The sequence below is a fragment of the Lycium barbarum genome, chromosome 7 (genome assembly GCF_019175385.1).
Source record: "Lycium barbarum isolate Lr01 chromosome 7, ASM1917538v2, whole genome shotgun sequence".
Classification (NCBI taxonomy): Eukaryota; Viridiplantae; Streptophyta; class Magnoliopsida; order Solanales; family Solanaceae; genus Lycium; species Lycium barbarum.
In genome coordinates this window covers 45,632,488-45,704,576 of record NC_083343.1, presented here as the reverse complement: position 1 = coordinate 45,704,576, position 72,089 = coordinate 45,632,488, and the positions used below count along the sequence as shown (strand labels likewise).

The window sequence follows — 72,089 nt, the reverse complement described above, 5'->3', positions numbered from 1 at the left end:
CACCTATGGCCTCGAAATTCCCAACGGAGATCTCGATGTTCGAGTCAACCGCCGATGCCTTAATTCCCATTTCCCATCCAATGTCCCGAAATGCATCCGAATGTATTGGGAACCGAATCAAACGCACACATAAGTTCTAAACGACTATCCGGACCTTTCGGAATTGACAGAATTCCGAAAAAATCTTCGTTTGCCTAAAAGTCAACTTCGGGTCAACCACTTTCACTTTTAAGCCTGTATTTTCACCAAAGTTACCCGAATCTAGTCTAGACACCTCGAAAAGTTTTTCAACGGTCCCATCGGGTCAAAAGGGAGCTAATCAATGCTCGGGAGAGGGCAAAAGTGCCAAAAGAACTGTAACGACCGAACGGGTCGTTACATTAGATACCAATTGAACCGTTGCTCATCCTCGAGCAAAGAAAAGAAGGAAAGTAGGAAAATACCTGAATCAGTGAAGAACTGGGGATATCGGCTATGCATATCGGACTCAGTCACCCAAGTAGCCTCTTCCACAGGGCGGTGCTTCCATTGCACCTTCGCAGAAACAATCTCCTTGGACCTCAACTTTTGAACCTGCCTATCCAAGATCACGATAGGCTCCTCCTCATAGGTCAAATTCTCATCAAGCAATATAGAATCCCAACGGACAATGTAGGTACCGTCGACATGCTACTTCTTCAGCATCGAAACATGAAAGATCGGGTGAACTCCCGCCAAGCCTGTGGCAATACTAAGTCATAAGCTACATCACCTATACAATCCACGATTTCAAATAGGCCAATGTATCTAGGGCTCAATTTCCCCTCTTACCAAACCTCATAACACCTTTCATGGGTGAAACCTTCAACAGAACCTGATCACCAATAGCAAACTTCAAATCCCGATCCTTCCAGTCCACATACATCATCTGCCGGCTCTGAGCCGCCACGAGTCTGGCCTGAATAACTCTCACTCTATCAAGGGACTCTCTCAATAGATCTGTTCTCCCACGTCGAGCCTCGAACCCATCGAACCAACCAATCGGAGATCTACACCTCCTACCATATAAGGCCTCAAAAGGCGCCATACCAATATTCGATTTATAACTATTGTTGTACGCGAACTCTACCAAGGGCAAGTGCTGATCCCAATGACTGCCAAAGTCAATAATACACGCTCTGAACATGTCCTCGAGCACCTGAATGGTCCGCTCGGACTGACCAACGGTCTGGGGATGGAAAGCTGTACTAAAGTCCAATCGGGTACCCAACTCGACATGAAATGCTCTCCAAAATTGGGAAGTGAAGATAGTACTCGATCAGATATAATAGAAATAGGGATCCCATGTAATCTCATAATATCCCGAATATACATCTTGGCTAACTTTTCCGCGGTATAAGAAACTTGAACCAGAACAAAGTGAGCGGACTTAGTCAATCGATCCACTATCACCCAAATAGAATCAAACTTGCCAAGGGTCTTCGGAAGACCCGTGACAAAATCCATAGTAATCCTCTCCCACTTCCACTTGGGAATAGGTATCCTCTGAAACACCCCACTGGGTCGCGGGTGCTCATACTTTATATGTTGATAATTTCCACACTTAGCCACAAAATCAACTATATCCCTCTTCAAACGGCGCCACCAATAGTGCTGTCTCACGTCACGATACATCTTAGTCACTCCCGGATGAATGGAATAGCGAGAGCTGTGGGCCTCGAATAAGATCAACTGAATCAGGTCACCAATACGAGGAATGCATACGCGTCCTCTAATCCTCAAAATGCCCTCGGAATCAATCACGACCTCCTTGGCCTCACCTCTCGACACCCTATCTCGGATCTTGCTCAACTGAGAATCCTAAAACTGATAAGCCTTGATCCAATCCAATAATGATGATCACCTCTATACAAGCTAAAATCTTTCCCGGGGTCGAGATGTCGTGTCACGACCCGACTAGGGGCCATGACGGGTACCCGGGGCTATCCACCGAGAATCGCTCATTCTGCTACTTATCATACTCGTTAAGCGTTCATTTATCAAATTCATACTCAAATCGTAGAAAAATTCATTTTTCATTTGGAAACATAATTACCTTTATATACATAAGCCCTTCGGCTATCAAAATAATACACATATACATATATGCATATATATACGCTTATTGAAAGTGTGAGACCATACTATCCACACATACGTATCTACGAGCCTCTACTAGAACACTAGACATATGGACGGGACAGGACCCCATCGTGCCCAAAACATACATGTACATAAAATGATAAATCAATGGCACCTCTGGAATAATGGAGTGCTTTCAAAACTCTGCTTATCGGCTTCTATAAATATGGGTCGCCTCCATGTCTACCTGTGGGCATGAACACAACGTCCAAAGAAAATGGACGTCAGTACGAATATTGTACTGAGTATGTAAGGCATGAAAGAGATGAACATAATAGAGAATCATAAGACATGAGGTGAAGACAAAACCTGCGTAACTTTTAAAGGATGATACCTTTCGTGCCTATGTCGTATATTATCATGGTACATGTATCATCATAGAGCATACATCATCATATCATACATGTATCATAACACCGTATCTGCTCATACGCATTAATGTTATCCGCATTCGGCCACCTAGTGGCCCGACAATATCACATACATATATTCCGGGCTTTTCCTACATATATCATATACCTATCTATATCATATACATATCCATATCGTGTACATATTCATATATCATATACATATTTATATCATATACATACCTGGCCAACCAAGGCTTCAGGGTTACACATACCTGGCCCTACCAAGGCTTCAGGGTTATACATACTGGCCCTACCAAGGCTTCAGGGTTATACATACATGGCCCTACCAAGGCTTCAGGGTTATATCTACCTGGCCCTACCAAGGCTTTAGGGTTATCCGTACCCAACTGCAGAGGTGCGCACACGTTACATAAATATATACATATTCATATACATTCTACCCGGCCATATAAGCTCGAGGTTTCATAATAGCCATACATAGGCACATATATACATAAAAGCCCATAAATATCTTTAGCGTCATCACTATTATCATCGTCATCATTATCATCATCACTATCAACATCGTCATTATTATCATCACATATATCTCATAAACTTATCATAACTTTTCATAGAGCATATATTTGAATTTAAAGACAATCTATGAGAATCGCATCGTAGTTGTAGCATGAACTTCGTAATAATATCGCATAATAGAATTTATAATCTCTAACTTAGGCTCATCATTACTATCATCGTATCTATGGCATATCTCCTACCTTAATATCATATGGAACCCCTTATGAACATAGGCTCGTAACTTTTTGGAACATTGGTCATAGGACATGTATTAGAGCTTATAGTCAATCTATAACAATGTCGGGGTGACACAAGGTCGAGAGCCCCCGATTCCATTATGGAGCATTCATAAGCATTATGCCTCACCTTGAAGGAATTAGCATATAAGGTGAGTGTAGTCAATGAACAACATCAATAGATCGTTATATGGATCATTAGCCTTGTAGAACCATAATATTATAGGCCTTAGAATCTTTAGACTTAGGCTCATCATCATCATTATCGCATTCGTAACATACCTCTTATCTTATCCCATATGACTATGCATGAACATAGGCTCTTAGTTTTCCGGGAAGTAAGAAAGTCATGGAGAGGTGAGGAAAATATTATCATAGGAATCATATAAGGATCATTAGCTTCGTAGGAATATCATATCATGAGCTTTATGACTTCTATACTTAGATTCATCATCGGTATTGTCATGTTCATAACATATCTCTTTTCTTTATCTCATATGAAGTTCTTTATACTCGTAGATTCATAGTTCCCAATATGTAGGAAAATCATGGAGAGATAGGAGGATTCATACCATAAGATTCATGCCTTAGAAAGAAAGGACTAGTCTTACATACCTCTTTCGTTTAACAATTTCCATCGCTTGGTTGTTCTCCCTCAATGCTCACGTTTCTACCTTCAAGGGAATTCACATTCACATTAGCTAATCGATTACATGAACGTGCTTACTAAAGCTAGAGAAAATTGGGCAGAATTTCCTTTGTTTATGCAACCTTTCCCATATTGTATATCAACTCCCCAACATTCATAATAACGTTCACAATATCATAACCAACAATCTACATTCATCTACATTACCCTCGTTTCACAATTCCACTTCAATTCATCCATAATCATGGTCATAGTATACTAGTACATTTTCTTGCATATAATACCTATACCGTGTCCTCAATATCATTTATAACATACTTATAATCACAACATATCAAAATTCGTAACTCATTCCAAACTACTACTCAAAATCTCATTATTCTCATGTTTATGACCCATTTCCTATATCCTTCTACAATCCAAGTGATTCAACTTTAAAACACCTTTAAACAACATGTAAATACCATAAAACTTACCTTAGATGGTGTAGGAATGAACCTTGAGCAAAACTCTAGTTTCACCTTCACTTGGATTCCTTGCCTTGGATGAACTTTAATGGATTTCTTACACTTGATTTCCTTGGTTTGATGTAATTGATCAAAAATACCCCTTGAATTCTTATTGGAGAAGTGTAGAGAGATGTTGTAGAGAGAAGGGGTGTGAAGGGAAAATGAAATGAAACTTGAACCCTTATTAAATACACAAATCTGTCCCGACACATTTATACGGACACACATACGGTCCGTACAATTTATACGGTATGTATGTGTGACCGTATAATGGTTCCAGTGGAGTCTCTTCTCTGGACAGGTTATACGGCCATACCTACGGTCCGTATCTTTTGTACGGTCCGTATAATGGACCGTACAATCCACAGTTTTCCAAAAATCATTTTCGTCGACTCGTTTGATCTGCAATCCTTGTGGAACCTTCTTGACACTTGTTTATCACTTCATTAACAATCTAGGGGACGTTATAACTCTTCTCCAAAGCATCATTAAGTCATCGTTAATTCGTTATTCGTAAATCCTTTCCGATACATCTCATATGTCTTGCCTCCTCTTGGCAACTTTCTTCTCTTACTTCGAATGTCTTTGAAATCTCATTTAGAATCATCAAATGTTATTTCCTACTCATCAAAACATCGAATACGTCGCGCCCTTCATCAGTCTATTCAATATGCATGAACGAAAAATTTTCCGAGGTGTAATATGTCGAGACGGACGAAACTGTTGGCCAGAGTTTGAACCTCCATGGCCAACGAACACTAAAAAATAACCAATCGAGCTAAACTACCCATACTCACTACCTTCCGATTCAAGGCATCGGCCACCACATTGGCTTTACCAGGGTGATATAGAATAAAGATGTCATAATCCTTCAGGAGCTCCATCTATCGGCGCTGCCTGGAATTAAGATCTCTCTGGGTAAACACATGCTGAAAGCTACGGTGATCGGTAAAAACCTCACAATGGACACCGTACAAGTAATGCCTCCAAAGCTTCAAAGCAAATACTATGGCCAATAACTCTAAATCATGGGTAGGGTAATTCTTCTCGTGAACTTTTAACTGACGGGAAACATAAACTATCACCCTACCCTCCTGTATCAACACCGTACCCAAACCCATACGGGAAGCATCACAATAGATCGCGAAGTCCTTGCCCTCTACAGGTAAGGCTAGGATCAGGGCGGCGGTCAAAAGAAACTTTTGCTTTTCAAAGCTCTCCTCACAATCATTCGTCCACTGGAAGGGAACATCCTTTGGAGTCAATCTGGTCAAGGACGAAGCAATGGCAATAAAACCCTTCACGAAACGACGGTAATAACTGGCCAAACCCACAAAACTACAAATCTCGGTAATAGTAGTGGGCCTCGCCCAACCCCTCACAGCCTCAATCTTCTGTGGGTCAACCATAATTCCCTCTTTGGACACCACAAGACCCAAGAATGCCACAGACTCTAACCAGAACTCACACTTAGAAAATTTCGCAAATAGGCTATGTTTCTTCAATAACCCTATGACGATACAAAGATGGCTCTCATGCTCCACTCTACTCTTAGAGTACACTAGGATGTCAAATAAACACAATTACAAAAGAATCAAGGAACGACCTAAAGATACCATTTATCAAGTCATAAATGTAGCTGGGGCATTGGTAAGCCCGAAAGACATCACTAGAAACTCGTAGTGGCCACATCTCGTCCGAAATGTTGTCTTCGGAATATCCTCTGCCCTAATCTTCAACTGATAATAGCTGGAACGTAAATCAATCTTAGAAAACACCGAAGCACCCTGAAGCTGGTCAAATAGATCATCAATACGAGGCATAGGGAAATTGTTCCGGATAGTGGCCTTGTTCAACTGGCGGTAATCAATGCACATCCTCATGGTCCCATCTTTCTTCTTTAAAAATAACACTGGAGTACCCCAAGGGGAGACGCTCGGTGTAATGAACCCCTTACTCAATAAATCCTACAATTGTTCCTTTAGTTCTCTCAACTAGGCAGATGCCATCCGATATGGTGGGATGGAAATAGGACGAGTACCCGAGTCCACCTAGATACAGAAATCAATGTCACGATCGGGTGGCATACCCGGCAAATCTGACGGAAATACCCCCGCGAACTCGCTCACAATAGAAATAGACTCAAGGGGTGGAGATGCAATAGTCGTATCATGAATATGCGACAAATAATTTTTGATAGTCCTCTGTCCATTTAGCTGGAGCATCTTTCTTAAGGAGTTTGAGGATCGGCTCTATGATCAATGTGGACTGGGCGATGAAACGTCCAATGTAATTCAACCTTCCTAAGAAATTCATGACCTCTTTCTTCATTCTTGGCGGAGGTAGTTCTTGGCTTGCTGTAATCTTGGCGGGATCCAATTCGATATCACAACGACTGACTATGAATCCTAGTAATTTTCCACCAGGCACTCCAAATGTGCATTTTGCAGGATTCAACTTCAAATCGTACTTGCGGAGTCTGTCAAAGAATTTTCTTAAAAGTTCGAGGTGGTCCTGACCTACCCGGGATTTGATGACGGCATCGTCCACATACAACTCAATCTCTTGGTGCATCATATTATGAAAGACGGCGGTCATCGCCCTCATGTAAGTAGCGCCGGTATTCTTGAGTCCAAAAGGCATTACCCGATAATGATACACTCCCCATGGTGTGATGAATGTCGTCTTTTGAGCCTCTTCTTCATCCATCAATACCTGGTGATAGCCTGCGTACCAATCCATAAAAGGTTGCACCTCATGTTTGGCATTGTTATCAATAAGTATGTGAATATTTGGGAGTGGGAAATTATCCTTTGGGCTAGCGCTATTGAGATCATGGTAGTCCACACAAATCCTTATTTTCCATCTTTCGTTGGTACCGGGACCATGTTTGCCAACCATGTCAGGTACAATGTCACTTCGACAACCCCCGACTGAATCTGTTTTTCTACTTCTTCTTTAATTCGGATGCTGACATTAGGCTTAGGCTGCCTGATTTTCTGTTTTACCGGGGAAAATCCTTCGAGGATCGGCAGCCTATGGGCAGCAACGTTCGTACACAACCCCGGCATATCGGCGTATGACCAAGCTAAGATATCTTCATACTTCTTCAGCAGACTCTGATACCCTTCTTAGCAACTTCTGTCAAGTGCACGCTTATCCTAGTTTCCCGAACGAATTCCTCATTTTCTAGATTAACTGCCTCTGTTTTCTCTAGGTTTGGCGTTGGTCTGTTCTCATACTCTTCCTCGACATCTATCAATCCTTCTGATTCAGTTATCTCTTCTTCTTGATCGTCATTTTGTTCATCGTCGTTTTTACTTGTTTCGTAACATGTCATGACATTATTTGTGGCTTCTGTATTATTGCTGTAAAACAAAATAGCACAGTTATTAATCATGCAAAAGCAATTTTAAACTGCGTATTTATATATGATCATATATATGTATGTATATTTATATAGGTATAGTAAAACGATTTTGTTTTTATTATGAACTTTGAGGCATTTTCATTGAAATTCGAAAGAGTGACACAAACTGTCGTCCTGACTCGGAAGGGAACATCGAGTCATTTTCGTTATTAAACAACACTTAAATAAAACATGAAAAGGTGATAAGCCAGCCCTCAAAGCCAACTTTCACCGTGTTTTCTAAAAATGAGCATTCTTTCTACCGCAGAGTGAACAACGGGTTAGAAGTCCATCCGCTTGTTATCTCTCCTAGTTCAGCATGGTGAATCTCTAATGCTTCAAAGCATTCTTCAATGATGGCTGCACATTCTTCCTCCCAAAACTACGTCCTTAAACCATTTTTTGGATCCTCGTTGTTGTGACCCAATGGGCATGCTATGAAGGACTGGTATAGGTAAGGGAACGACTTTCTCATTTCAACGGGACCTCTCGGCCCATATTCTGCTTCTTCTTCTTCTTCTGCCTCACATGGCTTGTATCCAACCCCAAATCGATACTTCCGATGTTTCTCTGATTCCTTGTAAGTTATTTCCTAGACCTTTCCCAAGCTCAAAACCACTCCTTATCATAGTTGTAGCAACCATTTTGTAGACCAGTGGCATAGGGGGATCTTCATTATCTCCCGTACGATCTACTATGGCTAGCTCAACAGTGTGAAAATCAGCGCCCACTGGTGATTTCTCTATGACTGGTATAGAGTTATCTGGATAGTTGTGGACACTTCTTTTGCCGTGAATCATGACTTCTTGATCATCCCATGTGAACTTGAGAGACTGGTGCAACGAGGATGCCACAACTCCGGCGGCATGCAACCATGGTCGGCCCAACAACAGGTTATAGCTTGTTTTGATGTCCATGATGACAAACCCCACCACGAACTCAGCGGGGCCTATTTATATATGTAGATCTATTTGTTCCATCGGGTCACTGGTTGCACCATCATATCTCTTACATTGGTTCGACTCTGACGAATCTTGCCAATATCATACCCAAGTTATTTCAGAGTCGTCACAGTGTATATATTCAACCCAGCTCCTCCATCAATCAGTACTTGGGGAATAATTTTATCACGTCATTTGACTATTATATGTAGGGCTTTATTATAGGACTTCCATTTCTTTTGTAATTCATCATCAGAAAATGACAGCTTGTGTGCTCGCACAACATACCCCACAATTTTGGCCAGTGTCTCACTTATAGTGCCGGCAGGCACTTGGAATTCATCCAAAGCTTTCATTAAGGCCAATCGATGTTGGGACGAACTGAGTAGCAAAGACATTACCGATATCCTGGCAGGAGTCTTATACAGGTGCTCGACAATCGAATAATCCTTGACCGGCATTTGCCTCAAGAAGTTTTCAACTTCATCTTCGGTGATTGGTCTTTTCTGAGGGTTTTCGCGACGTGGTGCTTCGAGCGCAGGTTTTTCTAGGGCATAACACCTTTCCGACCTGGTCATACCCTGAACCACATCAGCGATTTCTTTTTCTTTATTGACCATCATTTGGTGCGGCGGTTTGATCACAAAGGGTGGATTCTCAATTGGTCCTAAAGCTTTAAGTATGAATGGCTCGTTACGAATTCGAGGAACTGTTGAGGGATATTTAAGCGCGAAAGGATCTCTTTTGGCTATAACAGATATCTCAGACTTCTTTGTCAAAGGGTCTAGCACTTCTACTCGTTCCTGTAAAGACAACGAGGCGACAGTGCTCTCTAACCCTTCAATATCTAGACGAATTATCATGGGCTCTATTCCCATTCATCACTTCTTTCTATTATGTGAATTTGGTTTCCTCCATGATTTGGGAGTGGATTTGTGTCTACATTCGGAGGCGTTAGTTCTTGGATAAGCTCGTGATTGTCAATCATATCTTGTAGTTTGTGCCTTAGGTTTACGCAGTATTTGATGACATGGCCAACTTGCTTAGAATAGTAGGTGCAAGTGAAATCCGGCATGTACCATTGATCCGTGGGATTAACAGGTTTTGGTAGAACAGTGCTTATTCACCCAACGTCTTTTAGCTTGGCAAATAAACTTGTCTTTGATTCTGGAAGAGGAGTGGACGTTCTCATGGGTTTCCTTTAAGGTGCCTCATAGTTTGATGGCAGAGGCTGGCTCTGGAAAGTCTGGTTTTGTGGGCCTTGGTTATTGGGTGTTGGCATTCGATAATTTGGTCGTGGAGATCGGTTGCTTGGTGCTGGTATTTGATAATTTGGTTGTGGAGCTTGGTATCCGGGTTGTACGTAGCACACAGACATTGGGCTATATTGGGGTGAAGTGGTTATGTAGTTGGTTTGTGGATGTAATTGGTAGTTATCTAGATTTTTGTGGGTCATCTCCTTTCCTCAACTTTTCGGCCTAGTAGTTCTAGAAACACAGGCTATATCTCCCTTTTTCTTTTTGCCACCTGTGGCACCAGACACACCGGCTTTGTTTAGTACACTAACAATCTTGCCAGTCTTGAGGCCATCTTCAATATCTTCCCCAACAGCGACTAAGTCTGCAAAGGAACTCCCTTTCATAGTTATCATTTTGTCAAAGCAATCAGCCTCTTGGTAACGTATGAATGCGGTTACCAGCTCAGCTTCAGTCATGGGTGGTTGCACACGCACTGCTTCGTCTCTCCAACGACTAGCATATTCTCGGTGGGTTTCAGTCGATTTCTGATAAATTTTCTCTAATGAGAAGTGATCAGGCACATTTTCCACATTGAAGCGGAATCTTTCCATGAAGAACTTGCCATTTCTTCCCATAGTTTCCATCGGCTAATGTCTAGAGATAAACCATTCCATAGCTGTTCCTGACAGACTTCTACTAAACAACCTCATGAGCAAAGTTTCATTTCCACCTTTTCCAACCAACTGGTCACAGTAGGCCTTCAAGTGGGCGTTGGGATTTCCCGACCCATTAAAGTGATCAAACTTGGGAATTTTGAAGCCTTCTGGTAGACCCAGGTCTGGATGTTTGCATAAATTAGAATATCTTAGCCCCTCTTTCTTTTTAGAGCCATATTCCAGTTCAGCGATTTCCTTCCCCATCTCCTTCTCTATTTTGTCTATTCTTGCTTCAAAGAACATTTTCATGTTCTCCAATTTTGGCGAAGAGTCAACATGGGTGACATGGTCTTGAAAAGTGACATTTGGTTGTACGGGATGGGTCAAAGGAACTCCTGTTGCCCGAGGAGCTTGATAAGCATTTGTGTTTGTAGTGTAAGCTGGTGTTTGAAAGGCTGGGATTAGGTGGAAGGAACTCCCCACATGGGTGTTATTTTGGCATAGTGGAGTTTGAAAGGTAGCCCCAGCTTGGGTTTAAGGGAAATGATCAGGAATTGGTAAATCCAAATTTGGGAAAGTCGGTGGAGGTCTCTTAAGCCTCAGCATTAGTAGCATTTTCTTTCTCGGCCCTCAGGCGGTCCGCTTCTTTTCTGGCTTTAGCTAATTGTCTCATAAGCATACGGACAACCTCTTCTAAAGGCATTCCAGCTATGTCAGCTATTGGGGTACCTTCTACTAAAGCATTTCTTTTTGGTGGTAGAGTTTGAGGCATGTTTTCTTCTTGAGGGTTTAAGGATGCTGTGACAGATTTTGATCGAGTAACTGGTGCCAGCAAATTGACCCCTGTCTATAAGAGAAAACAACTCAAAAGATCCCAAGTTAGCGTTAGGTTTAAGCATGAAACACAAAATATCACATTGTTTGCAGTTTATAGCACATAGAATCATATATTTTGTTTCAACTTCTTGATTGATTCACATTCCAAGGGTATTTTGGTCATTTTGTATATTTGGGAATACTGATTTTTCGATAAGTAGTTTGTATGGTTGAGTTGCTTCTACTCATCCTATACTAAAGGGTATTTTAGGTTTTTATTATAAAAGGACCGAGTCTTAAATAAACTGCCTATGTATCCCACCAAAGGGAAATCAGGTCCATCCGTAGTTCAGGCATAAATAGAAAAGGTTTTTCCTATGCTACCTGAAACTTAATTTTTCTACCCTGACCGGGCCTTAAATAGGCTTCCCACATATGTCTAACGGGACATTAGGTCGGCGTGGTTCCGTTTACACAAAAAGGGAAAGGGACACTTTATCTTATTGAAAGCAGTAAATGGATACTTATGTTTTTCTACCCAACCACACTAAGTAGTTCTTCATTGTCTTCTTCATCTTCTATCGTCGTCCTCCCACGACAATCTGAACATAACCTTCATTCACAAGGCGTTCAAACCCTTTCTTTCGAGGATCCTGGGTGACCCCGGTAGGTTGTACTGCCCTTATCTTTTTCATGCTACATAGTAGGGAGTGAATCCTGGCATATGATTCCTCAAATTTAGAAAATTCATTTCTCCAGAATCTAACATTTGATATCCTTTCTGGATGATTTCTTCCTTGGTCATGAGTCAGGAGAGAGTGGGGTCTCCACAGTTGGCTAATTCTCCCTTGGTCTATCCATTGGATAAGCTTTCTCTCCAATGCTCCGCACTCGTTGGCGGTATGACTTGATTGATCTCGGTGGTAGAGACACTTTCTGTAACCCACAGAAGGAGTGCATGGTGGCAACAGATTTGGGCTTTGTACATACACTCCAATGCTTCCTAAGGTCTCCCAGAGTTCTTGTTTTGACAGCTCTACCGGTGTACCCCAATTGTGTGATCTTGTGCCTTTAAGAAAAATTGTGTATGAAACAGGAGGCTCTTCGAGCTGAGACTCGCGCGGGTCTCCATAGACTTCCAGATTGGGGACAAGTAGCTCGTATTCTCCATATGGTATGGGGTCAAGCCCTTCTTGTTGACTGAGCGCGACATAACTCCCGAGTGGAGCTTCCGGTGCCTTTTCCTTTTTTACCCAATTGGTAGGGTGTTGCTTTGTAAGTTCCTCAACATATGCCAGGAGAGTTTCTGCTTCCCTCATTTTCTCATTTGCTGCCTTAGTGGTTTATACAGCCTCTTTCATTCTAGTAGTGGCTAGGCCATTCTATCGTCCCATTGTCGGGTTTGTCACTTGTTGCTTCCGTACCCTCGTCGTTACTGACTAGGTGGACGTAAGGTGAAGTTACACTCATGCTGTTTGGAGTCTCCATTTCCTATTAGCAAATCAACCTTTTAAAAGTGGAGCTAAATTTGTTTTGACGGTTATTTTTTGTGGTTTTTCTTTTGGGTAGCGGCCGAAATGTGAACTAATCAAGAGTTTCAGCAAATTATATGATTTTCATAAGAAGCAGTTATATCAAGTAAGCATTTAGATAATATATAATTCACTTTCCCATACCTCGTTGCTCCGAGGCTACTAGCGTATGAAGCAAAATTGCGCCGTATGTAAAACAAATGTATTGTTCCCAAAGATAAAATCCCCAGTGCTTTTCATTAATGATATTTTCCCAAGTGGGATTACAAGGCTTTTTAAAGTAAATGCAATAATCAGAAAAAGTCCACTCTACGGACAGAAGTCTGCTTCATATCATCTCGTGCCTTCTTGGCCCTTCGAAGGGTAGTTTGAGTGGCTACATCTGTTGGCATCAATGCTGTCCCAATCCATTGACCCCTCTGATCATCAGTCAATGACCTCCCCGTATCTATGGCTCTTTTGACAAAAGTGTCAAGCCATTCCAAGCTCTTCAATGTAGCGTTTGCCTCGCCTGTCAAACTCTCAATTATCTTTTGATCATATTCTATCTTTGCTTTCTCTTCCTTCCATTCGCCGTTTCATTCTTCTAAATTGGATTGCATTCACGACTTCCCTATCCTTGGGAAATTTGTACTGTTATGGTCCTGGAGTGGCAGTATCAGCTAACTCAACTCTAAGCCACTCGTAGTAATTTTCATCATGACTTGGATTGTTTGGATCCTTATCCAACTCATTTTCCTTTATCACATTCTTCCAATCTTTCTGAGCATCTTTTATACCTTCAATATGACGTTCTTCATAATCTCGTACAACCTCTCCCATATTTCCCACATTTTGAATAACCTGTCTCATACCAAACTGTCTAAGAACTCTCAATGGTGCATAGGGTCTGATTCCCCTGATGCCCATAACTGGTAAATATGAACGTCTCTGGCTCTTAACACAAATAGTCTTGGAGTGAAAATCAGGTACCCTTCACCTGATATGTTCTTCTCTCAGTCTGGAAAAGATGCGAGCCCATCTTTTTTTTATCCTAAACCCTACAAGGCATAACAGCGACTCCCAAATCATCCTCTCTCAGGGCCGGATCTCGGCAAGTAGGTAAGCTATTCCTATCCAAATGCTTAAGTATCCACTATTGGACTAAGAGGTTGCAACCTTGGAAGTAGTGATAATGGTTGCGGCATTTTCCCAAAGCCCTGTATATGTCTGACAGGAAAATGGGGATGATGTCAAAATATTTGGTAAGCCCATTTGTTTTGACTCCCCTAAGAACAACATGGGCAACAAAAACAACTCGGGTATCAATAACTAGGGAGGCATTTTGTAGAAATACCATGGTTCCCAATAGGCAAGTGATAAAGGCTAGTGTTTGATTGGCTTCCCAGGGTTGGGGTGAGGAAAACTCAAGGATGTGGTTCTCGTACCCCTGTGTGGATGAATACCTCCCATATAACTCTATAAAGGCTATAGTGGGTCCCTGCGCCCAGTTGGCTTTGTTGACAGCAAACATGTTTTTGATTTCTTTTGGGGTGGGTTCGTGAGGGATAAGGATATTTTGGGCTAATTTCTTTTTGGATCTGATAGGACTTCCTATACTTTCCAGGACATCTCTAATTTCTTCTAGAGTGAGAGTCGTCTCTATCTCTCCAAATCTGAACACCATTCTGTCGTTGTCCCAATAACCAGTAATCCAGCAACCCCGGATCCCCAGTCATATCCATCAACGAAGGCAGATGACCTACACTACTCTTGATTTATTTCTTCTGATCCTTAGTCAAACCTTTCCACCATATGACTAAACCTGGTGGTGGACCCACAACTATATCAAACTGCACATCAGGAGACATCTGCAAGACATGAAACTGTTCGTTCCCCGCCCCAGGAACAACAATTTATTTCTCACTTGGCACAATAATGCTTTCAAATAGCAAATAGTGGGATGCTGTGTCTTTAAACTTTTACACCATCTGAACACAGTAGGGTGTCTTTCCTGTCCGATTCAGGTAGGTCTGAGATACCCGAACCGGTGTATGCTCAGCATGTGCTATATCAGTAGGGATTTGGCTTCGCTCTACGCTAGTTATTCTAGAGTGGTTTTCAAGTGAATGACACAAGTTACCCAAGCGGACAAGTTCGGGGTGGCTCTCTAAGGCTGTGGGATGACCGCATGCCCACTCGACCTTAGAGACCTCCAAAGAATATATTAAGAGTTTTTTAGTGAAAGTATGACCGTAGCTCATCCCGCGTCGTCATCCTTTAGAAAATAAAGTGGCGAAGTATGCATGCATGAATGACAGTTATATTTTGCAAAAATTTAAACACATAAACAATTTATATCATGCAAACACACAAATAATTGGAACCCTTATAGTTAGAACCTTAGATTGTCCCCAGCAGAGCCGCCATCTGTAACGGTTCTATTTTTTCTGATTCGCATTTGCACTTGCCTAATTTAAAAAGGAAAGTGTCCCGGGGAAGTACTGTTGTCAATCGTACCGGAAAAAAGGAAAAAATATACTTCTACGTAATGGTACTCTAAATGGACTTATTTTAGAGTCGCCACCTAATTTTTAGGAAATTAGGAAAAACCGAGTTGAAAAGGGTTCATTTAAAATAATTATTTTATGATTATTTTAAAAGAAACATAATATACACAGAGTCTAGGTAAGGGTTCTGGTGATCCCCCGGGGAATGTGTTAGGCACCCCGATATTAAGGATCCACTCAATTGCGGTTTACTTACGGGTTCTAATAATATGTCCTTATAGATATAAATTGGTTGTGACAAAAAATAGTTTTGTTTTATACTTCCGCAAAATAGAAATTAGTCATTTATGCAAAAAATACCGCATTTCAAGAATAAAAAGTGGTAAATTTTTACCCAAAATTGGGCTAAGTTCATATGGATTCTGCATCAGAGATAGTAATGGGGATTTGATTTATGCAGAAGCACAACAAATGGGAATAGCAACAAACATGGAAGCTGAAGCTGAGGCTATAAAACAGGCACTGAAGTTCTGTAAAGATCACAACATTCAACAGGTGCAACTGGAGACTGACTCACTTGTCCTTCTAAACATCTTACAAGATACATGGATCATTCCATGGGAACTGACAAATCAAATTGAAGAGATCAAACAGGACATGAGAGCAATACAAATACAGATTAATCATATTTTCAGAGAAGGCAACATGTTGGCAGATTTTCTGGCAAATCATGCTTTGGATCATGCAGAGATCAAAGTACATAACTTTATACTCATGCCACCAGAAGGAAGAAGAATTCTCAATATGGACAAATCACAACTGCCTCAACTGAGGATTAGAACAAGGAGGATTCAGCAGCCTGATCATTAACAATGATACATGTATGGATCATAATATGGTGTGTGCACAGTTTTGGTCATCAAAGCTGACTCAACATGATCACAAAGTGCATACTAGCTTAGGCACACAGGATAGAAATAGAGGACAGTCTCTTATTTATTTTTTATTTTAGCTAGTTCATATTATAGACATGCTGTAATAGACTATTTTTTACATTATACATTTATTAATAAAAAGTTCTAACAGGCCTGGCCTGCTAGAACACAATTTATTTACAAAAAAAAAATTGGGCGTTTAGGATGTTGGACTAGAACACTTAGGCTAATACCCGAAGGCTCTTAGCCTAAGTAGGACCCTACGTAAGTCCACCCAAAAATGATGTTGCAAAAAATCGTTAAAGTATAGGAAAATAGTTTTAGGAAAATAGGTTACGTATATAGTTTATATAGTATTTTACATATATAGTCCACTTTTTATTTTTACCTTTTTCTAAGTTTGAGTCAAGTTTTATCTTTTAGCCTAAGTCCACCAATCGTAATTAGTCCTACAAATTTGAATATCGTTTCAAATCAGTCCTTAATTTCACGCAAATTGACAATTTTAGTCCTTTTAATCAAATCAGTCCTTATTCGTCTCAAAGTTTGTAGCAAATTCATTTTTTAGCTACTTTTAAAATATGACAATCCATTAAGGGTTCCAATAGGCATGATAATTTGCACAAATTTTGAAGCACATAATTTAAAGGAGATTGGGTATTTGGGTCAACCAAGCCTAAAACAGAAGATGTTTATCCACTTGGGTTCATTGGATCCAACGTATGCTCCGTTTTGCTCCGAATTGTGTTGACTCGATCTAAATGCGTTGGTGAACGCCGTTGGAGCCCACCAACGGGTTTGAATGGGAAAGATACAAACGGGTATGCATAATATTAGCATACTACTCAACATAGATAAGAACTAAATAAATTACAAAGACAAAAATTAATGGCATCGACTTGGGCCAAGCCCATATTAATAACCAAAAGCTGTAAACAATATCACAAAAGAAAAGCCCAAGGCAGAGCCCAAAAACTGAGTGCAGAAACACGTAAGGAGGTCTAAAGGACCAAAAGAGATGTAGCCCAGAACCAAAGACCCAAGCTACTACTTTCCTAGATTTCCAACTAAGTGTAAGAACCATGTTATACACAAGATATACCTCAAATATACACACCTAGGAGAGCAAAACATTGTTGCATACCCTTCATATACTTGATATACACTTCTCTTATCTAACCAATACAACTACACCAAAGCTTCCAAACACTTCAATTTTAAGCTTGATCCTAGGCTTTTAGTTGGTTTTAAAGGTAAACAAGTCTCCAGAATTCCACTAATGCTATTAAGTGATATAGTCAATATCAGAGGGACTTCAAAGAATCCTTTAACTCAAACTAAAAAGCTCTAAAGCCATCCTTAAGAACAAGTTGCTAAAGACATGGCTCAAGTAATTAAAGAGAAAGAAGAAAACAATAGCTAAGTGTCACAGATATCCCAACAGGTCTAAGCAATGTGGCTTAAACTATATGGTCCTATGAGTGTCAGGATGGAATAGGAGCAAATAGCAGCAGTGAGTACATAGGAAATGCAGGGCAATCAGGTTAGTCAGGACAAAGGTGCTGTACAAGTGATCAACAACACACAACGCTAGGTCCTACTTAGCTTTCAATAGAATCAATGGACAACACCAGGCAAGATAAGGTATTGGCCTAGCTAAAGAGTTCATTTTTAACCAAGAGAGAGCCAAATCAGTTTCTAAAGGTCATTTTTAGGCCATATTTCTCACTTAAGCAGGTTACAGAATCAAACAACAAGGTTCTAAGTCATTTCAGGCTAGTTTTACTTTAAGCAGGTTCAAATACCCAAGGGACAAATATGCAGGTTCATCAAGTATAGTTGAGCCCAACTATGGTCAAAGAGAGAGGTTCAAACAAAGCACTTAGTAGTTCAGGAGTTTCAAAAATATTAAAGAAGGGACATGATACTATCCCAGGTCTTTCAACAATGTATTAGACATGGTTCAGTTTCAAAACAAGCAAAAAAGGAACAAGAATACATATGAGGCAATCTCAGACTACACAAGCAAAGGACAGAAGGGAGGTGTATCACAAAAGCAAATATCACACTCAATCCTTTAAAGCAGCTTTAGTATTAGTTTAGAATCCCTACACTTAGACTATTAGGTGATCATATTAGGTATAGAGAACCAAGCAAACTGTAAGCAATACAAGTATCAAATACAAGTTACTAATGACAAACCAACATGAACATTACAAACAAGTAGCCAATATGAGACAGAACTGTGATCCACAAGTCACAAGCAAGTCAAAAACCAACATGCTAGCCACCCCCAGACCCTATTATTCCAGTTTCAAGTCAAGAAAACAACTTTCTTACACCTCCTATTCCTTATTCCTCTTAACAAGTTCCCGAAAAAAGAAAAACAAAACAGGATCAGAAGCCACACAATGTTCAGCCATCTAGACTTTTAAAAAAAAAAAAAACTAACAAGACAAGTTACAAGTCTTTTAGACCCTTACTTTAAACAATTATCTAACTTAACAATCTCATGATACAACTAGGCAAGTTCAAGGGAGTCAATTTTAGATTTCAAATGGCTAACAGGGTTCAAACGGCAAGTCACTATACAAGTCAAACAAATGGTAGCCATAAAACGATAAATTCCTTTTAAAGTTACAGAGTCAAGAACAATAAAGTTAGAGCCCATTTTAGAGATTCTCAGAACTAGCAAAGTTCTCATATCAACACCCAAAGTTCAAACAAACAGCTTTTAGGGAAAAAAAAGTCTTCAACATACCAGTTTAAAAAAAGAGCCATTTTTACAAGTTCATATGACAAATATTGAAAGCAACAACCTCAGATTATGAAGAGGGGTTCAACATGAACATGACATGCAGAGGTTTAGATCACTTCTAGTTCAAAATAGACAAGACAACACAGAATCACACAGGACATATTTTCAGGTTTTAAAAGAAAAAAATCCTTTTCAAGTTTACAATAGTCTTTAAAGGATACTTCAAGATAAAAATACATCAAGTTCCCAACCTTGGTCTTAAAACCAACAAGAGATTCACAGAAATACACAAATAGACCCAGGCACAGCCTACCAACATTTTGAAAACCATTTTTATCCAATTTCTTCCTAAAGACTTAAATCTTTTCAAAACATCTCATGCCATTTTTAAGACAACTTTAGCCATCTACAAGTAGAAGAGAAAACCATTCCACTTTTAAACTCCAAAACAGTTTTAAGCTAAGATGATCATCCTCCAGGTATAAAAACAGTCTCAATCAAAACCAAAGGTCTTCATAACTCAATAAAATCATGACAACATAACAAAAATCAGAGAAAAGTAGCTCCATAACCTTTAACATATCACTAAACTCCACAGAAAATCACATGGTAGGTCTACATGATCAAATCAAACACGTTAGGCTAAGATAAAATCAATGGAACAGTAAACTTTAAACACAAACAAACCCTTCTATTCATGTCTAAAGTTATTAAAGACATCACATCCTTCAAATGACACCAGAATATCACTATTGAATGCCTTAAGACTCAGAACCAAACTTGAACACCTCAAAATCAAAGGAAAATCGAATGAAACAGTAACCATAGGCATAGAATAGGTCCCCTTTTAATCAAACAAGCATTTTAAGGCTTCAAAACACTTATTAAACAATAGTAAAATATATCTAAACAACTCTATTATCACATTCCACATACCAAAACAGTTTCACAAGACAAATAGCACATTATGATTCAAGCAACATAAATAACAATATAAACCAAAATAACAAAATAATATAGGCTTAAAATACTAATATTACCTTTTTGTAGGGAAACCTAAAGATCAAATGAGGGGGATTGGATCAACACTTCAACAAACACTTGAAAACCCTTTTAAAGATGATCTTTTTAAAAAAAAAAAAATCTTCTTGTATGTTATAGTACATGCTATAGTTTTTGGATTTTTAGTAGGTAATAGTATATTGTAATATATAGGTCATATAATATAGAGTATATTTCGTGTATATAGGCTAGGAAGCTTTATGATATTTTCAGAACTTAGGAATTTTTTTCAGAGAAAAAGGGATCCTTCAAATGGCCAAATGACCTTCTATTTATAGCAACTCAAATAGGGTTTAGGGATAGAAACGGAAAAATCCGATTCCGAACTGAAATTCTCCCCCCCCCCCCCCAATTCTCACCCTATTTTCAAAACTCTACCAATTCAAATTCAGTAAAAGCCAACTGATTTCTCACAAATTTACCCTAATTCGTACTGCATCCAATCACAAATAAACACTAAATCACATAATACAATAAAACTGTACCCTAAATTCTAATAAATCAGCCGAAAAATGGAATAGTGCACCTAATCACATAATAAAACAAAAAATTCAGCCTTTTAACCGTACAAATCGTACTCAAACAGATAAGAACCCCCAAACCTAGTTACCGATTTTGGAGGGGACCTATGGGAAATTACCCTAGGTCCTTCACATTTTTTGAGTAGTGCACAAGTTGGCTAGAGGCTCAAGGCCTCGCCCATGGCTACTACGCACGTGAAGGACCCGAGCGACATCCCAAGCCCTATTTTGGTCAAAATCAAAGACTAAAACAGACGAGTTGTGTGAAAATAAACTTGGCAACTATAGGAAAACATGATAGAGGGTGGAAACCCTCAAAAATTCGGTATACAACAGCCATAAGACGCCATTAATTAGACTGGAGACCAAACCCTAACGCCATCGCCAAAGGAGAAAAGAGGAGTCGGGTGAAACAAAATAAAACGAGAGGGGGGAGGGGGATGGAAAGTTTATTTAGTTAAACTCCCCCCCCCCCCCCCCCCTCCCCAATTTATTTTAATGGGTTCCTCCACCCAAGTTTTTAAAAAATGAAATTCACCCCCCCCCCCCCCCCTCTTAATTTAAATCAAATAATAACTAAGTAATATAAACACATATATAACTAAATAAAGTAGTTATTTTAGGCTAGTTTAAATTTTAAAACTCGCAAATTTAGAAAATTAGTTTTGAAACGAGCCCAATATTGATATAGTTCCAGATAATTTTTAAGGATCTGAAAAATGCGGTAAAAAATGAACCGTAATTCGTACGTCGTTTCAATTGTTGAATTTCCCGAATTTAGACGAAGCGGGATACACATTTTCTTTTTGACTTACATTTATGAACATAAATAACTCGTAATTTCTTGTAATTGTCAATTTTTACAGAATAATAATTAAATGTCAATTTTTGCAATTTTCTCGGGATTTTTAAATTTTTAAATTTTTAAAAGGCATCCTTACTCCGTCTTGGACTTGGGAAATTTGAAAATTGGAATACGCGTTTTATGAGGTGAAAATTAGGTGTCAATAACAACGCACCCATATTGTCAACAAGTGATCCACATAGTAATCATAATGAATCTCCACTTTTCATAACAATAAGAGCCAACTATCCCAAAATGGCTATACCAATAACGAGGCATACACTAAGTACCAATATCAATATCAAGTAATTTTATCCTTCCGATTTACTCCCAATTAATAAACAATCCACCAATTTATACACAAAGTACCAAATAGGGTCCTATGGAGTCTACAGGCCCCTAGCCCGATCAAACAAGTCACAAGCAATACCAAACCCTAAGGCAATATCCCACCCAACTTTATACCTGAAGGTTTACATGCTATCTCCGATAATATCATCTAAATATATGCTTCGCTAAACGAAGTCTCACCATAGGGTAAACCGTAACCTACCTGGAAGGCCGAACAATAATATAACCAACAATCACACCTTAGCCTTTCCTTTCCTTGAGCTTCGAGATCAAGAAAGTCTATTCATATTCGAAATCTAGATTAAAAATCATGAAGATTGATACTTTTATTGCTATCATTCAAATTGGGTCAAAACCAACCCTAGAATTTGGGGAAATAGGGCCCACAATTGCAAAACAGAAAATTTCGGGATAAATTATCCAATTAAACACTAGGTGATCAAAACCCATCAACTAATTGCTAAATTAACTCAATGATTCATCCAATTTTGAAATCTAATCAAAAACCCCAATTTTTTGGTATAAACCCTGACTCTTAAATTCAAAAAATCACCACTAAGAATGGAAGGCATATGATTAACAACCTTAGATATATCATATTCTAGCATAAACACAATCAGTTTCGTCATTTAAAGAAACTTAAGAAGTCTAACCAATTTATTAACTTTTCAAGAAAGACCCATCAAACCATCTTTATGAAAACCCCTAATTTCCTACTTTAGAAATTATGGATTAAAGCTTAAACCTAGGGAATGAATCAAAGGAAATACCTAGATTATGGTTTAGACCTTACCCTATGGAAGAAACTTGAAGAACATACTTGAGTTCTCCCAAACTCAATCTTTCAAGAGAGAAACCCAAACAACATTAAATAGCAAAAATGCCCAGCTGTTCTGCCTCGTTTCTAGTGCCAAACGATCCCAAAACATGCTTTAGATGCCTCCAATGGATTTCTTGTGACATTCCAGTTAAGTTAGGCTTTTGAATCACTCCATTTGACCTTATAATGAAGGGGATATGTTGGTTTCAATGTTTGGCAAAATATAGATTTTTCAATACGAATTTAGTGGCAATTTCGTAATTAATCTGATAAATCTGACAACCCAATTCTTAGTAAAATGACCATAATTCCCTCATACGATGTCGAAACTTGATGATTTCAGTTGCTATGGTTCCAAAATTATGATATGGATATAATGGTTCAGTCGAAACACGAATCAAAGGCCGTTTGCTCAATATGGTACCCTTTATGCTCAAATCGACGTCGAAATCGAAAACAATCACCGTGCAATCTAAACCTATCCAAAACTCATCGGAATTTAACCAAACTTTGTGGACATGTCCAAAATCATCATACAAACTTATTAGAACTTTTGAAATATCAACACGGGACCATCTTGACCCACCATGGTCAACTCTAATTCTAACTTAACTAGTTTCTCAACCAATGACCGAAATCACACTCAAACCCTTCTGGAACCAAACCAATGACACCACTAAGTCATAAATCACCAACCGAACCTAATGGAACTGTCAAAATTTCTTTACGGGAACATTTACCCAAAAGTCAACTTCGAGTCAAAAGTTTTTCGCTTTAAGACCAAATTTTCTAAAAGTCATTCCAAAACCCAAAATGGTGCCTAGGGAACTGTGCTTTCAGTCCCCGTGGGTCAAAATAGTACTAACAAGGCTCGGGGATGAGTCAACAAGGGCAAAAATGGTAAAAACACAATAACGACCAAACATATCATTATACGAACCCTTACCCATTAACCCATTAATCACTAGCCAATTTCAACTTCTTTAATCATTTATACTCTAACAATCAATAAATAAGTGAATAAATAAATAGTCTAACCACGTCATAAATGATAAATAATATAAGTGCGGAAGCCTAACTATTATATATTCCCAAAATCTAAAAGTCATCGTACAAGGACTCCAACCAACAATGTTTAAAGAATGAAATAACTGTCAAATATAATAACAAATAATGTCTGGAATGAAAGGAGACATCTGGAAAGAAAGATCTTCAGGCAGCATGGCATGGATCGAAGCTAACCCTCGGATCTAATCAAGCAAACTAGCTTTAAGCTAGAGATGCGGTATGGGTGAAATCTCTAGAACACAATCTGCACTTTAAAAGGGTGCAACAAGGTAGTATCTGTACAAACACTATGTACTGGTAAGCACCATCGGCAGACTAAGATTAGTTCGCGTATATAAGAATAAAATCAACAAGATAAACAAATAGGCACATAATACTTAAATTTAAGTCACATAATATCCCATAACTAAATCACAGCCTAAGATGAAGCTTCTAAATCACAAGTCTGTCCAGTCTCAATAATCTCACCCGATAATCGCAAGTCCAAGTTCCGACCCTATGTAGAGTCACTAATCCACAATTTCACTCAGTCAATTATCTACCACAACAGTCGTTTCAACAAACCACAATATTGAGTTGATTATTGACGTTGAACTCATACATCGCACACATTATCATCCTTCATGATATACTGATGATACATTGATGATACTTAAGGTAACATTGTATGAGCTGGGCTCAGTTGGATGAGAGTGACGTGAGGACCGATATTCGATTTTTGTCCCGAAATTGAGGATGAGTGGTAGCGGTTGCCGAGGTTGTTACCAGAACCGTGAGGTAGCGATTACCGTGATTGTTGCTGGAATCGTGAGGTACATGGACTTTGCGGGTCCCCAAAGGGTTGTGCTGCCTAGATGTGATGTTCCATCATCGGAGTACATGTGTACGATGCATATATGCATTTGCATTCACATTTCATACAATATTGCATTGCATTGTACTATGGCTTCTATTATGATATTCTTGTGATGTACTTATGATATACTGATTTGGATTGATATATTGGGACTCGGCATACTTGGGTTTAGATGCTATAACATAGGTGAGGACATGTACTTAGCTCCTGCTTGTGTTTGACTTGTACCGTGTTGATTTACCTGTTTATTTTACTTTATTGCCTTGATATATGTTAGCTAATATTAGTCGGCCTATGATACCTACCAGTACTTGTTATTTGTACTGACCTGCACTTGTTGTATTCTTTTACGAATGCAGAGTTCCAGGTGGGTTTGACATCTACACCTCGTGGCTGATAGCTATTCGAGGATCTGCTGATTAGAGTCTTCAACGTGAGCATGGGGACATTCGCTGCCCGAAGATTCCTCTATCTATGATGTCTTTATTTCTGTTCTAAGACATAATTTTGAGACTATTTATATACTTTATTACTTTCTGACTTGTAGTATCTAGTTAGAGGCTCTTGTATGGTTACCAGACTCGGGGTGGATTTGATGTATTTTCCTTACTTCCGCATGTTTCTATATTATTATCATCAGACTTATGTATTTTTAATATCTTCCACTTATTTGTTTATTTATTCTTTTTTTTTTTTTGCATGAAAGGCACCAAACCATGTTTGGCAGTGTTTTATTAAAAAAAATAGTAAGTTTTCTGTACAATAGTGTAAAGAAAGAAAAGAAAAGAAAAGCCAAATGAAACTATCCTAAAAAAAGAACAAAAGGACTAAAAAGGAAAACACATCCAAAGACTATATGGATACTAATCTACTGCAGATCCTCTGGCCTTGTGTTGATACCATCTCAAACACCTACAAGCTCTCACCAGGTGCTATGGTTCAAAAACAAAATGAATACATATTCAGGCTTCCAGGATGGAGTAGAAATCCTCCATGTTCCTTCAGATGTAGCTGTTATCTCCTTGTCTTGATGTTGACCTTTGTTTGCCATTATTCCAAAGTTGCAAGTTTCCTGACTGAACCAATCTTTAGCAATCTTACAAGAGAATGAGCTACAAGCTAGTACCACTCTTATACTACTGCCAAAGATAGTTTCATACAGGTCCATGTGCTATTCATGGCATGTTGAGATGAAAACTTGTTGCTGCTACTGCTCTCCAGCTTGTTATTAATCTCCATGGATGTGATGGTCCTTAGCAAGCCTGATCCCCATGTATGGTATATGTGACTTCTCTGTATTTAGAATTTTTCTTGCATTCACAGGAAGTGAAGTAAAAGTCTGAAAAAGATGATCACCTGCAAAATCAAAAGCATAGTTAGTTAAAATATCAGCCAGTCCATTTCCTTCTGTCAGCACATGCTCCACCCTTACTTCCTTATCCCTCCTCAATATTGCATTGCATTGTACTATGGCTTCTATTATGATATTCTTGTGATGTACTTATGATATACTGATTTGGATTGATATATTGGGACTCGGCATACTTGGGTTTAGATGCTATAACATAGGTGAGGACATGTACTTAGCTCCTGCTTGTGTTTGACTTGTACCGTGTTGATTTACCTGTTTATTTTACTTTATTGCCTTGATATATGTTAGCTAATATTAGTCGGCCTATGATACCTACCAGTACTTGTTATTTGTACTGACCTGCACTTGTTGTATTCTTTTACGAATGCAGAGTTCCAGGTGGGTTTGACATCTACACCTCGTGGCTGATAGCTATTCGAGGATCTGCTGATTAGAGTCTTCAACGTGAGCATGGGGACATTCGCTGCCCGAAGATTCCTCTATCTATGATGTCTTTATTTCTGTTCTAAGACATAATTTTGAGACTATTTATATACTTTATTACTTTCTGACTTGTAGTATCTAGTTAGAGGCTCTTGTATGGTTACCAGACTCGGGGTGGATTTGATGTATTTTCCTTACTTCCGCATGTTTCTATATTATTATCATCAGACTTATGTATTTTTAATATCTTCCACTTATTTGTTTATTTATTCTTTTTTTTTTTTTGCATGAAAGGCACCAAACCATGTTTGGCAGTGTTTTATTAAAAAAAATAGTAAGTTTTCTGTACAATAGTGTAAAGAAAGAAAAGAAAAGAAAAGCCAAATGAAACTATCCTAAAAAAAGAACAAAAGGACTAAAAAGGAAAACACATCCAAAGACTATATGGATACTAATCTACTGCAGATCCTCTGGCCTTGTGTTGATACCATCTCAAACACCTACAAGCTCTCACCAGGTGCTATGGTTCAAAAACAAAATGAATACATATTCAGGCTTCCAGGATGGAGTAGAAATCCTCCATGTTCCTTCAGATGTAGCTGTTATCTCCTTGTCTTGATGTTGACCTTTGTTTGCCATTATTCCAAAGTTGCAAGTTTCCTGACTGAACCAATCTTTAGCAATCTTACAAGAGAATGAGCTACAAGCTAGTACCACTCTTATACTACTGCCAAAGATAGTTTCATACAGGTCCATGTGCTATTCATGGCATGTTGAGATGAAAACTTGTTGCTGCTACTGCTCTCCAGCTTGTTATTAATCTCCATGGATGTGATGGTCCTTAGCAAGCCTGATCCCCATGTATGGTATATGTGACTTCTCTGTATTTAGAATTTTTCTTGCATTCACAGGAAGTGAAGTAAAAGTCTGAAAAAGATGATCACCTGCAAAATCAAAAGCATAGTTAGTTAAAATATCAGCCAGTCCATTTCCTTCTGTCAGCACATGCTCCACCCTTACTTCCTTATCCCTCCTCAACCTTGAGATATCATTTATGATCATTGATATACTCCATGGAGTCTCCCATTATCATCTTCATAGTCATTGAATCTGTTTCCAACACCACTGGTAACAGACTGTGTGTAACACAGTACTTAAGCCCCTCATGTAGTGCCCTTGCTTCTGCTATCAAATTTGAACCATGTGATATCTTTCTTGCTGCTGCATACTGGAAATCACCTACTGCATTTCCAATACAAAAGGCCACAGAACTTGGTCCAGGATTTCCCCTAGAAGCTCCATCAGAATTACATTTATACCATCCTGGCTTAGGAAAATCCCATTTCACTATCTTGCTTACAATTCTTGGCCTGTATACTTCAAAGATTTGTAGAATTTGAGGTATGCATTTTGGTAAGTTGTTCTGCCCTGGAAACCTCATTCTACACAAATGATATATGACCATGTTTATCTCATAAATCACTTTGTTGATGGACATCCTCCCTCCATGTGGGACTGTATTCCTGCACTTCCATATCTGCCACATGGTGACTATTGGAATAGCTTTAAAAATGGTTCTGAACTTTGAGGGACAATCTGTATTCCACTAGATTTGAAGGAGCTGTCTGACTTGTTGAAACTATGTTGTGATGCCAACAGCAGTTTTAACATAAGTCCAAACTTTTGTGGCAACATTTCCTGTAACAAACAAATGATCCACAGTTTCATATTGCCTATGATCACAACAATAACAGGTTGCCTCAGTATCTACCCCAATCCTTCTTACTACCTCTCCAACTGGTATTTTGTACTTCCACAACCTCCAGAAAAAGAAAGATATCTTAAAAGGCACCCCTGATATCCATATATTCTTAAAAACATCTGACTTGACTGCTTTACTCCTCAGTAATTCCCATACAGTGCCTACAGTAAACTTGCCTGATGTTGTCATCATCCATCTTGGCATATCCCACTCCTCTTTTGGTTCATGAAAGTGCAATTCTTCCAATATATGATCCACAATATCCATAGGAAACAACTGCTGCAATTTTCCTATATTGCAACCAACCTGAAACGTATGTTCTTTTACATCTTGAACACCCTCATCTATTCCAAAATAATCTGGAATAATGTGATATAGTGCCCCTAGCTTTGTCCAGTTGTCAAACCATACATTTGCAGTTCCACTCCTTGGTTCCCACCATATTTCTTGCTCTATATTATCTCTAGCCTCTATCATAGCCTTCTATACTTGAGAACCTCCTTTCCACTGCACAGTCTGAGGACTGTGCCTTTTGCAATATTTGATCCACATGTAGTTTGCCCATAGAGTATTTGTTGTCCTGAATTTCCACCAATGTTTTGCACATAAGGCTTTAGATACATCAAACAAAGATCTAAAGCCTACTCCTCCTTCCTCTTTTGGCTTACACAAGTTTAGCGATGATGACCAATGTCTTCTTCTGCCTTCCTCACTATTATTCCAGAAGAATCTTGAGAAGATTTTGTGCATATCATTGATAACACATTTTGGAGGTTTGATGGCTGACAACAAATGTATTGGCATACTCATTAATACATTATTGATCAGAACAGCTTTTCCTCCAAATGATAGCAATCTTTCTTTCCAAGTCTGCAGCCTATTCTTGACTTTCTTGATTAGATCATTGTAATCAGCCTTTCTCTTCCTTGAATGTGTGACAGGACAACCCAAATATGTAAAAGGAAAAGTGCCTCTTTTAAAACCAGTAATAGTCTCCACCTGTTGTATCAGCCCATTAGACACCTTACTATGTACATGGAATGAGCTCTTTCCTTTATTTATACGTTGGCATGATACCTGCTCAAATGCATGTAGTACCTCCATAATTAACTCCAAAGATCTAGCATCTGCAGATGAAAAAATTATTGTGTCATCTGCATATGCCAGATGGTTTAGATTTGCACTCCATTTGGGCATTCCATAACTTCTAAAGTCATTATTCTCAAATAAAGAATTCAATGCTCTAGATAAAACTTCAGCAGATAAGATGAACAAAGCAGGAGAAAGAGGATCTCCTTGTTTTACACCCCTGGTGGAATGAAAGAAACTATGAGCTTGACCATTAAGGAGTATGGAGTACCAATTATTTGCTATCAACCTCCACACCATATCTATGAATATTTCTGCAAATCCCATCTTCCTTAAAACTTTGATCAAGTAACTCCATGATACTCTATCATATGCTTTAGCCATGTCAAGCTTAAGTACAACATTAGCTGGTTTTCCTCTTAATCTAATGTCAGTCACAACTTCTTGAGTTAGAAGGACATTTTCAATGATACATCTGCCCTTAACAAATCCAGACTGGTTAGGAGATATCAGTGAAGGTAGAATACCCTCCAGCTTATCCTGAACCACTCTAGAAATAACCTTATTGATGAAGTTGCTGAGACTGATTGGTCTCATATCAGCAAAGGTCTCAATGTTGTTCTTCTTTAGTAACAGTACCAGGTTGGTATGTGTGACTGACTTAGGAAGAGTTTGGCCATCAAAAAATGCTTTCACAAGATTGTATACATCAGCACCAACAATGTCCCAACACACCTGATAAAATATTCCAATCATACCATCTGGACCACCAGCACTATCTGCAGATAATTCAAATACAACCTTCTTCACCTCCTCTAAAGTTGGCATGCTTACTACCTGAATATTAGTATCCTGATCCACCATACTAGGAACATATTGTAGCAATTGAAAATCTAAAGGATCAACCTCTTGGGAGAACTGCTGTTGGTAAAATCTACAAGCTTCTTCTGCCAAAAGTGACTCCCCTTCTATCCATACTCCTTGCTGATTCAGAATTCTTCTGATCTGCAATCTCTTTCTCCTCCCATTCACAATACTATGAAAGTACCTTGTATTCCTGTCACCCTATGCAAAACTAGTCATATGTGAACTTTGTCTCCAAAATTCTTCCTCATAATGAACATACTTTTTCAATGCTGTTTGTGCTTGCTGTAGGACCATCCTGTTCATAGGAGTAGGATCTTCTTCAAAACATTGTTCTTTAATTCTCACCACCTCTTCCCTTACTGTTAGTTGCATGAAAATATCACCAAAAGTTGCCTTACTCCAATCAGATAAGGTACATTTCACATTCTTCAATTTCAACTTGAATCTGATAAAATCATCCCCTTCAAAATCTGTGATCCATGCCTGATTAACTACCTCTAAGAAGGATTCATGTTCTGTCCAGAATTTTAGAAATCTGAAAGGCTTCCTTATATGATGTGAAGATTCAGCATATGTAAGTAGCAAAGGAGCATGGTCTGAGCCAGTTCTGATAAATGTTGCACCTCCATATGTGCAAACCAATCTTGTAGTTTAGAGTTTGCAATCATTCTATCCAATCTTTTGAAAATACAGTCACTACCTGCCCTTCCATTCCACCAAGTAAACAAACTCCCCTTATGATTTATATCAAACAGCTCACATGAATTAATACAAAATGCAAAATCCTCATATTCATCTGGAAATACAAGTAAACCACCAATCTTCTCATCTTCATTCATAATAACATTAAAATCACCCCCTACCAACCAAGGCAATTCCATTTGATCAGCTAAACTATACAGACTATCCCATAAACTTATTCTTTCCAGATGATCACACTTTGCATAGACCATAGTTACCATTAGTGACTTATTCCACTCTTGGAAAAACAACTTTATAGTAATCTGTTGTTCTAGATCCTGCAAGATATCTACATCCACATTATCATTTACAAAGAACCATATTTTACCATTGCAGTTGTAATGGGCATATGTCATGCCTAATCTCCTTCTAAATCCCTGAATATGCCTAAAGTGTTGAAAAGGCTCCATTAAAGCTATATAATGGTGAATTTATGATGTCTGTGCAGCATTTGGACTCTGTGAAAAGGTTGTTGTGTGTTCACAGATCTGATATTCCAAAAGAGTGTCTTCATCATCATTTAAAAATAGGCTTACAACCTCTCCTTGGTACCACTCTTATAGGAATAGTATCTGTGATTACTTGTTTCTTTCCTTTCTTAGAGCCTTTCTGTCTAGATCTTGGTGAGATGCTAGGTTCTTTGACCACATTACTAAAAACCTGCTCCACTGAAACCTCTTCTTCACTTTCATTGAATTTGTTCTTGCCCTCATCATATTCCACCTCAGCTCCCACATTAATATTATGAGAGATCACATCATGCAGTTCCTTCAAAGGAGATTGTTTTCTCTGATGAATCAGTGACTGGACATTGTCCATTTTCACTTGTGCCACTGCCAAATCCTTGATCACTTCCCTCTCGGGAGGAAATGAACCAATGCCATTGTCATTAATTGAGATGCTCAAATCTCTCTACTTCATGTTATTATCAGGAGAGAAATCACATTCCTGTACCTGATCCAAAGATAGGAGATTTAATGTGTGATTTATGTAATTATCTGCGACCTCCAAATCCCCTTTGGCATTTGCCAATATACCAGCCTCAGTCTGCATTTCAACCTCACCTGATTCTATAGCATGCAAATCATTTAGGTTTTCCATCTGCTCATATGTATCATCACCATCTGGGACCTCCTTTTCTATCTGCTCCATGATAAATGCTGAGGCATGTCCATGCTTAGAATGGCATGTAAATTCACATGCATTTCCAAGATCATTTTCCTCAACAGCAATGACACCCTCATTAATCATGTGCCCCACCCTTGTACTTGTGTCCTCTAAATCCTTGTCAGGATCATTTTCTTCAACATCAATGATATCCTTGTCACTAATGTACCCCACACTTGCAGTTCTGTCCTCTAACTTCTTGTGAGGATCAGCTTCCTCTACAGCAATGAGACCTTCATCAACCATATCTCCCACACTTTCATGCACATCTTTTGTTGTCTGGCCTGTTTGTTCACCATTTGAATCCATTTTCCTTTCAAAATTATTGTTGAGATCTTCTCTATCATTGACTGCCACACATGATACCATATTTTTATCATTGTCCTCCATTCCTTTCTTATCAACGGACTTACCCTTTTCTACCTCCTTGATCTTATCATCTACTCCCTTATACTCTACATTGCTATCGAATTCTCCTTCTATGATTTTTTCTAACACATCAAAATTATTATGTGTAGAAACTGCAGTTTCAATAGCAAGAACACTCTTGTTCCCAGCCTCTGCAGGAATCTTAGTTTTGTTTTTTCCTTTGTCATTTATTACAGGATAAGTAACAACCTTCCCACTTGATAGAACTTTAGGCACATATGTTTGGACAGGACATCTCCATCCCTGCTGTCTTCTGCCTTTTCCTACTGTAGATGTTGTAGCCATGTTTGATACATCCCCCTTCTCATGCTCCTTCTCCTTCTCCTCTTTCTTTGCATCGTCTTTTGTGTTTGCTACCAGTTCAGGATGCAATACTCGACAGTCCTCATTTGCATGACCTTGCAACATGCATTCTGTGCAATATTTTGGCAAATGATCATATTGTATTCGCACCTTTTTGACCCTAATCTCCTTAGACTTCTCATCTTCAATTTCCATCAATACAAACTTAGGAAGATCAGATAGCAAATATACTTGAACCTTAACCCTTGCGCAGTTAGGTCTAGTTTTATTTATGGTAGCCATGTCCAATACTAAGGGTTTCCCAACTGCAGATGCCAAAGTAAACAAAGATTCTTTCACAAAATACGTGGGAAGCAGATTTGGACAAGAGATCCAAGCCGTGGCTATTGGCGTTTCTTCCTCAACCTTAAAGTTAGAATTATAAATTAATAGCCTCATTTGATACGTAAAACCATCCTTAGATTTCAACCAAAAAGCACCGTTGGAGGACATATTAATGAAATCCTCCATTAGAGAACATCTTATCAATAAGTGTCTATCTCTCAAGAGACCAATATCACACTTTCCTTTCACACCACACTGTTGAGGGATAATAGTTCTTAATTCTTGCAACTCCGGCCATCCATAAGAAAACTTACCAACAATGGCATGTTGTAGGTTTTCAACCTGCTCCATCCTATATAGTTCAGCAGTTGTCCAACGCACCACAGGGATGCCATCAACATATGATACCTCCTTCATCGGTATGGGGTCACAGTGGACTTTGGACGTAGGAATTGTTCCATGCACGAGGGTTTGAGCATAATTTGGAGAAGAGGAAGTGGACGGGAGAGCTGGTTGAATATCGTGAGATTGCGGGTGAGTGAGGGGTGGGTATTGTACAATGTTAGTTGTTGGTGACGGCTGGCCAGCGGCCAAGGTGGCCATAGCTAAATTAGGGTTTAGTAGCTAGGGTTGCATGGGGACGTAGGAGAGAGAAGAGAGAAAATCATTCCACACTTCAATCGTGGTGTGTTGTGAAGTTTTTTTGTGTTTATTTATTCATGATTTTACTATTGTTGGGATAAGGGTTCGCCTACCAAGGTGTGAAAGGTAGGTGCCCGATTGACTTAGAGAAACTGGGTCATGACAAAGCCACTCACATCATTCTGCTAATTTTAAAGAGAAAAAGCAGGAAACTATCGCCACTCTTACTGTGCAGCTTCCTCCTGAGATCAAAGATTTTAAGTTAAAAGCCTTTTCAGAATTGGAACAATCGCTTCATGATAGATTTAAAGGTTTAAAAATTAGTCCGTTAATAGCAGAAGCAGATGATTTTGACCTTTCTGATCATAAATAGAAGGCGTCGGAAAAAATTAATAAGACATCAGAAGCTTATGCCCATAAACCTTCACAAAGGATGTTATACTATCCTCGTCCTACTCCTCAGGATGTATTGCTCGAAGAACATGATCATATTATTACGAACAATTATAGTGGTAAAGAGACTTATGAATGGAGTATTGATGGTTATACCGAGAGACAAATTTATACCCTGGTACATAGAATGCTAATGTACAACACAATTTGCAAAGACAATAAAAATAATGATAGGAACATTGCTGAAATCATTATTGCTGGTTTTACTGGCCAATTGAAAGGATGGTGGGATAATTATTTGACCTAGGAACAACGCTGTAGAATTCTAACCGCTATCAAGGAGGAATAGGGTGAACAAGGAACTTGTTACACCCTGGAAAATTTAGCGTTATCAAGACTATAAACGGCTTAGTATGAGCTCAAGGGAGAACAAAGTTATACAAGGATTAGGGATGAAGATTATATGATCTGAGTATAAGAATATATATATATATATATATATATATATATATATATATATATGACATTTGGAGACCGTATGGAGTAAATCAGTTAGCACGTCACTTGATGAATAGCCCTCGTAACCGTAGGTTAAGATGGGGCCCACATGTCGAAGATTTATAAAGGACATATAAAAAGTGATATGAGTAGTACATGGGAAGTTGAGCAAGTCTTAAGAAGGACCCTTAAGCCAAATATGTGCATAAGCCCTCCAAAAGGATGATTTAAGGATACGTTTTCGGATGATATAACTTGGAGGTGCCAAAACGCTATTATAAGTTTGGAATTTGGAAACACACCAAAAATGAAAGTTGTAGATAATTGAAACAACTTTCCAACCATAGGTCGTGGGCCCTCATACGATATCGGGATAAAGAGTTATGACCATTGCGGGTCCCACTTGAGAGGATCGGTGAGGGGTATAAATACCCCATTAACTCCATTGTTTTAGCTTTTTACATTCTCAAAAGTCCTAGAAACTTCCCAACACAACCCCCAAACATTTATAGCCCATTAAATCGAGAATTTAACCAGATTACACCAAATTGGTCCATGAAAGGTGATTGTTCTTGCTTCTACTTGATGTTGTGGTAAGTTTGGCGTTGAATAAAGTTGGTGCGGCTGGGTTTCTTCAAGTATAAGGTATGTTCTTCATCCTATCTCTTATGTTGAGTTGATTTGAAGGTTTAGCAAGTCTTAAAAGTGAAAGTAGTTATGGAGGAAAGGTAATAAAGTGTTGTGTTGTAGTTGTTGTGTCTATGGACTGTTTTGAGCATGTTGTGGCCGTGTGGCTGGGCTGATTTACATGTATAGAGATGGTATCTAATGTTTTTGGTGTGTTGATGAGATTATACTCCTTGATTGTGAAGAAAGGAAGTGCATGTTGTTGTTGCATGTTGAAAAACATCGTGTGGGATGTTTATGGAATATATTGGTATGGATAATAGTGTTGTTGATGTTGGTATTTTTGTTGTTGTTGTTGGTTGCTGAATTGGGATTTCGGGCTAAGCATATAAACAGAGGAGATGCTGCCCGATTTTCGACGGAATATAGAGTAGTTTGACTTGAAAGTTTAGTATAAGTATACTATGATGAGTTTAATGATAGTGTGAATCCTCTTCAATGTAGACTCACGAATTCGGACGAATAAGTGTGGATAACTGGAGGTTGAACAGGTATGTTAAGGCTCGTCCCTTTCTTTCAAAGGCATGATTCCTATGGTTTGATTTCATAAATGTTTCCGTAACCTTCTTGTTTTCAAAAGCTAAAAGTCCATGGTTCTTAAAGCTTCGCATGATGTCGAAGATAAGAATGATTTCACGAAGGTGACAATAATAATGAAGATTTTGTGTTTTAAGAACTCAAGTTTATGATTTCAAAGCAAATACGAGAATGTGGAGCTACTTCTAGATTTTCTCAATTTTATTCATTGATGATGACTCTACTTCTAAAGGCTTCAAGGTTTATGTAAAGCTATCCCTTCTTTCTTTTTGGCATGAATTACAAAAAACGAGCGAGCGATGAGCATTCATGACTCCAATGAACTCTAGTTCTTTGTGGTACTTGACATGACAGTTGTGTTTAATTCTCAAGTGTTGGTTCATTCTAATTATTCTATCGAGTCTCAAATGATGATTCAGTTTGTACATGATTGCTCCTAATATTCTATTCGTGCACATTGTTATGGCCTCACTTCACTGAGTCCCTCACTAGAGGGTCGGGTATGTATTCATGCATATTGTTAATGTGTCACTTCACCGAGTCCCTCACTAGAGGGCCTGGTACGTATTCGTGCATATTGTTAATGTATCTCTTCACCGAGTCCCGGGCCGGGTACGTATTCGTGCACAGTTTCATTGTATTGTTCACTGAGTCCCTCACTAGAGGGCCGAGTATGTATATTATATATATGTTACCGAGTCCCATAATGGGTCGGGTACGCTATATATTTTACCGAGTCCCATAATGGGCCGAGTACGTTATATATTTTACCGAGTCCTATAATGGGCCGGGTACGTAATGAAATTCCTTGTAGTAACCCTTAATTTCAGCGGAAGAATGGTGTTGACAAAGGAAGAGGATGATGATATTGGGATTAGAGAGGTAAGTCACTTTGTTGAAATTACGTCATCAAGATGTGCATCTTCTATGAGAATAAATCGGTCATAATCAAGATAAGCTGATTGTATAGTAAAGCAGGGGGAATTAGTTGCAGGTATAATTTAATGATCAGTTCAGTTGTAAGATTGCAGATGACAGAAGTTGAAGGAATCAGTACATAGGTAAGTAATGGTAAAAAGGATTATAAGTCAGACATGGTAAGAATGTTGCAAGTATTATTGAAATATATATCCAACGAATGGAAGAGAAAGTGACTAGGGAAATATACAAGGAGGATTGATAAAAGTTCAAGTATCTTTCGAGTTGTGACGCATGAGGTAAGTTTCGTCATCTTTGCATTTCTGTTGGATATTGAGAGCCCGGTGAGGCTAAGGTGTGTTACGCATGTATATATTTGACCCCTGTGAGGCATTACATGTATTTTCTGGGCTGCGTGCAGGATATGGATGGTAAGAAGTATAAGGGAAACTCTGTCCAAATTTTCCTAAAATTTAGGGATGAGGACCAAGGATTTAAGAGATAACAGAGATTATACGTCTATGATTGCTACGGATTGATTAAAGGGATAGGACAAGTTGATATGGGATGATAAAATAAAGAGGACGCCACAAGTGGAGTACTATTTCGGCTGGACATATAGTTGGGCACATCACTACTTTGAGTATCCCCATAAACTTCGATCGAGAATGGCAATGAAATACAACACTATAAGGTAAAACCTTTAAGGGAGGGGGGGGGGGGGGGGGGAACAAGTAAGCTTGAGTACGAGCACAAGGACTGACTAAGGTATTGGAGGAATTATGACACCCGAAAAAGGGGCAATCGAAAAGTAATAGGGAGTTATGAAGCAAGATGAGCTAATGAAATGCAAGGAGAAGCCATGAAAGTAGACGGCGATAAGATCGCAAAAAAGGATTCAAGGATATTGCGTTGGTCGAAACAAGCTGGTGGCAATGAACCCTTGTGAAATTTCAAGGCGCTAATTATATCAATTGCAAGAGTATATAACATAGAACCATACAAACAATCTCCATGATGAGATGGCTAATAGAATGGTGCAAGCACGATGTGGAAGATAATTCACTCTACAGCCCTTCAGATCGAGTGGAGGACAGGCCGGCTATAAGTATATGAGTCTTTTATTGGAACTTCTTATGTGCGTACAAACTATTGCAGGATACGATTGATAGTTGACAAATGGAAGTTTTGTAGGGACCGATAACCAATGTACTTATAGATAACTGCGGTTAAGATGTTTTACCGCTACAAGGAATCTTAACATTTAGGAATTGGAAGCAGTTGTATATGTTGATTGATGGATTGTCATCGGGAGTTTCAAAGGCTAAGATATTATTTGCTTCGTTGGAAGAGTAAGGAATCCTTTTAATCTGGAGGGAGATGCATTACGAGAATTTATCGGAATCCGTTAGAATTTCAGCTTGTTCTAGGTTATGTGATAAAGGTCACGCAGTGGGGTGGATGCGATCATACCAGCACTAACACACCGGATCCCATTAGCACTCCAAGGTTAAGCGTGCTGGGGTGAGAGTAATACTAGGATGGGTGACCCCCTGGGAAGTGTACTAAAAGTCTTACAAATTCAGAGATAAGGCACAGATGAGAAGCTAGAGTAGCCTAAGGGAAATTGGAGTATGCGGAGTGGTTGGAAACCTTAAGAGGTCGCGAAGGACAGGGTGGACTAGATCGGTGGTGAGAAAGAAGGTGCATCACAGCTCTAGAAATAGGATGAGTTCGGATAGTATTTGGAGATACTTTGTAAGTGGGGGGTTAGTAACCACATATATGTATAGGTATGATGTCCCATATGTGACCGCGCCAAATTGGTATGTGTGTCCCAGCAACCGGTGTTGCTATATACTAAAGGCATTAATCGAACAGGGTAAAGGAGTTCAAGTAGCAAATGCTACAAGATAAGTTGATGCTATTTTCACTACATGTTAGAATTGGAAAGTCCTATGCCATAGCGCCAGGAAAAAGAAGAAATTGAGTATATAGAAAGTAAAAGGATTAGAATGTCAACTATAACGCATAGGTGGGACGCAAACAAGTAGTCAAGGAAAAATTTGGATAAGTGAGCTAAGTGAATAAAAGGATTGATAGTGGAGGTGGAAGAGTGTAGCATATTAACTCTCAATGATATATTGTAGACGCAAAGTGAAACCGGAAACCCAAAGTAAGAAGAATTTCAGTGATAATTGTTATGGAGAAAGACAAGGGATAAAAAGAGCAAAACTGTGACCAAACGCTCCGTAAAATGTTTTGATGGATTCCACTGTTCCCGTTAGCCCGTTGATTCGGTAAATGTTCAGTCATAAAAGGTGGAAGTAGAATGGCCTTAAACAAGGCAGCGAGAATGGATCTGTAATGCATAAGCGCTTCGTCTAAATGCAAAACCCTCGACTAGCAAAAAGAAAAAAATGGGTCAAGATATACGATGAGAGAACTCCGGTATTATGAGAGACCAAATGAGTTGGAAGATCGTTAGGGTTGGCCAATGACTACCGGTACTCAGGAGTTATTAGTGTGTAAAAACACCCTTAAAAATGGGGAAGAGCAGATCTAATTTTGAAAGGAGGTGTAGCGTTGTCAAAAGTCCAACGAAAGAAAGATGTTAGGTTAAAGAGGCCAACACTCGGGACGTAATGGCATATAAAGAATGTATTAAGTGGGAGTAGAAATAAATTAAAGATAAGCAAACCACAAGCAGGTATGAAAAAGGATTTACGATGGATCAAGAAATACTTCATGCGGACGTGAGATGTGATTTCCAGGCCCAGCATATTCTAAAGAGTAATAAAGAGAGAGAGAAAGGCCTTCAAAATAATTTCATAGAGAATGATTGAAAGGGTGATGAACAAAAAGGGCATCGCAGCCGGGATTTACCCATTAGTAGGGAGACAAGGAGTGAAAAAAAAGAGAAGAGTACTTGCAAGACAACGAGCGATTAGGGCATGATAAATCAACACTACGATAAAGGAAACAGAACCAGCGCGGGATACGAGTTGATATCTGTTTATGTACATAAGGACAAAGAGGTGATGAAGTGCATAGATGAGTCCAATGAAAGAGTTAAGAGCCCAGGAAGAAACTGACCAATGTATAGTATAAAGATACGGCGATCGGATTCTAAGAGGCAGGGAACGAACCAACGGAGATGCTGTGGGTTGTAAACTACAACATTCGAGGACGAATTTTTTTAAGGGGGGAAGGATGTTACTCCCCGAAAAATTTCGTGACCAGGACTGTAGACGGCTTAGTATGAGCTCAAGGGAGAGAAAAGTTATACAAGGATTTGGGATGAAGATTATATGATCTGAGTATAAGAATATATATATATATATATATATATATATATATATATATATATATATATATATATACATTTGGAGACCGTATGGAATAAATCAGTTAACACGTCACTTGATAAATAGCCCTCGTAACCGTAGATTAAGGTGGCGCCCACATGTCGGACATTTATAAAGGATATATGAAAGGTGATATGAGCAGTACATGGGCAGTTGAGCAAGTTTTAAGAAGGACCCTTAAGCCAAGTATGTGCATAAGCCCTCCAAAAGGATAATTTAAGGATACGTTTTCGGATGATCTGACTTGGAGGTGCCAAAACGCTATTATAAATTTGGAATTTGGAAACACACCAAAAATGAAAGTTGTGGATAATTGAAAGAGCTTTCCAGCCATAGGTCATGGGCCCTTATATGGTATCGGGATCAAGAGTTACACCCATTTTAAGATAAAGACTCCAAGCTGCCAAATGGCATCCGCGGGTCCCACTTGAGAAGGTCAGTGGAACCGACTTAGGAGGGGTATAAATACCCCATTAACTCCATTTTTTCAGCATTTTACCTTCTCAAAAGTCTTAGAAACTTCCCAACACAACCCCCAAACATTTATAGCCCATTAAATAGAGAATTTAACAAGATTACGAGATTATACCAAGATTACACCAAACTTTTTAAATCAAGAATTTAACAAGATTACACCAAACTAGTCCATGAAAGGTGATTGTTCTTGCTTCTACTTGATGTTGTGGTATGTTTGGCGTTGAAGAAATTTTGTGTGGCTGAGTTTCTTCAAGTATAATGTATGTTCTTCATCCTCATCTCTTATGTTGAGTAGATTTGAAGGTTTAGCAAGTCTTAAAAGTGAAAGTAGTTATGGAGGAAAAGTCATAAAGTGTTGTGTTATAGGTGTTGCGTTTATGGACTATTTTGAGCATGTTGTGGCTGTGTGGCTGGGCTGATTTACATGTATAGAGATGGTATGTAAGGTGTTGGTGTGTTGATGAGATTATGCTCCTTAATTGGGAATAAAGGAAGTGTATATTGTTATTGTATGTTGAAAAACATTGTGTGGGATGTTTATGGAATATATTGGTATGGATAATAGTGTTGTTGATGTTGGTATTGTTGTTGTTGTTGTTGGTTGCGGAATTGGGATTTCGGGCTAGGCATATAAACAGGGGAGATGCTGCCCGATTTTCGACGGAATATAGAGTAGTTTGACTTGAAAGTTTAGTACAAGTATACTATGATGAGTTTAATGATAGTGTGAATCCTATTAAATGTAGACTCACGAATTCGAACGAATAAATGTGGATAACGGAGGTTGAACAGGTATGTTAAGGCTCGTCCCTTTCTTTCAAAGGCATGATTCCTATGGTATGATTTCATAAATGTTTCCGTAACCTTCTTGTTTTCAAAAGCTAAAAGTCCATGGTTCTTAAAGCTTCTCATGATGTCGAGGATAAGAATGATTTTGTGATGGTGGCATTAATAATAATGATTTTGTGTTTTAAGAACTCAAGTTTATGATTTCAAAGCGAATACGAGAATGTGGAGCTACTTCTAGATTTTCTCAATTTTATTCACTGATGATGACTCTACTTCTAAAGGCTTCAAGGTGTATGTAAAGCTATCCCTTCTTTCTTTTTGGCATGAATTACATAAAACCACTAACCGATGAGCATTCATGACTCCAATGAACTCTAGTTCTTTGTGGGACTTAACATGACAGTTGTGTTTAATTCTTAAGTGTTGGTTCATTCTAATTATTCGATTGAGTCTCAAATGATGATTCAGTTTGTACATGATTGCTCCAAATATTCTATTCGTGCACATTGTTATGGCCTCACTTCACCGAGTCCCTCACTAGAGGGACGGCTACGTATTCGTGCATATTGTTAATGTATCACTTCACCGAGTCCCTCACTAGAAGGCCGGGTACGTATTCGTGCATACTGTTAATGTATCACTTCACCGAATCCCTGGCCGGGTACATATTCGTGCACAGTTTCATTGCATTGTTCACCGAGTCCCTCACTAGAGGGCTGGGTATGTATATTATATATATGTTACTGAGTCCCATAATGGGCCGGGTTCATTATATATTTTACCGAGTCCCATAATGGGCCGAGCATGCTATATATTTCACCGAGTCCCATAATGGGCCGGGTACGGTATATATGTATATGACTTCATTCACCGAGTCCCATAATGGGCCGGGTAGGGTATATTAGATACATGCATGTGTCACGACCCAAACCGGAGGGCCACGACTGACACCCAAGACCCTACTCGGCTGAGTGCCATACTGCCATACCATCCATGAGTCACAACTTTTTGTGACCCTTTAATCTATGAAATGACGCTTCCGTCAGGTACAAAAAAACTTTTCAATAAAACTCTTTTGTCAAATTAGGGACTTCTCCCTTATCGTTAATTCAAGAAAACCTTTAGTCACAATAAAATCCCTTAAATATAAAGCTTGAAAACACATCGACCTATATGGTCGCTTTATACCACTGTTAACTGCTCGACGCACTATCCACAGGACACTTTCTGCAAAGTCTCTAACATATACAAAATACCATAACATAAGTACTTTGACTCGGCAACACTCCGAACTGAGATGGAGCCCACCAATCCAGATGATAGCCTGGGAACATCCTATAGCCAATGTCTTCTACTCATCTCTATACACCTGCGTGGCATGAAACACAGCGCCCCCAGGAAAAGGGACATCAGTACGAACAATGTACTGAGTATGTAAGGCAGAACTGAAACAACATATCTCGACTCGGATGATAAAAGAGTAATAGACTCAACCTGTACCTGTAACCAACTCTGATAAACATGTACGTGCATATGAACTTTTGATGCAGCATGAGTATGTGTATATATATATATATATATATATACATAATGCATGCCTTCACCCTGCTCGCAGCCCCTTCGGGCATAATAGCATAATGGCCCCTTCGGGCAGCCCCTTCGGGCATCATAATCATCATATACCAGCTGATCAGGTGGTTTGCGTATATAACGCCTTAGCCCTTTTCCCTTCCCCATGAAATAATGTCGTGCATGTATGTAAATATGCAAATGCATGAAAATCTTGGAAACCATCAAAAGACTCCCTTCGGAGCAACTTTAACGCAAAACAGGAACTTCTTCCCCTTTTCATTTGTCTCCTTCGAGACTCCAAAATTTAAATGTAAAACGCATAGGAAAGAGAAAACCCTTTGACTGTCCCCCTCGAGAATTAGACAACATTATGAAATTGCACAACCTATGGATGCCCCTTCGGGACTTAAGAGGTCAAAGATACGAATACTCCTACACTGTCTAGGAATAGAGTCTTTGGAGTTCGTTTATTTGATGGGTTCGTTTGGATAATAAGGATCTTCGTCACTACCATAATCATCACCACTATCACGTCTCACTTTGAATGATCCATAACATAAGCTGAGGCCATATGTTATATAGCACGCTCAGACATAAGCTGAGGCCATATGTTATATAGCACTCTCAGACATAAGCTGAGGCCATATATTATATAGCACGCTCAGTCACGTCATGAAATCATCTAGAACCTTAGGCTTGAAAATATCTAAGATTGGAGTCATTGTAAGATTTTTCAGAAACTATAGACTTCTTGCATTTCTAGGAGTAAAAATATTATGGATGTCATGTATGGAATCAAAACATAGAAATCATGCCTTTGAAAGAAAGGGACGAGCCTTAACATACCTGATTGATCTCTTATGAATTAACGCTTATTTTCCTGAACTTGAAAATCTACATTCAAGAGAAATTATACTACCATTAGACTTATCGTCATATACCTATCTCATGTCCTTAAACCAAACTCCTTTAGAATCTGCCAAAATTCGGGCAGCATCTCCCCTGTTTATATGCCTAGCTCGAAATTACAATCCAGCAACCAACAACAGCAACAATACCAACATCAACAACAATACCAATATATTCTGTAAAACATCCCACATGATGTTTTCCAAACTTCTCAACTCATAAATTCAACAACCAACAACAACAACAACAATACAAACACCAATCATAATATTCCCAAATACCTCATAAATATCCCATATGGGGTTCATCCCATATTTCCACAAATCACACCACTATACGGCTATTTAACAGTTCTATCTCCGTAAATGAACCAAGATTAAAATTAATAACAAAAGGTTCATACCTTACTCCCAATATTATGGCCATATCTTCACTCCTCCACCTTGATCTTAAGCTACAATGCGTTACTACACAATTTTGTAGTTTCAACTATACGCCGTCTGGATCGGAATTTGGGAATTATACCTGGTTTGGGCTAAAATTTGGCTTGGGGAGTTGGGGAGAACTCTCTAGAATTTTGGATAGTTTTTGGGGGTGTTTGGTGAAGAAAATGAGGGGTTAGCCCCTTTAAATAATGCTCCAGAATCTGCCTGCACCGCCTCTAAAATCGTTCAGCGCGATCGCACCACCTTTGGGTGCGTTCGCGCAGGCTTAATTTTTCTGCATGCGCCTTCGTTCAGTAAAAAGGTCATAATTCTTGATCCCGATATCGTGTGAGGGCCCACGACCTATGGTTGGAAATCTCGTTCAATTATATACAACTTTTATTCTTGGTGTTTTTCTAAATTCCAAATTTATGATGTCGTTGTGGCCCCTCCAAGTCAGATCATCCGAAAATGTATCCTTAAATCATCCTTTTGGAGGGCTTATGCCCATATTTGGCTTAACAGTCCTTCTTAGGAATTGCTCAACTTTCCATCTACTATTCATATATCTCTTCATATGTGCTTTATAAAACCCCGACATGTGGGCCCCGCTTAGCTTGCAGTAATGAGGGCTTTCATCGAGCAACGTACTACCTGATTTACACCATATGGTCTCCGAATGTCATATGTATACATATTATTATACTCAGATTATATAATATTCATCCCTGACACGAGCCTAAAATTTTCTCAGCGCGTTCGCGCTGAGTTGGCCCTTGGTCTCCTGCGCGTTCGCACCACTTCCTGGCGCGTCTGCACAGGCTAATTTCCTTGCCTGCCATCCCAACTTGTAACGTCCATATCTCCTTACCCCAATGTCCTATTGAGGAGCGATTTGTTGCGTTGGTAACTGGACTTCATGAACTTCACTCTGGGCTTTGCTTTGTCTAAAAACTCGCAATATAGTAAAAGATATTTTTCCTCCAAGTTGGGCCAAAATTGCTCCTTATATTTTCTTCAAATTCCGACAAACTTAATTTCCTTGATTCACTTGCCCGCCAATCCTTTCGGTACTTCTCATACATGATCTTAAACCCTTACAACCATAAAATAGGCACATATCACTTCAGTGTTCACAATTAAGCAGTTAACACCTACGGAACTCAACGTCCGAACTACGAGGTGTAACAGCATGACTCTCATCTCATACGGTACAGATGCATTGGTATCTTGGATTATCATACTCGTCTCCTGTCATTTTTTTACTCAGTCATGATCTTCCTTATTGTAGTTCATGCTTTACATACTCAGTACATTTTTCGTACTGACCCCCTTTCTGCGGGGGCTGCTGTTATATCCCGCGTTTTGTGAAATTGGATAATTCAAGATAATCGCGGGAATACGACAAGCAAAGCAATATTTTATGTTGTTCGATACATGAGTTATTTATGAAAGATTTAGAAGTAAAGACAATGAGATTGGTTAAGAGCATAAAGGGGAATTCATGACATGACTCGTGGGAATATGGAGAAAGACGAAGGGCAAATTTGGAAGTCGGAAAAATTGTTTTTAAAAATTGCAAGAATTAGCCAAAAATATAAGTGGGCTTGAAAGTCTTTGTGGACAAAAAATTAAAGGCCCAAACGGCCATTGATAGGGGTCCAAGCCCATGTGGGAATTATTTTTTTTGAATTAAATAGAGGAGAAGGTCCATAATTATCTCATAACCTCTAGAAATTTCAACAAAAAGAAGAGCAAAGAGAGAAGGAGAAAAACCATGGGGGTTTCGCCCATAGAAAAATTTCCCAAGGAAAATTGATAAAATTCTTCCAAAAAATCATTTCCTACCAAGCTAAAGGTGCTTAACAAGGTGGAGTTGTTGTTGGAGCAAAAACAACTCATAATCCTACAAGTTGCCAAAAGATAGGCAAGTGAGAAGTTGAAGAAGAAAGGTGAGTATTGATCTTGTTTTATGAGTTATGCATGGTTTATATGTGTAGTAGTATGTTAAAATTGATGAAAATCATGAAGGAGAGGAATATGAAGCATGGCCGTGTATGTATATGTATATATATGTGTGTAGAAAGTGTGTTTTAATTATCTTGCCTAGTGTTGGTTGTTATGGTTGTGAATGAAATGTGGAAAATGGAAGTTGAATGAATTTTAGGAGAGATTGTAGTATGCATGCATGTGGCCGTGTGTTGTGTGTAGTGGTGTGGCCGTGTGGTTGTGGTATAATATGGAGGAGAACGAGTCAATTTTATGTAGTGCTTTGATTGTCGTTATGTTGCGGATTCTTTGTGTTAATGATTATCTATGAACCTTAGCAAAGTTGAAATGGTGGAGACTTGCTTTAGAAGTTAAACGAATGGAATGTAATGTTTCTTTGTATGCATGAAAGACTATATGATTAGTGTGATGTTGTTGGAACGTATACATGAGCTCGTTATTGATTTTATTGAAGTTGGACGGTTTTTGAAAAAAAAAAGTAGTGAATTGTTTGAATATGGAAGTTGCTAGTGTAGTCGTTGAATTCATATCGATAGTTTGGCCGGGTTTGAATTCCCGGATTGTGATTGATGCGAATTTGAATATGTTGAATGTCGAGGATGGTATAATTACAGAGGAAATGCTGCCAAAATTTCGGTAGCCAAGTGTTTCCTTAAGATTCTAACTCAAAGTGTACTAATGAAAGTTTTGGTAAAAATGACCAATTCGCAAATTTCGACGAGATTGTGACGTGAATTTGGAGTAGCTAAAGGAGCGGAAAGAGGTATGTAAGGCTTCACCCTTCTTTCTATGGCATGTCTTAACTAAAAGAAGTCGGGTACGAGCCTCGGGGAAAACCCTAATCCCCGGAATCCGCACCTAAAGTTTTCAACTTTTCGTTCAATTGAATTGAAGTAGAAAGTGTGCAAAATGATGAAAAGACCTTCTAGACCCCTATAACTTGCCTAAGTGGGACCCGATTACCCTAAGACTCATACAAGTAACGTTATGACACGTAATATGGGTAAATTGTATACGCTACCTCATCCGGCCCGAGGTGGGCCCGTTACTCTCGAATCTTTCTATAGGCTTGGTTGACGTACTTGAAGTGAATCCAAAGGGGGCCTCTGATCCCGATTTCGTCACCAAGTGATAAGTACTATGGCTACTCCAACGAGAGTGTTTCTATGACGATAATGATAACGGCAATGTCAGATAAGAGAAGGTAGCTATGATAAGTACGACCGGAATGATCCTACGACCGAAATCTCTAAGCTAAGGATCTAATGTTATATGAAATTGATAAACTAATTTCTAAATCGTATTTATATTTCCTAGTTATAACTTTATTTTCTAAGACTCCCAAAACCTATGACTGTCATCTAAAATGCCTACGATTTGATTTTTGGTTACTGTAACATTATTCTCCGTTGATAGTCTCACCTTAAAATACTTGTTCCTTCAAGGTGAGACAAAGCTATCACTAGCATTCCGTAAAGTAATCGGAGATCACCGACCTTATGTCACTCCGATGGATATATGATTTTCCTTGGCTCTCTTGTGTGCCTATATGATATATGTATATAAAACGGGTATACGTGTATGGATATGTATATATATAAGATAAAGTAATTGTATATGAGACAGGTATATGCATAAAAGATGAGTAAATGTATATGTATGTGTATATGGGGAAAAGGGAAGGGCCACTGTGATATCACCACCTGATCAGCTGGATTCCATCCTGGACGCGGGATGCCCGGACGCGGGATATGGGATGAGCCGTACGCGGCGTCTGTATATATATATATAATGTGTGATACATATGTGATGTACTATGTTGGGTCATCGTTGGGGAGGGGGTTGGGAGAGCCGATTGTATTCGGCGTCCGTAAACGTGAGCAAAAGATACCGTTACTGAAACGTACTGTTTTAGTTCTGTACACGAGAATAAGTAATATGAAAATGTTGATTCCTATGCCTATGAAAAGAAACGTTTCAAAGACGGAAAGGCAAGTCTACATGACAGCCGGCCCGAAAAGGGGCCTCCCTATGTACAGGTTATGTTCTTGCCTCGTTATACGCGCTATGACTCCGTGATATTATTATTGATCGCACTCTATGTTACTGCTTGCATTGTTTTCCATGCCTTACATACTCGGTACATTATTCGTACTGACGTCCCTTCTTGTGGACGCTGCGTTCATGCCGCGCAGGTCAGTAGGTATACGGACCGGGTTTCTAGGGCTCTATCTGCAGCATTGTACAGCGCTCCAGTCGTTCCGGAGCCTCATATCATTGGTACTATTTTGTGTATGTATTTTCGGGCGCGACAGTACTCGGCCCTTTCTATGTATAAATGTACTATGTCTAGAGGTTCGTAGACAGATATACACAGTCAGTTATGTACAGTTTAATGTATTGTATTCTGAATGGTTCGCGCTCCGGTGTGACGCGATATTAGAAAGATTACTGCTAATGTTAATGTGGAAAAAAAATTATGGCACTGTTTATGCAGGATAACCAAGGGGTGCTCGGTACAAGTATCGGGTACTCGTCACGGCCCTAGTCGGGTCGTGACAGAAGTGGTATCAGAGCAGTTCGGTCCTAGGGTTTGTCTACGAGCCGTGTCCAGTAGAGTCTTGTCTATGGGTGTGTAGCGCGCCATACTTATAGACAGGAGGTTACAGGGCATTTAGGAAATGTGACCTTCTTTGTATTCTGAAATCGTGCGATAGAGCTATGTTACCAGGCTTCCATGTTCCTTTTCTAAAACCAATGTTATGGTTTCAGTAATGCCGCCGAAGAGAAAGGCTACGACGGCCGAAAAAGCCAAGGGGGTGGCGGCCCGCAGATTTGAACGGGAGCTAGACGAAGAAGAATCTCACAATGAAGCTCCCCCTCAGATTAATCCTGTTCCCCCTGCACCGGCAGAGCAGGGAAGAGTTCCAGCTCCAGTCCCCGCACCTCCAATTCCACCGCCAGCAGCTCCGGGCCAGCAGATGGCAGAGGCCATCCAGTTATTGACCCAGTTAGTCGCTGCACAGGCTCAGCGACAAGATGTAGACCTGGGATATAGGGCGGTAAGCGCAAGGGCCCGTGACTTTATTACCCTAAAGCCGCCAGAGTTTTATGGATCAAAGCCAGAGGAGGACCCGCAGAACTTTATAGATGAGATGCTGAGGACTCTGAGGATTGTACATGCTTCAGATACGGAGTCCGTAGAGTTGGCTTCATATAGGCTGCGGGATGTGGCAGTTCTGTGGTACAGTAGCTGGATATCATCGAGGGGAGCAAATGCACCCCCTCCGGTTTGGCAGGAGTTCACTGAGGCGTTCCTGCGACATTTCCTACCGCCAGAGGTTCGACGGGCTCGCGCCGATATGTTCTTGAACTTGAGACAGGGAAATATGAGCGTTCCGGAATACAACCTTCGTTTCAACTCGCTCGCCAGGTATGCCCCCGCCCTGATAGCTGATAGGGGAGACCATGTGCACTGGTTTGTAAGTGGGCTAGGGCCACATTTGGTTAAGGAGTGCTTGACGGCCTCACTCCAGGACGGGATGACTATTACCCGCATCCAGGCCCACGCCCAAAATCTGGAAGAACAATATCAGCCACGGAGAGAGGAGAGTTTTCCAGATAGAGGCTCTAGAAAAAAAGGCAGATTTTCCAGGGCTAGAAGTGAGTATAGAGGGGGGCAGGCACAAGAACAATCCAGGTATTCAGGCCAATCAGCGGCCAGTGCCCCACCTCGATTTGTGGATAGGGGATTTGATCGCCCTACTTATTCAAGACTAGGTCAGGGTGCCAGAGCTTCGGATTCCCAGTACAGAATTGATTCCGGCAGGACGGGGATTCCCCCACCACGATGTGCTCGGTGTGGCAAGCCACACTCTGGGCAGTGCTACTTAGACAACGGTGGTTGTTTTGCCTGTGGTCGGACTGACCATTTTGTACGTGATTGCCCGCTAAAGGATGGAGGAGGCCAAACTCAGCCAGCCGGATTAGCGATCGGTTCGACGTCGACCGTGCGCCCTCGTGGACAGACTTCTCAGGCGCCAGCGGGCCGCGGCCGAGGTAGAGGAGGAGCACCTAGTTCAGCCGGTCCTCCACACCGCCTATATGCACTGACAGGACGACAGGACCCTGAACCTTCCGCAGACGCGGCCACAGGTACTTTTCAGTATTTTCTGCGATAAACGTGTGTTAATTAATTCGGATTTTATTTTTCCCCTATACTGTCCTCTGTATTACTGAACACACTGAGAATTTGGACGAAAAATGGTCATAGGCATAGGTAAAAAGGCGAATACGGGAAATTGCGAAGGTCAGAATCGTGAATAAAGGAAAAGACGTGTTACGCGGACGTTTCGAAAACTGCCGAGACCCCAACTCGTTCCATATTATGTGACATAAGTAGTACGGGGAAGCGGAAGTAAAAATATTGACGCCGAGACATCGGAATGCATTAAAGTTCCAAGGTTAAGCGTGCTCAGGTGGGAGTAATTTCATGATGGGTGACCCCCTGGGAAATATGCTAAAAATTTCATAAATGCGGAAACAAGAGACGAGTGTAAAATTAGGCAGCCCAGAGTAAGTTGGGGTGTGAAAAGTGGTTAGAAACCCCATACGAGCCATATAGGCTGAGACGGATTAAACTAACAGAAAAAGAAAAGCCATGACAACAGAAAGCCTTGGGAATGAAGGAGAAAAGTACAGGTGTCGCAGGGTGGGACCAATATTGAGTCCACACTGTCTAAGGCAAGGAATTCCTAATATGGCGATATACAGGAACAAGTCTAGTGAAGGGATAAACGCAGCAGACTCCACGGAGAAAGGAGCACAACAGTAAAGATCGCTGAGGGCAACCTAAGCCTCTAAGATGGACATGCTAAGTGCCATGCGGTATCTACGACGGAGACCTCCCCGAAATGATGCGCTACGCTATGAGACCAGTTCAACATTCGAGGACGAATGTTCTAAAGGGGGGGAGGATGTTATATCCCGCGTTTTGTGAAATTGGATAATTCAAGATAATCGCGGGAATACGACAAGCAAAGCAATATTTTATGTTGTTGGATACATGAGTTGTTTATGAAAGATTTAGAAGTAAAGACAATGAGATTGGTTAAGAGCATAAAGGGGAATTCATGACATGACTCGTGGGAATATGGAGAAAGACGAAGGGCAAATTTGGAAGTCGGAAAAATTGTTTTTAAAAATTGCAAGAATTAGCCAAAAATATAAGTGGGCTTGAAAGTCTTTGTGGACAAAAAATTAAATTCCCAAACGGCCATTGATAGGGGTCCAAGCCCATGTGGGAATTATTTTTTTTGAATTAAATAGAGGAGAAGGTCCATAATTATCTCATAACCTCTAGAAATTTCAAGAAAAAGAAGAGCAAAGAGAGAAGGAGAAAAACCATGGGGGTTTCGCCCATAGAAAAATTTCCCAAGGAAAATTGATAAAATTCTTCCAAAAAATCATTTCCTACCAAGCTAAAGGTGCTTAACAAGGTGGAGTTGTTGTTGGAGCAAGAACAACTCATAATCCTACAAGTTGCCAAAAGATAGGCAAGTGAGAAGTTGAAGAAGAAAGGTGAGTATTGATCTTGTTTTATGAGTTATGCATGGTTTATATGTGTAGTAGTATGTTAAAATTGATGAAAATCATGAAGGAGAGGAATATGAAGCATGGCCGTGTATGTATATGTATATATATGTGTGTAGAAAGTGTGTTTTAATTATCTTGCCTAGTGTTGGTTGTTATGGTTGTGAATGAAATGTGGAAAATGGAAGTTGAATGAATTTTAGGAGAGATTGTAGTATGCATGCATGTGGCCGTGTGTTGTGTGTAGTGGTGTGGCCGTGTGGTTGTGGTATAATATGGAGGAGAACGAGTCAATTTTATATAGTGCTTTGATTGTCGTTATGTTGCGGATTCTTTGTGTTAATGATTATCTATGACCCTTAGCAAAGTTGAAATGGTGGAGACTTGCTTTAGAAGTTAAACGAATGGAATGTAATGTTTCTTTGTATGGATGAAAGACTATATGATTAGTGTGATGTTGTTGGAACGTATACATGAGCTCGTTATTGATTTTATTGAAGTTGGACGGTTTTTGAAAAAAAAAAGTAGTGAATTGTTTGAATATGGAAGTTGCTAGTGTAGTCGTTGAATTCATATCGATAGTTTAGCCGGGTTTGAATTCCCGGATTGTGATTGATGCGAATTTGAATATGTTGAATGTCGAGGATGGTATAATTACAGAGGAAATGCTTCCAAAATTTCGGTAGCCAAGTGTTTCCTTAAGATTCTAACTCAAAGTGTACTAATGAAAGTTTTGGTAAAAATGACCAATTCGCAGATTTCGACGACATTGTGACGTGAATTTGGAGTAGCTAAAGGAGCGGAAAGAGGTATGTAAGGCTTCACCCTTTTTTCTATGGCATGTCTTAACTAAAAGAAGTCGGGTACGAGCCTCGGGGACAACCCTAATCCCCGGAATCCGCACCTAAAGTTTTCAACTTTTCGTTCAATTGAATTGAAGTAGAAAGTGTGCAAAATGTTGAAAAGACCTTCTAGACCCCTATAACTTGCCTAAGTGTGACCCGATTACCCTAAGACTCATACAAGTAACGTTATGACACGTAATATGGGTAAATTGTATACGCTACCTCATCCGGCCCGAGGTGGGCCCGTTACTCTCGAATCTTTCTATAGCCTTGGTTGACGTACTTGAAGTGAATCCAAAGGGGGCCTCTGATCCCTATTTCGTCACCAAGTGATAAGTACTATGGCTACTCCAACGAGAGTGTTTCTATGACGATAATGATAACGGCAATGTCAGATAAGAGAAGGTAGCTATGATAAGTACGACCGGAATGATCCTACGACCGAAATCTCTAAGCTAAGGATCTAATGTTATATGAAATTGATAAACTAATTTCTAAATCGTATTTATATTTCCTAGTTATAACTTTATTTTCTAAGACTCCCAAAACCTATGACTGTCATCTAAAATGCCTACGATTTGATTTTTGGTTACTGTAACATTATTCTCCGTTGATAGTCTCACCTTAAAATACTTGTTCCTTCAAGGTGAGACAAAGCTATCACTAGCATTCCGTAAAGTAATCGGAGATCAACGACCTTATGTCACTCTGATGGATATATGATTTTCCTTGGCTCTCTTGTGTGCCTATATGATATATGTATATAAAACGGGTATACGTGTATGGATATATATATATATAAGATAAAGTAATTGTATATGAGACAGGTATATGCATAAAAGATGAGTAAATGTATATGTATGTGTATATGGGGAAAAGGGAAGGGCCACTGTGATATCACCACCTGATCAGCTGGATTCCATCCGGGACGCGGGATGCCCGGACGCGGGATATGGGATGAGCCGTACGCGGCGTGTGTCTATATATATATAATGTGTGATACATATGTGATGTACTATGTTGGGTCATCGTTGGGGAGGGGGTTGGGAGAGCCGATTGTATTCGGCGTCCGGAAACGTGAGCAAAAGATACCGTTACTGAAACGTACTGTTTTATTTCTGTACACGAGAATAAGTAATATGAAAATGTTGATTCCTATGCCTATGAAAAGAAACGTTTCAAAGACGGAAAGGCAAGTCTACATGACAGCCGGCCCGAAAAGGGGCCTCCCTATGTACAGGTTACGTTCTTGCCTCGTTATACGCGCTATGACTCCGTGATATTATTATTGATCGCACTCTATGTTACTGCTTGCATTGTTTTCCATGCCTTACATACTCGGTACATTATTCGTACTGACGTCCCTTCTTGTGGACGCTGCGTTCATGCCGCGCAGGTCAGCAGGTATACGGACCGGGTTTCTAGGGCTCTATCTGCAGCATTGTACAGCGCTCCAGTCGTTCTGGAGCTTCATATCATTGCTACTATTTTGTGTATGTATTTTCGGGCGCGACAGTACTCGGCCCTTTCTATGTATAAATGTACTATGTTTAGAGGCTCGTAGACAGATATACAAAGTCAGTTATGTACAGTTTAATGTATTTTATTCTGAATGGTTCGCGCTCCGGTGTGACGCGATATTAGAAAGATTACTGCTAATGTTAATATGGGAAAAAAAATATGGCACTGTTTATGCAGGATAACCAAGGGGTGCTCGGTACAAGTATCGGGTACTCGTCACGGCCCTAGTCAGGTCGTGACAGCTGCGTTTCATGCCTGCAGGTACAGAAACTCAGTTTGGTGATCCCCCAGCTTAGGACTGCTACTTAGCTGCTTGGAGAGTTCCATTGTTTTGGAGCTTGAGTCATTTTGGTACAGATCATTTTGGTATAGACTTATGCATATTCAAGGGTACGGTGAAGCCCTGTACGGCCATGTTTCACTGTTACACTCTTAGAGGTCTTTAGAGATATGTGGGTTGTGTATATGGTTTGGTCAGCTATACAGATGTAGATCGTTTTGGATATTGCCGCGTACAGCTACAACCTTGTCGACTTGCATATTTTGTTATGTATGGTTAAATGTGACTCCTCAGGAGAAAGGTTCATTCGGATATATGCCATTATGAGTCTATAGAATGCTTTTGCAGATTTCCACATTGTCTTTAGTATCAGTCTTACTATATCTAACAGGTTCGTATACGAGTGTCCAAATCGGGCACTAGTCATGGCCCATCGATTTGAGTCGTGACAGAAGTGGTATCAGAGCAGGTCATCCTCGGAGTGTCTACAGACCGTGTCCGGTAGAGTCCTATTTATGGGTGTGAAGCCAGCCGTTATATCCCGTATTTTTGAACGTCGGATTATTTGTAAGCTGAGGTGGGGCCCACACGTCAAGATTTTTTTTTGGAACATGTGACAAGCTATATGAATCACATATGTAAAGTTAAACACAACTCATGAAGGACCCTTGGGCCAAATCAAAGTGGAAGCCCTCCAAACGAATATTTTTAAGAAAACGTTTCCGGGTGACCTGACTTGGAGGGGCAAAACCGGTATTATAAGTTTGGAATTTGGAAAAATACCAAGAGATAGAAGTTATAGATAATTGAATTAGCTTTCCAACCATAGGTCGTAGGTTCCTAGGTGAAGTCGGTACAAGGAGATATGGACGTTTTAAGAACGAAAGGTCAGTGGGCTATGCCCAACTCGGGACCCACCGGTTTGGCCTAAGAAAAATGAAAAGAAAAAAAAATGAGGCCCAAGTTTAAGAGGGTGGCCGGCCAAAGCCATGGCCCAAACCCACCAAAAAATTAATGAATTTTCCATGTGTTAAAATAGATGAAAGGGACCATATATTTATCACTTTATCCATTAGAATTTTCAAGAAACACAAAGATGAAGAACAAAAACAAAAGGCCATTTCGGCCAAGACCCATGGAAATTGAGTACCTTAAATCTTGTTCCAAAAATTGTTTTCTTGTAGTATTCCTACCAATTCAAGTACCCTCTACAACGTGGTATGATTATTTCGGAAGATGGTTCATCCGTTTCATCGTTTCCGCACTTTGGTTAAGTGAAGAAGATTGGAGAAAAAGGTAAGAATTCATTCCATGTTATTATGTTATGAAGGTTTGTTTGTGTTGTAGTATGTAGAAATGAGTAGAAAGTATGGAAATATGGAAGTTTGCAAAGTGGGTATGTAAGTTGGCATGTAGCCGTGTGTGAATGTATGTTATATACATATGGTGAGTTGAATTTATGTTGTATTCTAGTTGTGAGTATGATGGAATTCATATTGAGAATGAAAGTTGAATGAATTTGGTTGAAGTTGGAAATATAGGTATTGGCCGTGTGGTATATGGAGATTAGAATGGGAATGAATTAATTTTGTTTAATATGTTGGTTGTGTTGTTGTGATCCTTATAGTGTAAAGGAAGGTAATATGATTTAAGTTGGCATTGAAATGGAATGTAAAAGATTATGTCATTATAATATGATTTTATGATATTGTGGAAATGAAGTCGTTAAGGTGTAAATTATGATGATTGTTGATGAAGTTGGAAGATAGAAACATGTTATGAAAATGTTTGTTAAAGATTAGAAGTTTTGGTGGAATTATGACTTTGGTGGAAAGTTTGTATATTGTGTATATCTTGTGAATATTTTGTGGAATTGATATGAAATGCTTCCAAATTATATTGTGATGATCTTGATTAATGATGAATGTGAAACCCTTGAGATTTGTTTGGAAATTTGAAGTTGAAATGGAAGTATCGCACTATGTTAGAAAGGGAACTAGTTGTGCCATATTGTGTCTTGTAGTTATTGTTGTTGTTGTTAGTGTTGTTATTGGGTTGTTGTTGATTGTTTTGGCCGAGTTGAATTCTCGGGGATGCTATATGTATAGGGGAAATGCTGCCCAAATTTCTGTAGAAAAGTGTTGATTTGATATTTAAGTCCTAAAGTCTTAGGGTTAACATTTGGTAAATGTGACCATTTGTAGATTTTGGACGAAACGGGAAGTGAACTTGGAAAGGCGTAAAAAGCATAAAAGGTATGTAAAGCTATCCCAATTATTCTTTTGGCATGTCCTAGATGTACTAGGATCGGATTCGAGCCTCAGGAAATATTCTGTCTTTCGGAATCCGCGTTTCAAATTGTCCCTTTTTCATTCACTGGAATTGAACCCTATAAGTATGCTTTGTTAAAGAATTGTGTAAACTTCCGCAAATTGTCTAGAAAGTTATGAATGTCCCTAGGACCTCCGTAGGTGACTCCATAAGCTTAATATACGTAATTTGAGCCCACCGCTTCGGTTGTCCCGAGGTGGGCCCACTATTTCCGACTTTACCCTTTTTGTGTTATAACTTAATTTCAAGCGGTTCTAAAGGAAACGCCTTAACTACTCTTCTAACTACCAATGATATTTATTCTAAATACTTTATTGAATCTCTGTAAAGGTATTATATTTTATGTCTCATTTAGTCTCCCACTATTCCCGCTTTGCCTTTTAGTGTACTATTGCCTTATTTTCGAACAATATAAAATGAAACGTTTTAACTATCCTTTTAACTACTAAGGAAAATTGTTTTAATGATTCCCTCGAGTCTGGTAAACTATTTTGGAATATGAAAATGATCCCTGAAGGATTATTCTTCCGTAACTCATTATGACATACGACATACACTTACTATGATTCTGTCCGATTTCATTGGTTTGATTTGTCATCCGATATGCCTCATTGAGTCTCTAGAAATATATGGTATTTTTATTGCATTTAGTTTCTCACTACTCCATTCGTGGATGCCTCAATGTTTCCCCCACTGAGCCCGGGCCAGGATATGTTGTCAAGCGTATTCCACTGCATTGTTCGCCGTGCCTCGATGTGAGGGGGCAGGTATATATGTACATGGGTTGTGGAGTATGCTGTGCCATGTACACACATTCTGATATGATATGATCTGATATGGCCATCTGATATGATATGTTATGTTACGGGGTTATCCCCTATTCTGCTCCTTATGTGTGGTGGCACCAGCGTCGGGGGGTGGCCACATTCTGTTTGCCGAGTCCCTTGGCAGGGGTCGGATATGATATGGTATATGTTTCTGTACACACTCCTCATGTTATGAAAATATGTATTTGATACTTCGAATGTTACACTCACTGCTCTGTAAGTTCTGTTTCGGTTATGATCTTGTTCCGTAATGGGACCAGGTACGACATATGTTTTCAGCGAATACTATTTATGCTATATGATCAGCATTTTGCTAATCTGGATATTCAGTTCATTTTCTGTATCTTCTGCTTCGATTATGACTTTGTTTACTACGTTCCGTGCTTTACATACTCAGTACATATTTCGTACTGACCCCCTTCCTTCGGGGGCTGCGTTTTCATGCCGCGCAGGTACAGACGACAGATTTGCTGACCCGCCTGCCTAGGACATCTATTCTGCTATTTTGGGAGTGTTCTTTTGTCCAGAGCCTATATGTTGGTACAGTCTGCTGCTATTGTATATATGTATGCTATTCAGGGGTATGACGGGGCTCTGTCCCGTCTTATGATTCTGTTATAATCTGTAGAGGTCTGTAGACATACTTGTGTGGGTTTTGTATATGTTTTGGGATGATATGATCTGTGACAGCCTTATCGGCTACCATGTACTATGTCGGTTCATTTATGATGATTACTAACGCCAATTGACTTTTACATTTAAAAATATTCTGCTGATATGCTAGTCTGGGGTTATTGGGTACGTTTGGGTGTCCAGCACGGACACTAGTCGCGGCCTACGGAGTTGGGTCGTTACACAGCCACACTTACAAATAGGAGGCTGCAGGGCATTTAGGAATCATTGACCTTTCTTTCTATCTTAGAGCGTGCGATAAGAGTCAAGTCATAGGAAATGAAATTCCTTGGACTAACCCTTAATTTCAGCGGAAAAATGGTGTTGATAAAGGAAGAGGATGATGATATTGGGATTACAGAGGTAAGTCACTTTGTTGAAATTATGTCATCAAGATGTGCATCTTCTAATAAATCGGTCATAATCATGATAAGCTGATTGTATAGTAAAGCAGGGGGAATTAGTTGCCGGTATAATTCAATGATAAGTTCAGTTGTAAGATTGCAGACGACAGAAGTTGAAGGAATCAGTACAGAGGTAAGTAATGGTAAAAGGGATTATAAGTAAGACATGGTAAGAATGTTACAAGTATTATTGAAATGTATAGCCAACGAATGGAAGAGAAAGTGACTAGGGAAATATACAAGGAGGATTGATAAAAGTTCAAGTATCTTCCGAGTTGTGACGCATGAGGTAAGTTTCGTCATCTTTGCATTTCTGTTGGATATTGAGAGCCCGGTGAGGCTAAGGTGTGTTACGCATGTATATATTTGACCCTGTAAGGCATTACATGTATTTTCTGGGCTGCGTGCAGGATTTGGATAGTAAGAAGTATAGGGGAAACTCTGTCAAAATTTTCCTAAAATTTAGGGACGAGGGCGAAGGATTTAAGAGATAACAAAGATTATACGTTTATGATTGCTACGAATTGATTAAAGGGAAAGTATAGGACATGTTGATATGGGATGATAAAATAAAGATGACGCTACAAGTGGACATCGGGCATCAATTATTAGAATCAAAAGTACTATTCTGGCTGGACAGATAGTTGGGCACATCACTACTTCGAGTATCCCCATGAATTTCGATCGAGAATGGCAATGAAATACAACACTATAAGGTAAAACCTTTAAGGGGGGGGGGGGGGGGAACAAGTAAGCTCGAGTACGAGCACAAGGACTGACTAATGTATTAGAGGAATTATGACACCCGACAATGGGGCAATCGAAAAGTAATAGGGAGTTATGAAGAAAGATGAGCTAAGGAAATGCAAGGAGAAGCCATGAAAGTTGACGGAGATAAGATCGTAAAAAAAGGATTCAAGGATATTGCGTTGGTCGAAACAAGCTAGTTGCAATGAACCCTCGTGAAATTTCAAGCCGCTAGTTATATCAATTGCGAGAGTATATGACATAGAACCATAGAAACAATCGCCATGATGAGATGGCTAATAGAATGGTGCAAGCACAATGAGGAGGATACTTCGCTCTACAGCCCTCCAGATCGAGAGGAGGACAGACCGGCTATAGGTTTATGAGTCTTTTATTGGAACTTCTTATGTGCGTACAACTATTGCAGGATACCATTTATAGTTGACAAATGGAAGTTTTGAAGGGACCGATAACCAAAGTATTTATAGATAACTGCGGCTAAGATGTTTTACCGCTAGAAGGAATCTTAACATTTAGGATTGGAAAGCAGTTGTATATGTTGATTGATGGCTTGTCATAGGGAGTTTCATAGGCTAAGATAGCATTTGCTTCGTCGGAAGAGTAAGGAATCCTTTTAATCTGGAGGGAGATGCATTACGAGAATTTATAGGAATCCATTAGAATTTCATCTTGTTCTAGGTTATGTGATAAAGGTCACACAGTAGGGTGGATGCGATCATACCAGCACTAACACACCGGATCCCATTAGCATTCCAAGGTTAAGCGTGCTAGGGTGAGAGTAATACTAGGATGGGTGACCCCCTGGGAAGTGTACTAAAAGTCTTACAAATTCAGAGATAAGGGACAAATGAGAAGCTAGAGTGGCCTAAGGGAAATTGGAGTATGCGGAGTGGTTGGAAACCTTAAGAGGTCGCGAAGGACAGGGCGGACTAGATCGGTGGCCAGAAAGAAGGTGCATCACAGTTCTAGAATTAGGATGAGTTCAAATAGTATTTGGAGATACTTTGTAAGTGGGGGGGGTTAGTAACCACATATATGTATAGGTATGATATCCCATATGTGACCGCGCCCAATTGGTATGTGTGTCCCAGTAACCGGCGTTGCTATATACTGAAGGGATTAATCGAACAGGGTAGAGGAGTTCATGTAGCAAATTCTACAAGATAAGTTGATGCTATTTTCACTACAAGTTAGAATTGGAAAGCCCTAATGCAATAACACCAGGAAAAGGAAGAAAGTGAGTATATAGAAAGTAAAAGGATTAGAATGTCTTAAGTGTAAGGAACGAGGGAGAGTGAAGTTTCCAAGAGGGACTATGGGCAAGGCAAGGGACTATTTGAATGAGATTCGAAGGAAGGCATGCGAAAGGGATAAAGTGTGGTAGTATGGAAACAAAAGATGAATGCGTAAGGTTAGAGAACAAGCTTCGATAAGTGGGACTAAAGGATAGTAATCACCAATAGGGATGGAAGGTAAGAGAAAGAATGATCAGGCCTTGCAACGATGCTAAGAGATTTCCATCTCTCGAGAGGTATATGAAGGGATAAATGTCTAGTCATATTGACACGGTTGCCTCGGACACGGAGGAGCCTTCCGAAAAGATGGTTTAAGAATAGAACGGATTTGTGCATTTAAAAGAACATTTCATGGACTTCAGGATGGAAAGAAGAGAGTATAATCCAGGGATTTCATGATACGAACAAGAAGTGGCAGAACACTGGAAGAACTACAACGCATAGGTAGGACGCAAATAAGTAGTCAAGGAAAATTTCGGATAAATGAGCTAAGTGAATAAAATGATTGATAGTGGAGGTGGAAGAGTGTAGCATATTAACTCTCAATGATATATTGTAGATGCAAAGTCAAACCGGAAACTCAGAGTAAGAAGAATTTCAGTGATAATAGTTATGGAGAAAGACGAGGGATAAAAAGAGCAAACTGTGACCAAACGCTCCGTAAAATGTTTTGATGGATTCCACTATTCCCGTTAGCCCGTTGATTCGGGAAATGCTCAGTCATAAAAGGTGAAAGTAGAATGGCCTTAAACAAGGAAGTGAGAATGGATCTGTAATGCATAAGCGCTTCGTCTAAATGCAAAACCCTCGACTAGCAGAAAGAAAAAAATGGGTCAAGCTATACGATGAGAGAACTCCGGTATTATGAGAGACCAAATGAGTTGGAAGATCGTTAGGGTTGGCCAATGACTACCGGTACTCGGGAGTTATTAGTGTGTAAGAACACCCTTAAAAAAGGGGGAAGAGCAGATCTAATTCTGGAAGGAGGTGTAGCGTTGTCAAAAGTCCAAAGAAAGAAAGATGTTAGCTTAAAGAGGCCAAGACTCGGGACGTAATGGCATATCAAGAATGTATTAAGAGGGAGCAGAAATGAATTAAAGATAAGCAAACCACAAGCAAGTATGAAAAAGGATTTACGATGGATCAAGAAATACTTCATGCGGACGTGAGATATGATTTCCAGGCCCGGCATATTCTAAAGAGTAATAAAGAGAGGGAGAAAGGTCTTCAAAATAATTTCACAAAGAATGATGGAAAGGGTGATGAACACAAAGGGCGCCACAGCCGGGAGCTACCCATTAGTAGGGAGACAAGAAGTGAAAAAAATAGAAGAGTACTTGCAAGACAACGAGCGATTATGGCATGATAAATCAAGACTACGATGAAGGAAACAAGACGAGCGCGGGATACGAGTTGATATCCGATTATGTACATAAGGACAAAGAGGTGATGTAGTGCATAGATGAGTCCAATGAAAGAGTACAGAGAGCGGGATGAAACTGACCAATGTATAGTATAAAGATACGGCGATCGGATTCTAAGAGGAAGGCAACGAACCAACGGAGATGCTGTGGGTTGTAAACTACAACATTGGAGGACGAATGTTTTTAAGGGGGGAAGGATGTTACTCCCCGAAAAATTTCGTGTTACCAGGACTGTAGACGGCTTAGTATGAGCTCAAGGGAGAGCAAAGTTATACAAGGATTTGGGATGAAGATTATATGATTTGAGTATAAGAATATATATATATATATATATATATATGACATTTGGAGACCGTATGAAGTAAATCAGTTAACACGTCACTTGATGAATAGCCCTTATAACTGTAGGTTAAGATGGGGCCCACACGTCGGACATTTATAAAGGACATATGAAAAGTGATATGAGCAGTACATGGTAAGTTTAGCATGTCTTAAAAAGGACCTTAAGCCAAATATGTGCATAAGCCCTCCAAAAGGATAATTTAAGGATACGTTTTCGGATGATCTGATTTGGAGGTGCCAAAACGCTATTATAGGTTTGGAATTGGGAAACACACCAAAAATGAAAGTTGTAGATAATTGAAAGAGATTTCCAACCATAGGTCGTGGGACCTCATACGATATCGGGATCAAGCGTTATGACCATTTTAAGATAAAAACTCCAAGCTGCCAAATGGCTTCCGCGGGTCCCACTTGAGAAGGTCGGTGGAACCGACTTAGGAGGGGTATAAATACCACATTAAATCCATTTTTTCAGCATTTTACCTTCTCAAAAGTCCTAGAAACTTCTCAGCACAACCCCCAAATATTTATAGCCCATTAAATCAAGAATGTAACAAGATTACACCAAACTAGTCCATGAAAGGTGATTGTTCTAGCTTCTACTTGATGTTGTGGTAAGTTTGGCGTTGAAGAAAGTTGGTGTGGCTGAGTTTCTTCAAGTATAAGGTATGTTCTTAAATCTATCTCTTATGTTGAGTTGGGTTGATTTGAAGATTTAGCAATTCTTAAAAGTGAAAATAGTTATGGAGGAAAGATCATAAAGTGTTGTGTTGTAGTTGTTGTATTTATGGACTGTTTTGAGCATGTTGTGGCCATGTGGCTGGGCTGATTTACATGTATAGAGATGGTATGTAATGTTGTTGGTGTGTTGATGAGATTATGCTCCTTGATTAGGAATAAAGGAAGTGTATATTGTTGTTGTATGTTGAAAAACATCGTGTGGGATGTTTATGGAATATATTTGTATGGATAATAGTGTTGTTGATGTTGGTATTGTTGTTGTTGTTGTTGGTTGCTGAATTGGGATTGCGGGCTAAGCATGTAAACAGGGGAGATGCTGTCCGATTTTTGGCGGAATATAGAGTAGTTTGACTTGAAAGTTTAGTATAAGTATACTATGATGAGTTTAATGATAGTGTGAATCCTCTTAAATGTAGACTCACGAATTCAGATGAATAAGTGTGGATAACTGGAGGTTGAACAGGTATGTTAAGGCTCGTCCCTTTCTTTCAAAGGCATGATTCCTAGGGTATGATTTCATAAATGTTTCCGTAACCTTATTGTTTTCAAAAGGTAAAAGGCCATGGTTCTTAAAGCTTCTCATGATGTCGAGGATAAGAATGATTTCACGATGGTGACAATAATAATGAAGATTTTGTGTTTTAAGAACTCAAGTTTATGATTTCAAAGCGAATACGAGAATGTGGAGCTACTTCTAGATTTTCTCAATTTTATTCATTGATGATGACTCTACTTCTAAAGGCTTCAAGGTGTATGTAAAGCTATCCCTTCTTTCTTTTTGGCATGAATTACATAAAACGAGCGAACGATGAGCATTCATGACTCCAATAAAATCTAGTTCTCTGTGGTACTTGACATGACAGTTGTGTTTAATTCTCAAGTGTTGGTTCATTCTAATTATTCTATCGAGTCTCAAATGATGATTCAGTTTGTACATGATTGCTCCTAATATTCTATTCATGCACATTGTTATGGCCTCACTTCACCGAGTTCCTCACTAGAGGGCCGGGTACGTATTCGCGCATATTGTTAATGTATCACTTCACCGAGTCCCGGGCAGGGTACGTATTCGTGCACAGTTTCATTGCATTGTTCACCGAGTCCCTCACTAGAGGGCCGGGTATGTATATTATATATATGTTATCGGGTCCCATAATGGGCTGGGTACACTATATATTTTACTGAGTCCCATAATGGGCCAGGTATGTTATATATTTTATCGAGTCCCATAATGGGCCGGGTACGCTATATATTTCACCGAGTCCCATAATGGGCCGGGTACGGTATATATGTATATGACTTCATTCATCGAGTCCCATAATGGGCCGGTATATGCATGACTCTCATCTCATAAGGCACAGACGTATTGGTATCTTGGATTATCATACTCGTCTCCTGTCATTGTTTTACTCAGTCATGATCTTCCTTATTGTACTTCATGCTTTACATACTCAATACATTTTCCGTACTGACCCCCTTTCTTCGGGGGCTGCGTTTCATGCCCGCAGGTAAAAATACTCAGTTTGATGATCCTTCAGCTTAGGATTGCTACTCAGCTGCTTGGAGAGCTCCATTGTTCCGGAGCTTGAGTCATTTTGGTACAGATCCTTTTGGTATAGACTTATGCATATTCAAGGGTACGGCGAAGCCCTGTACCGCCATGTTTCACTGTTATACTCTTAGAGGTCTGTAGACATATGTGGGTTGTGTATATGGTTTGGTCAGCTATACAAATGTAGATCGTTTTGGATATTGCCGCGTACAGTGGCAGTGATGTGGCGTGATTTTACACTACAATTGATGCTTTTTAACTATAAGTTTTACTTGTTTTTAAGCAAGTCTATGTCATTTTACGTAGTTTTTGTCATGTTTCAGGTAATACGAGGTCCCTAGAGCCTAAGTATGGAAAACAAGCAAAAAAGTTGCAAAACTGGAAATAACTGGAGGTTCTGTAAATTATTGGCGAAATATTGCTCTGCGCGGTCGCGCAGTAAGTTCACGCGTTCGCGGTCACGCGCGTCCGTGACTCTGCGCGAACGCGCAGTAAGTTCACGCGTTCGCGGTCACGCGCGTCCGTGACTCTGCGCGATCGCGATACTTCTTCACGCGTTCGCGACATACAAACAAAGCAATTGCACGCGATCGCGCAGTGACGTGGAGCGATCGCACTGAAGGTTTTTCGGGAATTTTCGACCAGAACCTGGGATTTGACGATTTCTTCCATTCCAGTTCATATAAATAGAAAATTAGGGCAAAACATCAGATATCTTTGGCAGCTTGGAGGCTAGGGTTCCTACAAAAATGTTCTCTCTTCTTTTTAATCCTTGTTGATGGAAATCTCTTGGTGACAATTAAGATTGATACTCTTGTTGTGCTTATTTATTCATTTGCATTGTTCTTAATCAAGTAAGTTTTTGCTATTTTAATTATTCTTGTTCATGAATGTTTTCAATGGAATAGCTAACCTTTGAACTCGCCCATTTACTTTGTTTGAAACTCGGAAGAGGAAGAACGGGGTTGGGATAGAATAATTAACATAAATTTGGGGCGTTAACCCTCATCTAATGGAAGTTGACCTAGGAATAGGCAATACCACTTGTAGCCATATTCGGGTGTTCTTAATGCTCCTAATTGCTTGAGGGATCTTCAATTGGGTAGTCTAGTTAATCTTCGGAAGAAGTTAATTTAGAGTCATTATCCGAGGCTAAATAACATAAACTTGCTATTATTTATAATTCGTGAAATAGATTGGATCGTTACTTGAGAAGTAGTTTCCTTTATTCCATTCTTGTTTCCATTGATCAATTTACTTGCTTTCTAGATTAGAATTTATATTTCCATATTTTATCAAAACCTTATCAAAAACCACCATTGATGCGTTCGGACATAGCTATTGTTAGTGATAATTCCTAATCTGCTTAAATCGCCTACATATTGTTCTATGTGGGATTCGACCCCAACCTTGTTGGGTTACTATATTTGACAACGTCCGCCTTATACTATTAATAGGTGTAATTTGAGCGTATCAAATTTTGGCGCCGCTGCTGGGGAACAATTGGTGTATTTTGGCTAATCTAGGAAATAAGCTAACTTGCTTTGATCCGAACCTGTGAATATTTGTGTAGTTGTTATCTGTGTTTTTATTTTTCTTTAAAAATAAAAATAAAAATGGCATCTTGGAATGAAAATGGGTTTGATGGTTGTAATCCATATTTTGATGACCCATGTCCATATTGTGGAGGACCCCACTTTTGGCAAGATTGTGAATATGCTCCCGGGAGAGAGATGTGTGCACCGTCTCATTCCTATGATGAGAGTGTTTGTAATATATGTGGTGGTCAAGGTGGACATTGGGGTGATTGTCCAAATTATTTTGTTTCCCCTCCCCCAAGTTGTTCTAACGAAAATGCTAGTTGTGATTTTGAGTTTGACAGGGACAACAACATGACAAATGAAGGCATTATGGCAATGCTCCAAACATACTTAGATCGAGAAGCTAAAATGGAGGAAGAGCGAAAGCTCCTCCAACAATCCATTTTAAAAAATGGAGAAGCCATAAAAAGAATGAATGAGTCATTTGAGGATGCCAGTTCCTCAATTGTCATGGAAATGTCGACTCCTCAAAATGAAATGGTTGAAGAAGAGATTTCAAGTTTACAAGATGAACCCAAAAATTCTTGTGACCACGACGAGAGTTGTGAAATTGAAGAAATGGTTCAACTTGAAGAAAATGAGCTACGTCATAAAGAAGAAATCTCCAATTCTCGAAAAGAGGAAATTGAGGAAATGTTGAATGACATTATGGCGCGAAATGAAAAATATGGGAAGATTGTGGCCAATTGGTGGGAAGTAGTTCAACATGGAGATGATGAAACTATCCAAAACATGGATTTCACCATGTTAGGATTTTTACAAGCTTTGGACGATTCTCACTATGAAGAAAAACTTGACAAAGAGGAAATTTTGAGCCAAGATTGGCTAATGAATCAAGCTCAACAACTTGAAGCCTATGGAAATCACCGTGAAGGCTTTTCACGGATGATGGAAGAATATCGAAAAATGCATGTTGAGCAAAGTCAAGAAATGGAGTCACTTGAAATTGCTATCCAAAAATTGGAGGCCGAATTGAATGCAAAGATTGAGGAATGTAACACTCAATATCAAAAGGCCATGGATAGTAGTTTTAAGTTGGTTTCCAATGAAGAAGTGGTCACTATTGATTTTCAAGAGCTAATGATAAATTACCAACCAACAAATCCAAAAATAGTGAATGATGCCGAGATTGAAGAAATGATACTAGAGTTGCATAGAAAAGTTCATGAAATGATTTTTGAAGACTCTAGTTCATTTTTTGGTGAAGATGCCAACACTCATGCAAATTTGGAATTTGAGCGCGCTGGACCACATTCTAACCATTTTTCAACATTGTGCTTGGTTGATGATATGGAAGTTGAACTAACCGAGCCAATAGAGAATTTTGGATATGAAAAAGAAAGCGTTTTTATTTTAAAGTTTGCTATGCCAAGAAGACAAAATGACACTCCTCACTCAAAGGCCAAAAAGTGCAAAATGAGACATCCGAGAGTTGGCCTCTTTGTTTTTCTGCCACCGCCCCATGAGCGTCATCATAATCTTGATTCAAAGTTGGGGCGCAAATTCATAAGCTCCAAATGGCGAGAAAAGCGGTAAAGTTGGTAACCGTCGTGCCGCGACGTTAACTTAAGCGCTTGGTGGGAGGCAACCCATCGTTTTTAAATTTTTTAATCATTTTTGAAATTCGATTTTTTAGAATTGTTTAGTTTATGATTTGTGACTAATCTGCAAAATTTCACAATTTTTGGAATTGTTTTGAATAGGTTGAGTTTTCAGAACAACCACAAATCAATAGCTGCTGGTTTCTGCTTATTTTCTGAATCTGGAAAAACAGGGCCGGATTTATCTCTACGCGATCGCGCAACAAACCTACGCGATCGCGTTCAATTTTTTTTTTTTTAAAAAAGAGTAAGTTTACTCTGCGCGATCGCGCCACATCGCCACGCGATCGCGCAGAGGCGCATTTGTCAGTTACTAAACCGAGCTGGGGGTTAAAATCCCCCATTTTCCTCCCATATTCCTCTCAATTCCCTAATTCTCTCTCAAACACAATTTTAATATTTTTGGAAAAATTCTTCAACTTGCAACCACAAGGTATGTGATTCCTTCATTATCTTGTTCCTAGGGTTGTTTTTATCATCATTCCATGTTAGAAATTGGGAAAGAATTTTTTTTTTATTGACTTGTTTAAGCATGAATGTATGATGAAATTGTTGAATTTGTTGTTATATAAATTCTTGTTTGTTGTTGAGTGATGTGAGTTGAGAGTTGGGTGCTGATATAAGAAAAAAAAATGGGCCAAAATACGTGCTTAGAATCATTGAATTGAAGCCCCAAAAATGATGCCCATAACCTGTTTGTGAAAATGCTTGGGAGAATCTGAAATGATTCAGCGCGATCGCGCCGATCATAGCCGCGAACGCGCTGAATAATGGACCAAAATTGGCGCGATCGCATACTGTTGAACCGCGATCGCGGTTAAGGAAATCATAAAAATTACGCGATCGCGCCATTTCCCTGCGCGATCGCGCTGAAGGAATACAGCAAAATGGCGCGATCGCGACTCCTTGTCACGTGATCGCGCTGAAGAAAAAATCCCAGTTCACAAACAGAATGCTCGCACAGAGCTATTCAAAACTTGGGTGCCCAATGTCCTTAACCCAACTCCTCATTATACATCATTGTAGGTGTTCATACGCATTGTGTTTGTTTTGTAGGTACTTAAACTCAAAAAATGGCTTCATCATCCAGTGCTGCCCAAGTACCCTTGATTGAATACTATGACACCACCACCTTCCAGTCAGCAAAATGTTCGAAGCTATATGATAGATTGCTGGGAAAGAGCTTCATTGAAGAGAGGGGCTTTGTAACAGAAAATTTGGAAGAAAAGATGCCCGAGTTCTATGGAAGGTTGGTAACAAGCGGCTGGATACGCTTTGCAGATGAACCAATCAGGGCAAATCATACCCTGGTGCGGGAATTCTACGCAAATGCTGCAGAGGCATACATTATACATAGGGCAATTGTCAAAGTCAGAGGTGTGGATGTTCTGTGCAATGCCTCAAGAATAAATGCCTATTACAATCTACAGGATGGTGACAACAGCGAGATGGCACAGATGTACGAAAAACTGCGGCAACAATGGTTTGTGACCCACCTTCACGGTGGGGAAAAACCAAAGTGGCTAAACACAATGCAGAAAAGGATTGACTCTGCAGAGTTCACTGCTGAAGCCAAAACTTGGCTTGATATTGTCACATCCAGGGTGCTGCCTTCAAAACATGATTCAGAGGTGCCGCTTGAGAGGGCTAAAGTAATTTGTGTTGTGATGGAAGGATTGCCTGTTGACGTGGGGAGGCTCATTATGCAGGAAATCCGGGAGGTGGTGCTTGAACGGACTAAAAGCTTATTCTTCCCATCATTGATCACTTACTTGTGCTCCACTGATGGAGTGCCCACAAGACCAGGCGACAAAGAAAAAGGGCCTGGTGGACCGATTTATCCGTTGAAAAAGAGAGGGCCTGGTAATGTACAGAAGAAAAGGAAGATTGATATAGCAACATCATCATTTGAGCAGTTCACATCTACTGCATCAGATTCTATTGGTGGGGCATCTGCCCCTCCTATGGCTATACCAATCTTGCCACCACTGCAAGAAGCCGCCAGGCCTTTCCAATATATCTCCACCCAGGTCCATGGGGTGGACAATCAGATTCAGTAGCTAGTGGCTAGTCTCCCTGCGGGCCCACATGGAGAAGGCACATCTACAGCTCCCTCTGTTCCTATTGGTTCGACATTAGCAGGTGTGGTGGAGAACATGAAGCATATCAAAGAAAAGCAGGGAAAAATAGAGAGGAGGCAGAAAAAGGCGAGGGAGCATGCCAAGAAGCAAAGCAAATTCCTGAACAAAATGATGAGCATTCTGAGGAGTGTATGCGGCGCACAACATGAAGAGGAGGAAAATGAGGACGATTTTGTCCTACCAGAGCCCAGCAGCTCCAGTTCAGAGGGTGAGCAGAGATGACCATAGCACGCAGTGCTAGGAGGTAAAAGTTTTTCTGTGTTGATGTACTGCAGTGGGGACACTGCAAGTTTTTTTAGTTAGGGGTAGGAACCTCCTCGGCTTTTCTTTGCCAGAGTTCTTTTCCTGAGGGGGGTTTTATTTTGTTGAAACTGGCATGTTTAGGATGTTACTTAGGTTGAATAGAGTAATTTTGTTTTATTTGGTACTACTTGGTAACTAATAGCATCTATTGTGTTCTGTTGAAATTTTTGGACCCCTCGAAATTTTGAAAAAAATGCATACTTAGAACAGTTATTGTCTGACATGATTGATTCTTTATATGACATTGTGATTATTGGGGTGTTGTGTGTGAGGAATTACTACTTAGGAGGTCACAAGTGTAAAAATTATTGTCCATATGCCGACGTGTGTGTGAGTTGTTAGTTTAATTCTGTTTATGCATGTATAATCTAGAACTTGCCCGGTTGGTCTTATTTGAAATGCGAAAGTTAGTTTGGTTGTGAAATGATCTTAGGCTTTCTTTGTGTAAATAAGTCACTGTGCCTAAATAAGCCTCTCCAAAAGCTAAAAATACCCCTAGTTTTCCCTTTTGAGCCTTTTTGACCTTTTTCTTGGCTAGCCAATTATGAAACCTTACCCTTTGTGAAATTAATCCATCTTCACACCCGTTCCCTCCTTGATGCTATTAATTAGATGAGGCAAAATGCCTAAGTTGGGGGTGAATTAAATGTGGAGTACATGTTCAAAACATAAGTTGGGGGTGGTGGAGTTTGCTAGTGAAGATTCGATGTGGTAGCTGCGTATATATTTATACATAAAAATAAAAAAAAAAACAGAAAATTGTAACGCAAAAAGAATTGTAAGTTGGTTAGAAGTAAAACCACATCGAGGTCGAAAACTGAAAGAAAATAAAGGGGTGGAAAGAAAATAGGCGAATTAAGGTGACAAGATGTTGTAGTGTTCAAGGAGGGTGAGTCACTAATATCCAAAAAGTATCCGACCCATCCCTAAACCTACATTACAAGCCGAAACAAGTCCTAATGAGATCACAACCGAACGATCCTAGGATGAGAACATAGAAAATAAGGGCAAGCCTATGGTATTTGCATGTGTAAATATGAATTGTCTTTGTGAGTGTGAGTGTTTTTCTCTTCTCTTTCGTCTTCGTCCCATTCTTGTCGTATATATGTGTGTTGGGACATTCCTTGGTCTATGTGAGGGCATAAGGATGAAAATTGAACAAAATAAAGTGACCGCCTAAAGTAGCGTTTGTGTGCACCATAATATGTTCGATAATATGATGTCATTCATTGAAGCTTCATGGTTAGTCGTAGTGTTCTTGAGTTGTGTATGTTGCTTTAAAACAGAAATTGGGGGGGGGGGGGGGGTCCTTGGAAGAAAAACATGCATGCCGGTAGTTCAAAGTCAAAACCAATGTAGACA

General features: G+C 39.6%; 1 protein-coding gene and 2 pseudogenes across 1 annotated transcript; all 3 read left to right on the top strand.

The window, feature by feature from the left end:
- Positions 1-16,041: 16,041 nt before the first annotated feature.
- On the top strand, positions 16,042-16,440 carry LOC132601476 (uncharacterized). The gene has a single exon (XM_060314558.1). The coding sequence runs from the start codon at positions 16,042-16,044 to the stop codon at positions 16,438-16,440; it is 399 nt and encodes a 132-aa protein (XP_060170541.1).
- Positions 16,441-38,396: 21,956 nt separating this feature from the next.
- Positions 38,397-38,515, top strand: LOC132604832 (5S ribosomal RNA; annotated as a pseudogene).
- Positions 38,516-60,434: 21,919 nt separating this feature from the next.
- Positions 60,435-60,553, top strand: LOC132604837 (5S ribosomal RNA; annotated as a pseudogene).
- Positions 60,554-72,089: the final 11,536 nt, after the last annotated feature.

Coding starts and splice junctions, on each gene's coding strand:
- LOC132601476 (XM_060314558.1), top strand. CDS start 16,042: ATGGGAATAGCAACAAACATGGAAGCTGAAGCTGAGGCTATAAAACAG.